Source organism: Papaver somniferum, chromosome 3 (assembly GCF_003573695.1).
Source record: "Papaver somniferum cultivar HN1 chromosome 3, ASM357369v1, whole genome shotgun sequence".
Classification (NCBI taxonomy): domain Eukaryota; kingdom Viridiplantae; phylum Streptophyta; class Magnoliopsida; order Ranunculales; family Papaveraceae; genus Papaver; species Papaver somniferum.
Genome location: NC_039360.1, coordinates 211,017,255 through 211,089,343, shown reverse-complemented (window position 1 = coordinate 211,089,343; position 72,089 = coordinate 211,017,255). Strand labels below are relative to the sequence as shown.

The 72,089-nt window shown below is 37.4% G+C and overlaps 3 protein-coding genes across 3 annotated transcripts; all 3 read left to right on the top strand.

The window, feature by feature from the left end:
* The first annotated feature begins 29,850 nt into the window (after positions 1–29,850).
* Positions 29,851–30,804, top strand: LOC113360586. The gene is made up of 2 exons (XM_026604083.1): positions 29,851–30,238; positions 30,377–30,804. Exons 1-2 carry the CDS (start codon positions 29,851–29,853, stop codon positions 30,802–30,804), a joined length of 816 nt encoding a protein of 271 aa, XP_026459868.1.
* Positions 30,805–30,917: 113 nt separating this feature from the next.
* On the top strand, positions 30,918–32,585 carry LOC113360585. The gene is made up of 2 exons (XM_026604082.1): positions 30,918–31,967; positions 32,073–32,585. The coding sequence occupies exons 1-2, from the start codon at positions 30,918–30,920 to the stop codon at positions 32,583–32,585; spliced, it is 1,563 nt and encodes a 520-aa protein (XP_026459867.1).
* Positions 32,586–34,040: 1,455 nt separating this feature from the next.
* On the top strand, positions 34,041–34,931 carry LOC113360584. The gene is made up of 2 exons (XM_026604081.1): positions 34,041–34,415; positions 34,581–34,931. Exons 1-2 carry the CDS (start codon positions 34,041–34,043, stop codon positions 34,929–34,931), a joined length of 726 nt encoding a protein of 241 aa, XP_026459866.1.
* The last annotated feature ends 37,158 nt before the right edge of the window (positions 34,932–72,089 follow it).

The window sequence follows — 72,089 nt, the reverse complement described above, 5'->3', positions numbered from 1 at the left end:
TGAACCAAAGTATGCGTACTTTGCTTCTCAGGAAAACCGGAACAGAGTCCGCGAACCCAGTCCGCGTACCCAGTCCGCGTACTGTCGGAGGTTCTCTTCCCGAGAAAATCTGCTGAAGTTTGTGAACTATTTACAAACTTATTCCGGCTACTTAAGTCCGCGTACCAGTCCGCGTACTTAAGTTGGTTATTTTCTAAAAACGATTATTCGTGAACTTAAACTTATATAAACTAAGGAATGCAAGTTTGCAAACCGTGGCTATAAATTTCATGAATCGATTCGAGTGAATCAAATCGTTTTTGTTTCAATTGTGTCTATTATAAATATCTAAGCAATTGAACAACTCTCTAACTAGTTCATTTGAGTCATTTGAAGTAGTTGTGGTAAAGAAGAATATGGTTGATATCAAAGTGCTCATATGGCTAACCATTTGCTTAACTACTGTTGAACCAACTAGATGTACAAGTTTGGGTACGGTTACACAAACCTAAAATGTGCATTTCATTTGTGTGTAACAAGCTAAGTTTCGATCTAACGGTTGAAAGATATTAGCTTGAATTTAATCAGGTTTTCATTTAACGGTGAATATTGAATGCTTTGTTACTAAGCTAACATTGATTGCAAACCCTGATTTGAAATACTATATAAGGGAGAACTCTAGCAACTGGTAAACCTAATCCCCACACCTGATGTGTGATACTAGTTGTATTAGCTAGAGTCGATTCTCCTTTAACGTTAGATTTCTACCGAGACCCTGTAGGTTAACGACTTGAAGACTTCATTGGGATTGTGAAGCCATACCGATACTACTTTCTCGTAGTTGTGTGATCTGATCTTGATGTTTCTATCGTACTAAGTACAATCGTAAGGATTGACTTGAGATTGATTTCTCCGATAGGCAAGATATAAAAGTAGTCACAAACATCTTCGTCTCATCGTTTGTGATTCCACAATATCTATTTTCGCCATCGTACGATCTAGATTATTGTGAGGTGATTGATAATACTGAGTTGTTCTTCGGGAATATAAGTTTGTTTTATCAATTGGTTATTGTTCACCTTGATTTATCAAAAGACGGAACAAAAACTTGAAGTGTGGGAGACAAAATTATCTATTACCGTAGACTTTTCTTTGTGATATAGATTTGTTTATTAAAGTCTTCGATTTTGGGTCGTAGCAACTCTTAGTTGTCGGTGAGATCAGCTAAGGAAATAAAGTGCGTAGTATCCTGCTGGGATCAGAGATGTAGAAGTGCAATTGTACCTTGGATCAATGTGAGATTGATTGGGGTTCAACTGCAGTTCAAACCGAAGTTAATTTGTAGTAGGCTAGTGTCTGTAGCGGCTTTATACAGTGTGTGTTCAATCTGGACTAGGTCCCGGGGTTTTTCTGCATTTTTCCTCCTTAACAAAACTTCTGGTGTCTGTGTTATTTCTTTTCCGCGTTATATTTTGTTATATAATTGAAATATCACAGGTTCTGCGTTTGAATCAATCAATTGGGAAATCCAACCTTTGGTTGTTGATTGAAATTGATTGATACTTGAACATTGGTCTTTGGTACCGTTCAAGTGATTTCTCTTGTATTCAACTAGACTCGCAGGTTTCTATTTTCTTGAGTAAGTATTGAATCGAGAAAGAGAGATATAACTCTTTGATATACTTTCATTAAGATTGATTCTGACTGTCTAGTTGATTCTCTTAAAAGTATATTGGAGTTAGTTCATACAGATTGCTAATCGAAATATTGGGTGTGGTTGTTAGACCCCCGCTTTTTCAGGTACGGTTACATAAACCTAAATGAGGGTACATTTCATTGTGTATAACAAGCTAAGTTCGATCTAACGGTTGAAAGATATTATCTTGAATCTAATCAAGATTTCATCTAACGGTGCATATTGAATGCTTTGTTACCAAGGTAACTAGATTGCAAACCCTAATTTGAAAACTATATAAAGGAGAACTTTAGCAACTAGGAAACCTAAGCCCCACACCTCCTGTGTGATACTAGTTGCATCAAGAGTCGATTCTCCTTTAACCTTAAGTTTTTCACGAATCCCTGTAGGTTAACGACTTAAAGACTTCATTGGTATTGTGAAGCCAAACCCAACTACTTTCTCAGTAGTTGCGTATTCTGATCTTACTTTTGCTATCGTGATTGAGTATCATCTTTGCTAAGATTTGTTTGAGATTTATCTCCGATAGGTAAGATTAAAAGTTGTCACAAAAATGTTTGTCTCATCGTTTGTGATTCCACAATATATTGTCTCGTTAATCGATTAAGATTATTGTGAGGTGATTGATATTTCTAGGTTGTTCTTCGCGAATATAGGTCCGGTATATCAATTGGTTCCTGTTCACCTTGATTTATCAAAAGACGAAAAAAAACTCGTAGGTATTTCTGTGGGAGACAGATTTATCTATTCTAATAAACTTTTCTGTGTGAGACAGATTTGTTTATCAAGTCTTCGAATTTGGGTCGTAGCAACTCTTGGTTGTGGGTGAGATCATCTAAGGGAATCAAGTGCATAGAATCCTGCCGGGGTTCAGAGACGTAAGGAGCGCAACTGTACCTTGATCAGTGTGAGATTGATTAGGACTCAACTACATTCTAGTATGAAGTTCATTGGTAGTAGGATAGTGTCTGTTGCGGCTTAATACAATGTGGTGTTCAAAGCTGGACTAAGTCCCGGGGTTTTTCTGCATTTACGGTTTTCCTCGTTAACAAAATTCTGGTGTCTGCGTTATTTCTTTTCCACATTATATTTTGTTATATAAACTAAATATCATAGGTTGTGCGTTGTATCAATCAATTGGGAAATCCAACCTTTGGTTGCTGATTGAAATTGATTGATCCTTGAACACTGGTCTTTGGTACCGTTCAAGTTATTTCTCTTATATTCAATCGGGCTCAAAAATTCCTATTTGCTGATTGCAGATTGAATTGAGAAATTGAGATATAAAACTTTTGATATACTTTTCTCTAGATTGAGTCTGACTGTCTAGTTGATTCTCTTGAAAGTATATTGGAGTTTTTCTATTCAGATTGCCAAACTAAATATTGGGTGTGGTTGTTAGACCCCCGCTTTTTCAAACTCGCTTACATATTTCTCGAAATATGTATTGGTAAGCTTTCGCTTTAACCAAGTTCATATTTATTCTTGAAGAAAGTCAAAATATGATCATGTGAAAATCGCCTGGTAACATCTTACAGTATTGTCTGAGACAGTCATTTGATGAAGACTCGGAATGTTTCGCATTGATTTATTGATCACTTAAAAATTGCTTTGAAGCTAAAGTTTGTGAGAGACAGCTATTTCCGTCTTCCAAGAATATTTCAATGATTAAGACGGAGTTTATAACAATTAACCATTAATTGAATATGGCACAGTATCTGTACTTGTATGCTAACGGTTGCAAGTTATTCAAAGTCCGAGAACCATAGTATGCATACCCGTATGCGTACTGGTTAGTTAGTTGAAAGTATGGGAACTTAGTATGCATACCTGTATGCGTACCGGTGTAAATTTCAAGTCCAGGAATTCAACTGAGTTTGGAGTTATGCGTACTTGTTCGCATACTGGCAAACCCAAACTATGTCTGGCCACTTAGGTATGCATACCCGTTTGCATACTTGAGTGGGTTAAGTTCTAAAATCGGTTTGTTCATGAACTAATACATTTATATATTAAGGAATACAATCTTTTGCAAACCGTGGCTATAGTGTTCATGAATTGAGTCAAGTGAATCAAAATCGATTTTGCTTCAGCTGTGTCTTGTATACTTCTATGAGAATATAAACAATTGGACAACTCCTTAACTAATTTCATTTGAACCATTTGAACTAGTTGTGATTAAGATGAACAAGCTTGATATGAAAGTGTTCATATGGCTAACTTCGGGTAACTATTGTTGAGACAACTATGTGCGCACGTTTGGGTACGGTTACTCATACCTAAATGAATTCACATTTCATTTGTGTATACCAAGCTAAGTTCGATCTAACAGTTGAAATATATTAGCTTGACTTTAATCAGGTGTAGATGGTGGATTTTCGACAAAGGATAAAATCGTAAAACCATAATTGTGCATACTTTTGATCCAGCAATCAGATGAGTATTGAGGCTCATATCTCTCATTAAAGCATGAAAGTTCATGCTGCAAGAACCTCTGACTGAGTATACTGTCTCTCAGAATATACGCAGATGTACGGTCTCTCAACTGAGGCAATGACATATCTCACGAATACTAAGCAATTTCAGTAATTACTTCTATATAGAATCGAGCGATTGGACGGCTCCTAGACAACTTGCTTGCTAGTATAGAGCAATAACGTCTTGAGGATGTAACAATGTTTTTCCTGACTATATAAAAGAAATATGACGCTTCAACAAGCTCATATCACTCAGTTCTCAGATATTTAATGCTCCTAGATAGCATGCCTGCTAGTATAGAGCCATCAATTAATTATTTCTAATCCTTAAATTCATTAACTGAATATTTGGAAATACTGTACGTTCTTCATAATATTTCATTACTTCAATTCGTGGTTCTTCCCAGCAGAATTCCATGGGTTAGTAATAAATATTCAACGTACAGGCATCTAAGCCTCTATCGAGTAAGCGCCAACCAAAATGGTGCAAGTGTATTCAGCAATAATGCACTAACGAGCACCTGAATGCACGAACGAGCATTCAAAAATACGAAGGAACGATGAACCTATGCAAAATAGGAAGAAAAATAATAAATAATAAAATATTAGCTAGGGCGCTAAGGGACTGGACCCACCGGCCGGTCGGTCATGTCGCGGCCAGTCCCACGCCCAATTCTATATTTTATCATATTTTTATTATTTTCCTTGATCTCATGAAAATCCCTTCATTTGAACAAATATCCTTCATTGTAAGGAAACTCCTCAGTTTCATGGTGTTTCCTTCACATCAAGGAAATAATATAAAATTGGGAAAGGTGTCGTGGGACCGTGTCTACTAGACGTCCGACTATGCCCTAGTTGTGGCCGGCCCCATACCTCATGATTCCTCATGATTTTATTATTATTTCCTTCATCTGATGAAAACTCCTTAATTTCATGATATTTCCTTCAAATCATGAAAATAATATAAAATTAGGGAAGATTCGCGGGACCGGGTCCTAGCCGGCCGACCATGCCCTAGTCGTGGCCGGTCCCACACGCCCCTTATTTTATTATTATTAGTATTATTGCTTCCTTCATCTCATGGAAATCCCTTCACTTTAAGGAAAACTCCTTTATTTCAACAAACTCCTTGATTTCATGGTAGTTCCCTAAAATCATGAAAATAATATAAAATTAGGAAAGTGCCATGGGACAGGGATTATTGGCAGGCCGGCCATGCCTTGGCCATAGCCGGTCCCACACTTCATGATGTTAGAGCATTGCTCGGTCGAACTCGCATGCGTTGCTATCTCAAGCATGTTTGTCAATGCTAGTGATCAATACTATAAGTCTTGATTTCTAGTCTACTATAGCTAAGTCTCAGACTAGGATAGAAAGTGTAGTTGAGCTCAAGGACTTCATGGCGATTCATCATACAAGAAAAAGAACTACTCAAGGAACCGGTGGAACTTCTCGACAAAAAGGTATGTGAAGACTTGAACTTATCTGTCACTCAAAAGTCTATCTACTCTATCTCCTACTTCTTGAGACAAAAAGTCGTATGCTATATATAGACTTAGATTCTACACATTTGGTATTTCGATCCGAGTATACCTCGCCTATCTATATCTCGAAATATGTGTTGGTAAGCGTTTCGCTTCGACCATGTTTATCTTTAACTAATGACGAAAGTCATGATATGTTTCAATCACATTGAAAATTGCTTTGACGAGAAATGGTGTAACAACTATATAACGTCCTCTAAGAATGTTTCAATGGTTGGAATGAGAGTTTAGATTACATAACCAATGATGGACATAAGTATTGTTGTGGAAACACATATGTGCATAACCCATATCCCTTGAACCAAAGTTTGCGAACTTTTTTGATCAAGAGAAACCGGAAGAGTGGCTTGTTGCCAAGTCCACTGCCGAACTTCTCATCCCGAGAAATTCTGCTGGAGTGGAAGAACTAGTTGCGTCCGCGAACCCAGTACGCGAACCGATGGAAAGTCTTTGCCGAGATTTTCTGCTGGAGTTTGTAAACTCTGCCCGGTCAATTAAGTCCGCGGACCTAGTGTGCGAACTTAAGAAGGTTATATATCTGAAAATGATTTCTGAACTTAAACTTATAAAGACTAAGGAATGCAATTTTCAAACCGTGGCTATAAAGTTCGTGAACCGATTCAAATGAATCAAATCATCTTTGTTTCAATTGTGTCTTGTGTAGTACATAATATTTCCCTGCAATTGAACAACTCTCTAACTAGTTCATTTGAAGTCATTTGAACTAGTTATGGTGAAGAAGAATATGGATGGTATGAAATGTGTCATGTACCTGCACAAGAGAGGAGAGTGGTCCTTATCATATTCAGGGTGGTAGTTAGTCTTTAATATTAATTGTTGTTAGTAGTTTATTAAAGATGATTATTAGTTAATGATAGTTGTAATGGATGGTTGGGATGTAATCATCTGTGAGGATTAGGACCGTTAGATCTAGTTGGGGGAAAACCTAACTATAAAATGTCTAAGTCTGTAGTGAGATTCCTAACCAATTTCATAATCAAAACAGTCGTTTAACGATTTAGGCTGTGTTCTTCAGAACCAGTAGGCTCGATTCTTCGGAATTGGGAGAGGTTTATCCTTAATTTATCTATCAACCATTTCATTGTACTTTGGTACATGATAATTGGTATCGGCTTCACGATCCTGAGTACCTGATTCATAACGAAAAGAGGAGGTCCAACACTATAGACAGTTGTTGCTCAACAACAACATCATGGTGAACGATTATCAGTTTTGGAGACTCAAATGAAAGATATCAAAACCCAAGTGCGTTCAATTGAGGAGACTTTGAATTCTCAGTTTCCTTTCTTATGCAAGCATTTGGGAATTCCATTACCAGTTGTTCCATCTACAAATTTCACACCAGATCTGGGTTCAACTTATGCTGCTAAGTCATCTGCGGAAACAAAATCAATTGACGAAGCACCAACTGATTCTCTCGAATTAAAATTGATTCCTAATTTTTTATTCATTGAAAATGACGATGTTGATTTACTTAATAGTTAATTTGAAGACAATTCCAAATTAGAGATCAGTTGCGTCTCCGAGTTATCTCTAGTTACAATTGAGAGAATCAAAGATATAGAGATGCAGTTTTGGGTCAATTATTTGGAGAAGAATTCTGTAATTTCTGAATACTTGATGGATTTATTCTTTCTTCACAACAAGTTACTTCATATGGATTATTTTGGTCTCCATTTTGATTATAATCGCTTCTTATTCAATCGAGGTAAGTTTACTGTAATCTTATCACTTACTTATGAGAAATTAGTTCTTTAATCGCTTCTTAGCCTGGGGTATAACTCAAATTTTTGGTTTCTACATTCATTTCCTCGTTTATGTGTTACTGGTTTTGCATTTCTGGGTGCGAAGAAGATGTTTGTTCACAGGCCTGATAGGGATAGATTTTTGTTACTACTCTTGTTTGCTAGAGTAATTACTATTGAGATTAATGATAGACACATTTTTGTGTCTAAGTTGTCCTCAATTTTCTGTATTGTTGGTACTCGGATTTGTGCTTATTTTGGTGTTTTGTGTGTTTAAAGGTATTTTTGGAAAAATCGGCTCGAAAAATTGTGCGGAACACCCCCGAAGGACAACTGCTAAACGGACCCCATTTATAAGGGGCACCTCAGTTGGGCATCTGATATTCTCAACCCCACTTTGGTTATGGGGACACCATATTCATCGTTTCAAATTTTCAATTTCGGCGGGAGAAGCTCATAGGCTATGGCAGAATTTAGGGTTCAAAATTTGAAGATGTTTTAAAGTGACTCGACGGCTGAAACTCTTTGTGCTGACTTGAATGGGCCTAACAGGATTGGTTTGGGTATTTGATTCAATTACAATTGGCTAAATAATCCGGGAGAATAAAAACAGGGCAGCTTATTTACGGAAGATGATTTTCACGAGTTGCAGACGTTTTGAGTTTATAAGAGTCTCTTGCTTTGTTAACTCGTAACACTGTGCAGTTTCAGCAATCTGTTTCTCAAGGTTTAGAAGAAAATAAGAGAATAGGTCAGGCTAACTCTCAGGCTATTTCTGAGTTGAAATCCCAGGTTAGTCAGATAAATGAGACATTGAGAGAAAAAGGAAAGTTTCCTAGTCAACCACAACCCAACCCTAGGGGAGTCCATCAAATATCTTTAGCTGGTGAGAAATCATCGAACCATGTGAACTCGATAACAACCCTTAGGAGTGGTAAAACGGTAGACAATAAGGTAGCCATGCCTAGTGGACATACTGTAGTTCCACCTTCTACTTCTCAAGAGGAGCCCGTAGACGAGAAAACTGAAACAGTCTCTAAGGATTCCCAAGAAATTCCTGATAGGTCTACCTTTGTGCCTAGAGCCCCATATCCACATTTGTTAGCCCCAACAAAGAAGGAGTCGACTTTCAACGAGATAATGAAAACATTTAAGCAGGTGAACACCAACATTCCGTTATTAGAAACAATTAGGCAGATGCCTGCTTATGCCAAGTTCCTTAAAGATCTTCGTACACGAAAGCGTAAGCTTAATGTCCATAAGAAAGCCTTTTTAGCTGGTCAAGTAAGTTCCATCCTTCTGAACCAAACACCCCCTAAGTATAAGGACCCTGGATTCCCCACCATATCTTGTGCGATTGGTAATCACATGGTCGATAAAGCTTTACTTGACTTAGGATCTAGTGTTAACTTACTCCCGCATCATGTATACACCCACTTAGGTCTTGGTAATTTAAAACCGACTAAAATGACACTACAATTAGCTGATAGGTCTGTCAAAGTCCCTCGTGGTGTCATACAGGATGTTCTGATTGAGGTTGATAAGTTTATTTATCCAGTGGATTTCGTTGTTCTAGACACCCAGCCTGTTTAGGACCCAAGTGCTCAAATCCCAGTGATTTTAGGTCGCCCATTTTTAGCCACAGCTAACGCTGTCATCAATTGTAGGACTGGGCTTATGAACATATCCTTTGGTAATATGACCACTGAACTAAATGTCTTTAATGTTATTAGACAACCTTATGAGCACGATGATTTAGAATAAGTGAATATGATTAGCACTTTAGTTCAGGATAATTGGCTTGACACTTTACTTGTAGATTCTTTAGATGATTTTGAGGAAACCATTCTCTTAGATCAGATATGTGATCAATCTTTAGAAGAAGCTCTTGAGTATTTTAAAGATTCTATGGACCTAGAAATTCAAGCAATAGTTAGAGGTTTGTCTGTGAATCCTAAGTTTGGGGGTAGTAATGGTTCTTGTGATTGTATCGTATCCCTAATTAAAGTCTCTAACTTGGGACTCGAGCCTTTTGCATCTGAGATATTACTTGAGTCTTTTCAGACTCCGCAAACCGATCCTCCTGATACTGTACAGGAGGTAACCCAGGTATTAGAGACCCGTTTTTCGGATGAATCTATTTATCGAGACACACATATGAATTTCAATTACGCGCCGCAGGTAAACCCAGTCGTCTTGACAGAAACCTTAGATAAGGACGTGCTCATTCTTTTCATTTTTCTGAACCAGTGCAGTTGTTTCATGCTGGTGTCAGCTCTATTTGGTCTTATGGACCTGCAATTGTTTCGACTATTGATATATGACTTTGGAAGGTGACAATCCTTTTTGAGGTATTTGATGTCTAGCTAAAGACTTTAAATTTAGAATTTCCTGGGAGGCACCCACGCTCATGCTTACGATAATATCCTTCCTTATTTCTTTTTCCATCCATCAAGTGGTAACAGTTTCTTCTTGTTCATGCTTTTAATTTCATCTTTAGAACATTGAGGACAATGTTAGATTTAAGTTTGGGGGTGGGGAAGAAACTTTTTGTTAGCTTTTAGCTGCAATAAATAAACTCCAGAGCTTTGAAATTTATGCTTATTAAGGTTGGCACTAACCAATCTAAGTGGATGGAAACATCTTGGTTATAGAAGTTGAGGAACCAATCTGATTAGATGGAAACATCTAAAGAGTCTATTCATAAAAGTACAGAGCTCAGGTGTTAGAATTTGAAAAAAAACATGGTAGTTTCGCCATATCTCGTTGAATCCTTTTCACCTTCTTTTATTTTCTTATAAGTGATTGGTTGGAATAGAGTGATTGAGATACAAAAAAAAAAAAAAAATGAGACCAGACCATCAGACCAACCGGAATAAATTCAATAAAGTCGACCACTGGTGCCCTTGAATATGCCAGTTGTGTTGACCTAGAGTTAGGTTTATCGACCACTGGTTCCCTTTTGCCAGTTGTGTTGATATTAGTCAGACCGGTATCTCAGTCCATTAGGATAGGTTCATCTTGGCAGAGGCCTTCAGACAGATATGGGAAACACTGTTCACTTTAAACCATCTATTTTTCTCTTTATCCATCTTCTTAATCTTTCCATGTGATTGGTTGACTCCGGTTATGATTTCTAGAAACTATCCGAGTAGAGTTCTGTCACTATTATATGAATTATAGTATGCTGAGTGCAAACTCGTGTACAACAATTAGAATTTCGCATCAGGGTACTTCCTCCTATAGTCAATGTTTGTATGCCAACCAAGGAGATTCTTTAGTGCCTTCAAAGATTCTGCATAAGATAGCTAGGGTCTGGAGTAAAGGTTTTGTGGGTACACCTCTGGTAAACCCTCCGGAGACAACACTCCGCCGCTATGGCCACCTAGCGGTTTAACATCTTGCTGCACGTGCTAAGTGTAGTCATTTTATTTTCTAAATTAGATTTGCTCGAGGACTAGCAAATAATAAGTTTGGGGGTATTTGATAGACACATTTTTGTGTCTAAGTTGTCCTCAATTTTCTGTATTGTTGGTATTCGGATTTGTGCTTATTTTGGTGTTTTGTGTGTTTGTAGGTATTTTTGGAAAATAAACATTTTTGGAAAAATCGGCTCGAAAAATCATGCGGAACACCCCCGAATGACAACTGCTAAACGAACCCCAGTTTTGGATAAGGGGCATTTCAATTACTAAGGGGCACCTCAGTTGGGCATCTGCTATTCGCACCCCCAGTTTGGTTAGGGGGACACCATCTTCATCGTTTCAAATTTTCAATTTCGGCGGGAGAAGCTCACAGTCTATGGCAGAATTTAGGGTTCGAAATTTGAAGATGTTTTAAAGTGACTCGACGGCTGAAACTCTTTGTGCTGACTTGAATGGGCCTAATAAGATTGGTTTGGGTCTTTGGTTCAACTGCAATTGGATAAATAATCCGGGAGAAGAAAAACAGGGCAGCTTATTTACGGAAGATGATTTTCACGATTTGCAGACGTTAAGACATGTTCTGTGTCTGTTTGGAGTGTGCTTAGATGCAACATAAGCGTGTAGGAGAGAAAAAAGAGAAGTTGGCAGCTTGCAGACGCGTAGAAGAGTTAAACAGGGAAAGAAATCTCGATAATATGCAGAGGAGTAAAGAGAAGATTTTGGGCATTAACTCGAGATATTTTGAGGTCCTGTCGAGTATAAAAGAAGTGCTTGGGGGAGAGTTTGGGGAGCAGTTTAGAGCTTCAACAGAGCTGAAAATCAAGTTGCAGGAAAACTGTTTTCTGCTGGTGCACTGAAGAACACGAAGAACTTTAGACGCACAGAGACAGTCGTTTATCAACAGTGACAACGACAGAGGGGTAGGGGTCGTATGCTACAGCATCAGTGACAGTTCACATATATCGTTCTCTGTAACAGCTGGTTTGTAACACTTATAACTGTTATAAACCCAGTTTTTAATTATTTTCTTCCATATTATCATCCTTGTAAGCACCTTTTGAGCAATGAATTATCTTTTTGAGTGTGTTTCCATGATGAAGAGCTAAACCCAATCCTTGGGGCGATGGAGGAAGCTATTGTTTCGGTAAAAGTGATATATCTTTATTTTAAATTAATTATAGCAATTCTATTATGATTTTTGCATTGAACTAAAAATGGATTATATGATTTTGATAAGTTAGGTGTATTTCTCTTGATAGAATATGCTTGCTTTAGAGTTTTGATATTCTATGCTTGGATTAACATCTATTCTTTTAAAAATCTACATGTCTATGAAATACTATTAGAATCAATTTGAATGTTGAGCTGCGAAATTATTGTTTTATTAAATCACTAATATCGACCAATGGTGGAATCCTAGCCCCAGTCTCTCCAAAATATTCACATCACCTTTTTATTTGAGTTTATTATTATCATTTATAAAATTTAAGTCTGAAAAATCTGCTTTCACAAGTCTTGAACGAACCATCTTACTACAACATCATTTAAAATAAACATCAATTAGCTGTGAAAACCTTGCAAGCTCAAAGTATTTGATCATTATTGACAGAAAATTGAACTGTAAGGAATATGTTACTCTTCTTTTTGATGATATTCATTCATTATTTGATCGAGGAAAAGAGATAAAGCTCAGTTTATGAACTTCTTTTTTTACTAAATATACTGAAATTATGTCTCAAATTGATGTGTGCTTGAAATTTTTGTCTGGATACTATAGAGTTTCTGTTCCAGAGTTGATTCATGAACAGGGTGTTTCTAGTACACAACTTCTTGGTAAAATGATTCAAATAGATATTGTTTATAAGCTGTTTTTTAGACATGGGTTTCGATTATATACATTCTCTATGAAGTATATCTTGTTAGCATTCAGAACTGGTGATATTGGTGATGTTTTTATGTGGTGTCTACGAATGGTTCGGATGTGGAGAAAAGTATATTTTCTATTGCAGCTTAAGTATGGTTCGCTTCATGAGCTTGAAGTTCAAATTTTTGAAACATTGGCTGTTCTTGGGATTCATATAGAGAGTTTGGAAATTTTCTCTGAGTTTATTATGTTCATACTTCACCAAGGATTCTTGTATTTGCAACTTGGTATTCACTCTCCTCTTGTGCTATTAATTCATACAAAGCATTGTAATTTGTTTGAGATGGATGTTATTAGGAAAATACATGCATTATTCGTTAAAATGTTGTTGCAAAACCATGTCTCCTGGTTTAATTGGATAATGCAGTTTGTTCTCTAGAGGTGTTTTACCTTGCGTTTTGTTACTCGATTAGTATATGACCGCGACAAAGAGTTTGAACAATCGTGGGTTTGCTTTGGGTTTGATGCCACTGCTTCTAATTACCTGAAATATGCTTGTTCTCTCATTCTTCATAATCAAGTGCTTGTTCAACGTCCAACTCTTATGTATGGGTATCAATCTGAACTGTTGTTTATGTATTCATATCTTCTGGTATTTGTTACAACTGATGATTGTGGTGCCAGTGGTTATCTGCCTGTGAAAACGGCACAGAGAAACAATGTATCCGAGACTACTTTAACCTCTCTATTTGGCATATGGCTTAAGAGTATAGTGTGGAATCTGAACGGTGGTGGAACTCATACTCTTTTGCTGCTTCAACATGGTTTGGTTTATGATACATGAGACACAGTTGGTGAATTTTGGAAGAGAAGATCAATGACATACCAAATTCTGTGTTATTGTTATATAATTTTCATTCTCAGCTCTAGATATACACAACCGCGTCCATTCAATACTTCTGTCATTCATTTGCGTAGTTCTAAGGTGATATTCAACTGCAGGTTGCTTGGTAGGGGCTGTTTTTATAATTGTTTTGCTTATACTCGTACCTTATTTGATCGTGGGAAGGCATTCAAAATCAGTATGTAGGGTTCTTATTTTTTGAAATGGGAGTTTTGATAGACATATTTTTGTGTCTAATTTGTCCTCAATGTCCGTATTGTTGGAACTCTATTTTTGTACTAATATTGTGTTTTTATGTATTTTTAGGAAATAAACATTTTTGGAAAATTCGGCTCGAAAAGTTGATTTTGGCACCCGGAGGACAAGTGTTATTCGGACTCTCACTTTTGGATAAGGGGTAACTTAATTACTAAGAGGCACCCCAAGGCAGATGCTATTCGCACCCCTACTCTGGATAGGGGGATACCAGTTTCTTCCCCATTCGAACCGAGTTTTGGCGGGAAAAATAGTTCTTCACCTGCGTAATTGTTGAAGCAAATTTTGGACGTGATATAAGGAGATTCAAGGGCTAGTTTTCATTGGGTTGGACCTGCTATAGCCTAACAGGGATGGTATGGGTGTTCGAATCGAGTTATTTGGGCTGGATAATCGTGGGATGCAAAACAGGGAAGATATTCTCAAAACAGGGAAGATATTCTATTCTCGGAATTTTTGGATGGAAGATACGTGCATGGGTCGACTGTATTGGTTGGAAACAAATTCTACAGCTCAGAGAAGACGCGTGAAAGAGATAAACCAGAAAACAAATCCCGTAACAAGTCAGAAGAATAAAAAAAATATATCAGGAATATTTTCATTCACTGCCGAGTAATGGGAAGATTTTTTGGATTAATGAGAAGTTATTTTTGGTCCAAAGGTGTATAAATATAACTCTTGGGTTAGCATAGAGGGGTGTCGAGAGTTTGGGGTCGAGAGAAGGTCCAGAGAAGCAGAAATCAAGAGTTGATGAAACTCTGTTTCTGCTGCTGCTGATGAAGAACACCAAGAACACGAAGAACAGACACGCAAGGACAGTGGTTTATCAACAATGTCTAAACATCAGCAGTGCAGTCTAAACATCAGCATCACTTGTATTTTATCGTTCATTCTGTGACGCTTTTTGTGCGTCGCAGATTACAGTTTTACACCATTTTCTCTTCTTCTCTCCATTGTAAACACCATTTTAGCAATAAATAAATATTTTGAGCGTGTTTTCATCATGATGAGCTAAAACCCAACACTGGGACGACGAAGGAGGGTGAATTTCATACACGGGTAAATTTATTTTATTCTTTTTTATGACTTTTGCATTAATCTAAAATTGAAATATGATTTGAATTAATTGGTTGTTATTTAATTTGATGATGTATGCTTAGCTTAGGTGTTTTGATACATCATGCTTAGGACTTACAATCGATGTTTTGAGAATCTATCTTGGCAAAATCAGAGTCCATGTTAATTTTATTGAGTTTTATTTGTCAAAGAATATATGAATGAACCCTGTGTAGTGAATTCGGCCAAATCCTTAGTCCCAGTACCTCTCGCCCATTATTAATAGTTTTGTATATATATTTTTATTAAATCTAAAAATTATATTTCCTTCACAAGTCTGAAACGAATCCTATTTACTACAACCCCATCAAAAATCTTAATCAAGTTTGAATTTCGGTTTGTATTTGACATGGGTTTGAATTTAGTGGTTAAATGCCATAGAGGATTTCTTCATGAGCTGGTTTATAAAATTGGGGACTGGTCAGTTTGGTTTTTTGGTGCTTCAATTGTTTATCTGTTAGCTAACGGTGGATCAAAAATCTTTCTCTTACTGTTGAAGTGTGGTTCACTTGAGGTGTCGAAATGTGTTCTCAAGGAAAATTTTTCTCCTATTTTTCTTATAATAACAACAGGCGCAGAGATTTATATGGCTGTCTCTGAGCAATTAAAAATGGGTTTGGCGTTATATAGTTCACTGATTCTTGGAAGAGAGGACCATTTTGACGGTTATATGTGGCCAGAATTCATTCTGATGTGGTACAAGGATGATGGATGGGCGGAATTCATTCTGGTGACAATGGTGTTAGTTTCTCTTACAACTGTTAAAGCTCAGTTCCTGGCCAGGTTGGACGATTACATAGGAAAACACCAAGTCTATTTCCCACTATTGTTTCTGTTGTTCCTTTTTGTCATAGTACTCCCAGATATGGTGCGGAACTTTATGACAGTTTTTCTGCAGTCAAGGGAATGTTTTTAAAGTGGACAGAATGGGGTACCAGCTTCGTCATTTTCATTGGGTATTACAGACATGTTCACTGTTGGAAGCCAAGTGCAAGCAAGTTCAATTCAAAGGTCGATTTTACTGGCGGAAATGCTTTCTTGCGTAAATATTCTACACGACAGATGCAACCACATATGGCTACCAAGATGAACCTGCACAAGAGAGGAGACGTATTGGCAACTCAATTCACATCCTTGAGGACAAGGATGTTCCCAAGGAGTAGGGAATGCCATGTACCTGCACAAGAGAGGAGAGTGGCCCTTATCATATTCAGGGTGGTAGTTAGTATTTAATATTAATTATTATTAGTAGTTGATTAAAGATGATTATTAGTTAATGATAGTTGTAATTGATGGTTGGGATGTAATCATCTGTGAGTCTTAGGACCGTTAGATCTAGTTGGGGGAAAACTTAACAATAAAAAGTCCGAGTTTTTAATGAGATTCCTAACCAATTTCATAATCAAAACAATCGTTTAACGATTTAGGCTGTGTTCTTCAGAAACAGTAGGCTCGATTCTTCAGAATTGGGAGAGGTTTATCCTCAATTTATCTATCAACCATGTCATTGTACTTTGGTACATGAAAAAATGCTCATATGTCTAACCTTTTGGTTAATTATTGTTGAACCAACAAATGTAAACGTTTGGGTACGGTTAATAAACCTAGAAGTGTGCATTTCATTTCTGTATAACAAGATAAGTTTTCGATCTAACGGTTGAGAAATATTAGCTTGAATCTAAATCAGGTTTTCATCTAACGGTGGATATTGTTTGCTTTGTGACCAAGGCGAAACCCTGATTTGAAAGACTATATAAAGGAGACATCTAGTATTGTGCAAAACTAATCCCCACACTTCACGTGTGATACTAGTTTGCGTGCTAGAGTCGATTCTCCTTTAACCTTTGGTTTTCTTGTTCTAAAACCAGGTTAACGACTTAAATACTTCATTGGGATTGTGAAGCCAGACCGATACTACTTTTATCGTAGATGTGTGATCTGATCTTGCATCTTCTATCATACGAGTACAATAAGATTGATTGGCTTGAGATTAATATCTCTGATAGGCAAGATATAAAAAGTAGTCACAAACATCTTCGTCTCATTGTTTGTGATTCCGCAATATCTTGTTTTCCTACCACACGATTAAGATTGTTGTGAGGTTATTGATTTATCTAGGTTGTTCTTCGGGAATATAAGACCGGATTGTCAATTGGTTCCTATTTACCTTGATTATTATCAAAAGACGGAACAAAAACTTTAGGGTTTTCTGTGGGAGACATATTGATCCTTTTATAGACTTGTCTTTGTGAGACAGATTTGTTTACTGTCAAAGCCTGCAATTTTGGGTCGTAGCAACTCTTAGTTTTGGGTGAGATCAGCTAAGGGAATCAAGTGCGCAGTCCTTCTGGGATCAGAGGCGTAGGGAGTACAACTGTACCTTGGATCAGTGGGAGACTGATTGAGGTTCAACTACAGTCCAGTCCGAAGTTAGCTTGGAGTAGGCTAGTGTCTGTAGCGGCCTAATAAAGTGTGTGTTCAATCTGGACTAGGTTCCGGGGTTTTTCTGCATTTGCAGTTTCCTCGTTAACAAAATTTCTGGTGTCTGTGTTATTTCAGTTTCCGCATAATATTGTTTTATCTTTATAATTGAAATAATACAGGTTGTGTGTTAGATCATCAATTAGAGTAATCCAACCTTTGGTTGTTTATTGTCATTGATTGATCCTTGGATATTGGTCTTTGGTACCATCTAAGTTATTCCATGTATTTGATTAGTACTCGCAGTTTCTGTTTGAGGAAATCAAATCAAGAGAGAGAGATATAAACTCGTTGATGTAATTTTAATTGATTGAGTCTTGTTGATTCTCTTAAAAGTATATTCGAGTTTTTCCATACATATTGCTAAGCGAAATATTGGGTGGTGTTGTTAGACCCCCGCCTTTTCAATTGGTATCAGAGCAGGCAAACACGTTCAAGACCTTACAAGTCTGTGTTTGTAGAGATCTGACTCTATGGACAGAGGTGCTATCTCTATTAACGTACCACCAGTCTTCGATGGCTCTAATTACTTATGGTGGAAAATTTCTATGCGAGCTTTTCTTCAAGCGCGTGATTTTGAATCATGGGTATATGTTTTTAATGGCTATGATGCTCCCGTTGTGGCACTTGGAGATGTAAACGTTCCCAAGAATATTGGTGAATATAATCCTGCCGAGATACTTGCTGCAAAGTAAAATTCCGACGGTTTGAATGCCATCATACATGCCATTACCCCAAATCTTTAGCACCATGTGTCAAATTTCACTAGGTCTAAAGATGCTTGGGATATCTTAGAAACCGTATTTGAAGGAAACTCCAGTGAAAAGGAATTTAGGCTTCAAAACCTTAATTCCGATTGGGAGAACCTTCGTATGGAAGATGAAGATACATTTGATGAGTTTAATCACAGAGTGTCTGAAATTGTTAATGCATCTTTTGCATTGGGTAAGACTATTCCTGAAAAGGACATTGTGATGAAAATTCTCAGATCGCTGCCATCTAGATACGAGTCTAAGAAGCATGCCATCGTTGAGGAAAATAAACTTGATAATCTTTCCAGAAATACATTGGTTGGAAAGCTAAAGATCTTTGATCATGAACATACATCCAAAATCGGAGAGGATGTTGCCTTTAAAGCACAGAAGAACACTAAGTTACTTGATAAAAGTAAAAGTGCTTATGTCTCTGAGGATGATCTGTATGAGGGTGATTTTTCGGATGAAGATCTTGACAAATCAGTATCCTTGATCACAATACAGTTTACAGATCTTCTATTAAAGAGAAGTAAACGGTTTTCATGAGACAAACCTAGGTCGTCAGATAAACCTCACAATCGTGTTCCTCCTAAAAACATGGATCCTGACGAGGCTGATGACGAGGATATGCCACCTTGCTTTAAGTGTAAAGGTTTTGGTCATTTTGCAAACGAGTGCCCAAATCGTAGAAAATACACTGGAAACAAAGATCTTGTTGTAACACTTGATGAGATGTCTGAGATATATGATTCTGATGAAGATAGAAAATCAAGTGTTTGCCTTCTATGTGAAACCATTGATTTTGATAATTGTAGCAATACATATATCAAACTTGATGGTTTCGATGAAGAAGAGAATCCAATCAAGCTGGAAAAATCAATTGACCCATCCTTTGGAAACTCTGGTTGTAATGTTTCAGGATCTACTATGTGTCTGGATGCTTTCACACCACAGATGCCTGAATACTGTCCAAGTTTGACGTGCTCGTTTTGTTCTCAGAATGGTCATGAACTCTCAAGATGTTACAAGTACAAACATCAAGTGAGGCACGCCAACAAACTTCAACGAAGATCAAATTGATTGGCAAGGAAGTTTAAACTTGCTCAGAAGACTGCTGAGGTATGTAGGATTTTATCTTCGTCTAAGAAGTTGTTTTCCAAAGACAAAATAAGACCATTAGCGAAGAAGGTATGGTCAAATCTCTTTGATATACAGAAGTCTGAGGATTCCTCTCAAGAGGAAAATGGTGGAAAAATTGTTGTTCACCACAACACAAATTAATTGTGTTGTTTGGTAAATCTTGTCTCATGTGCCTGATCAAAAAGAGATAAGATTGTGTACCGCTCAGGATTTAGGAAAAGTTTTTTTTTTCTTAGGATTGTTTTTCCTGTCTATCAAATAAAGTAAAGGGTTATTATCGACAATTCTACTCTTTATAGGGTTTAGAATTGGGCGTCCACGAACCTGTTTAAAGGTTGTGAACCCTACATTCCTTTTTCCTCTCTGATATCTTTTATATCTTAAGACTGCTTGATGAGATTGTGAATTCCACTCACAAAAACCAGTTGTTTATAACTGTTCTCTAAGCATCATGTCTTTGGATGGAAAAGATGTCAATATTATTGTTAAGCCATCAATCAAGGAAAAAGAGAAATCTCCAGTAACTCCTTCCTTGAAAAGAAAGAGGAGGAATACAAGAAAGCCAAGGGATGTCCCTTCTAACTCTCAGAAGTTTTCCGATGTTCTTGATGAGTTGAAGGAACTAAGAAAGGAGATTAGTGAAATAAAGGCTTGCGTTTTAAGATCTTTGGAAATTCAAAAGGCCCTGGTTCGACATCATCAGCCAAGACGGTTTATTGGTATTGACTCCTTCCTCCACGAACCTTATATTCTGATGGCTGTTGACGACAAGGAGTTCGGGAATGATAAGGAATTTCTCAAAGATATTTTTTCCTAGTATGTCTTTTTTTTGGTTTAGTTGGAAGAATAACTAGTGCTTGAATAGCAATGATTGTGACTACACATATCTATTATTTTTCATATTTTTGTTCTCTTTTTAGGTTTATTGGTTTAAATTCTAAAAATATTTGGAGGATGATGGTTTGCAGTATTTAATCTTTATGATTTGTTATATTGCAATTTGTTATGGGATATTGGTGTTTACGTCCGTGAACTATGATGTCCCATATTTTGTCAAAAGTAAAGTCTTTCATGATCGCTATTCATGTATTGATTTAAGGATTAATAGACTTTTGACATATACAAAAGTTAAGCCTATATTGTCAATTCTTTGATGGAAGATAGGTTAAACTCTTTCGTGTTCAAGGATTATGTCTATTAAATATCGTTATGCAAATAGTGATGGAAGATAGAATGAATCCTTGTGCATTCCACAGTATTGATCTTCATCCATTCATATTTTATGTAATACTGTGAGGCTCTGTTGCGTCTTATGTTGAGCACGATACAACCAAGTTGATTAATTTTTGATTAACTTTGTTAGTTGTTTCGTAAGGTACTTTATGTTGAGCATTCTTGAACTAAATTAATCATCTTGTTTGGTTATTTAGTTATTGCTCCATAAGTCTTTTTATGTTGGGAAAAACAAATGACAATTAAATTGATTACTTTTGTAATTAGTTTGGTTGTGTATTCCAATTAGATCAATTATGGGTTCTCTTGTAATTAATCTAGTTGAGTATTTTCATACTCCATAAGATTCCTCTTATGATGAGTATATGAACGACTATCATATTCATTTTCTAATGGTTATGTTAGTCATATGCTCCGTAAGTTCCTTTATGTCGAGCATAATCAATTAAGTTGATCACTTTTGTGTTTAATTTGATTGCGTATTCCGAATAAATTAATCATGGGTTTACTTGTGATTAATCTGATTGAGTTTTTGGATATAGAAAATCATTCTCATGGTTTTTCGTGTCCAATCAAAATCATTCTTTTCTTTTGAAATTAAGGTCGCTCTTGTTGTTCTCTTGGGAATGACATCAAATGAGGGAGAGTTCTTTTTAACTTGTGCTTAATGGTCATATCTTGAGGGGTGTGCGGCTGTGGAATATTAGAGGGGTTATCTTGTATCTTTAAACTCCTTGATGAATGTTGTTAGATTTGGCTATATGATTGCATCTAAATTAGATTGTATGTATTTTCTTTTAGTCATGAAATGTCTCTTACGGAAATTTCATTATGATCTCGTTCTTGTACCTTTGCCAATTTTATTGACAAAAAGGGGGAGAATTAAAATGTAGTTCACACTACAAATACATATGGTTTTCGGATCATTGTGTAAGGGGAAGTGGTTTCCATGTGAGATGGAGTATTGACTAAGGGGGAGTGATACATATCACCATAGTATTATTGTTGAAGTTGTGATACAATTGGACTTTGACACTGTGTAATAATACTATGACATTATATAACAATGATCGAGACCGATGCTTTCTCATTGTTATAGCTACGGATCTTCAACAACGGTGATGCTAAACTTACAACCTTTGGGATCATTGGAGTACTTGGAAGTGACGAAGATTTAGAGGAATGTTGACGATTAGACATGTGGAATAGGAGATACTAAAGTTTCTTTATCTTTTTTGTATTCCATATGTATTGATAGTTTTGTCACTAAAATTGACAAAGGGAGAGATTGTTAGAGCATTGCTCGGTCGAACTCGCATGCGTTGCTATCTCAAGAATGTTTTTCAATGTTAGTGATCAAAACTATAAGTCTTGATTTATAGTATACTATAGCTAAGTCTCGGACTAGGATAGAAAGTGTAGTTGAGCTCAAGGACTTCATGGAGATTCATCATACAAGAAGAAGAACTACTCAAGGAACCGGTGGAACTTCTCGACAAAAAGGTATGTGAAGACTTGAACTTATCTGTCACTCAAAAGTCTATCTACTCTATCTCCTACTTCTTGAGACAAAAAGTCGTATGCTATATATAGACTTAGATTATACACATTTGGTATTTCGAGCCGAGTATACCTCGCCTATCTATATCTCGAAATATGTGTTGGTAAGCGTTTCGCTTCCACCATGTTTATCTTTACCTAGTGACGAAAGTCATGATATGTTTCAATCACTTTGAAAATTGCTTTGACGAGAAATGGTGTAACGACTATATAACATCCTCTAAGAATGTTTCAATGGTTGGAATGAGAGTTTAGATTACATAACCAATGATGGACATAATTATTGTTGTGGAAACACATATGTGCATAAGTCATATCCCTTGAACCAAAGTTTTCGAAATTTGTTGATCAAGAGAAACCTGAAGAATGGTTTGTTGACAAGTCCACGAACTTCCGAACTTCTCGACCCGAGAAATTCTGCTGGAGTTTACGAACTATCTACGTCCGCGAACCCATTCAGCGAACCGGCGGAAAGTCTTTGCCGAGATTTTATGCTAGAGTTTGTAAACTCTGCCCGGTTACTTAAACTTATAAAGACTAAGGAATGCAATTTGCAAACCGTGGCTATAAAGTTCATGAACCGATTCAAGTGAATCAAATCATCTTTGTTTCAATTGTGTCTTGTGTAGTACATAAGATTTCCTTGCGATTGAACAACTTTCCAACTAGTTCATTTGAAGTCATTTGAACTAGTTATGGTGAAGAAGAATATGGTTGGTATGAAATGCTCATATGGCTAACCTTTTGGTTAACTATTGTTGAACCAACAAATGTACACGTTTGGGTATGTTTAACAAACCTAAAAGCGTGCATTTCATTTGTGTATAACAAGCTAAGTTTTCGATCCAACGGTTTAGAAATATTAACTTGAATCTAAATCAGGTTTTCATCTAACGGTGGATATTGTTTGCTTTGTGACCAAGGCGAAACCCTGATTTGAAAGACTATATAAAGGAGACATCAAGTATTGTGAAAAACTAATCCCCACACTTCACGTGTGATACTAGTTTGCGTGCTAGAGTCGATTCTCCTTTAACCTTTGGTTTTCTTCTTCTAAAACCAGGTTAACGATTTAAAGACTTCATTGGGATTGTGAAGCCAGACCGATACTACTTTTATCGTAGTTGTGTGATCTGATCTTGCATCTTCTATCGTACGAGTACAATCATATTGATTGGCTTGAGATTAATATCTCCGATAGGCAAGATATAAAAAGTAGTCACAAACATCTTCATCTCATTGTTTGTGATTCCGCAACATCTTGTTTCACTACCATACAATTAAGATTGTTGTGAGGTGGTTGATTTATCTAGGCTGTTCTTTGGGAATATAAGACCGGATTATCAATTGGTTCCTGTTCACCTTGATTATTATCAAAAGACGGAATAAAAACTTTAGGGTTTTTCTGTGGGAGACAGATTGATCGTTTGATAGACTTGTCTATGTGAGACAGATTTGTTTATTGCCAAAAGCCTACGATTTTGGGCCGTAGAAACTCTTAGTGTAGAAACTCTAAGTGCGCAGTATCCTGCAGGGATCAGAGGCGTAGGGAGTACAACGTACCTTGGATCAGTGGGAGACTGATTGGGGTTCAACTACAGTCCAGTCCGAGTTAGTTTGTAGTAGGCTAGTGTCTGTAGCGGCCTAATAAAGTGTGTGTTCAATCTGGACTAGGTCTCGGGGTTTTTCTGCATTTGCGGTTTCCTCGTTAACAAAATTTCTGGTGTCTGTTTTATTTCAGTGTCCGCATTATATTGTTTTATCTTTATAATTGAAATAATACAGGTTGTGCGTTAGATCATCAATTAGAGTAATCCAACCTTTGGTTGTTGATTGTCATTGATTGATCCTTGGATATTGGTCTTTGGTACCATCCAAGTTATTCCTTGTATTTGATTAGTATGCGCAGTTTCTGTTTGAGGAAATCAAATCAAGAGAGAGATATAAACTCGTTGATGTACTTTTAATTGATTGAGTCTTGTTGATTCTCTTAAAAGTATATTCGAGTTTGTCCATACAGATTGCTAAGAGAAATATTGGGTGGTGTTGTTAGACCTCTGTTTTTTCACATGATTCCTTATTTTATTATTATTAATTCCTTCATCTTATGAAGTTTCCTCAGTTTGAGCAAAAACCTTGATTTCTTCATATTTTCACAAAATATTACTCAAAAGCACATCAGAAAATACCAAAATTCTCAGGACTGAGACACAAACACTTTGGTGACATGAGCATATTACCTTGACCGACCAAGGTTGGCTCTTTGGCTTGCAAGAGGCCGATCCCCCACATTTTCATCATTTGACCTAATTTGTCCACATTAGGTTCAAACTCTTCCAAACAACTTGGAATTTTATAAAAACGATCGTCAGTCGGTCCCATGAACAACCAGGGCCGGTTTCATTACCCCTTGGCTGGTCCTTCATATTTGCATAATTTATTAGGTTTTATCACCTAAGGTTCAGACGAACATTATTTGAATAAATGATTAAACCAACATTTGATCTCTTTTCATCAACTGGTCTTCAAGAGACTTTGGTATTTTGCTCACTAGAGCATCTGGGCGTTACATGGTCGACTCATTATCCCATGTATCCGGTCACTCCTTCACTACGAGGTTTATTTTTAATAAATCATCAATTGATCAGTAATTGATCAAAATTAGGGTTTCGAATCCAAAGCTCTGCGAAACATAATTCTGAGCAGATTCAAACATTAATAATTTTACGTTGATCCCGTGATCAACATTTTAATTAATTATACTCGGTTCATTTTCCAGTATTCTAAATTATTATTTTATTTGGTTCTGTTACCAATAATTCATCAAACGAGCAACATTTGCTCAGACTAAGGAATATTGGTTCAACTATCAATATTCAACAATATATCGGATGAGCAATATTTGCTCACCTTAACTATCAACATTTACTCGAGAATTATACCTCTGTCTCAACAGACACATTCGATTCACGAGTCTTAGAACATTTGCAAATCACGTTCGACTCAGCAATACAAGGACTCATCGTACCATGAAGTCAGCAACTGACTAACTAAATACACGTCTTCCTTGCAGACTCACAATCACGAGTCGTCAATCGTGTTACATGGGGGGATATTAACTAGGTATTTGGTCTGGCGGTCTACGGCACGTGTGTTCATACACATGATGAGAATGTGAGAAAGTCGTGCAATCAGTTGGAGGAGTTAGCAAAGTAGTGGATGGAAAATCAACCAAGTCTACGCACGATGAGCAACTGGTTTTAACACGATTTCCATTTCCCCACTCTTTGACTCCAGGAACTGTCACACTTCATGAGATCAATGTGTTTATAATTCTAGCAATATAAATAAGTCTCTGAATCATGATTGAAAAAGAAGACAATCTCTCGTCAACAGACAACAAGAGATTAAGAACTCAACATCTGAGCAATTACTCTCAACAGAGCAAATTCAATCAATCAGAACTTATCTTATTTCTTCACGCAGAATACACAACACACCTACAATCTTCGATCACCATTGATCTCACACATTTCTCAGCTTCCCTCCTACAGATCGACCCATCCTCTCTTGTGACCGAATTGACTCTGGAACGACCATTGTCTTGGTTTAGGCCGGAGTCCTACAGATTGATATCTAGAACTTAAAGCACTCCCTTCTTGCAGTGTATCTGTGTGAGGTTAAGCATTTCGCTCGGTTCAAGGAGTCTTCTCTCCACGGTCGTCTCCTCAATTTCGTAAAAACCAGCAAATCGTTTTTCCCCATCTACAGATTGGCGACCACAGTGGGAGATCATTCTCTCGGCTGCAATATCAATTCTCACGAAAATGGCTGGTCTTAGGTCTGGGTTAGTTACTAATTCGGTTCCAATACCCGACCCTAATATCGCAAGCTCTAGTGGTACCGCCAATACCACTCCTCTGGCGCAACCTGCCACTACCACTCCTCCGGCGCAACCTGCCACTACTACTCCTCCAAACACTGGTGCTCCGATGATCACCCATGCTGATAGGTGTCTAAAACACCAAACTTTGATGACGATTTCTTACACTCTTCTTCTTAGTTCTCTTGAAATTCTGTATATTACGTATCTTTTCTTTGTTTTTAGGTACCATGACTTGAAGTTGCGAAAAGGAAGGAAAAGCAGCACTAATTTTATTTTCTTAAATGTTTCAGGAAAATTCCCAAAATATGTACCCATCATAGTTTCAATTTGGTTACACCAGAATGGAACTTTGTGTGGAGGTCATGTAGCCATTTCATGGGGTGCATTTTATTTATATATAAAAAAGTAAGAAACAAAAGAAAACAGAAAAAGAAAAGAAAAAGAAAAAAAGAAGAAGAAAGAAATAAGATTCAGAACTGTGAGTGCATATGTGCTGGTGGAGAAAACAACTCAAGAATGAAATTAGGTCTCTTTGTTTACACATAAAGGGGATCGAGTCCATCAGTTCTATCCAGCAGAGGCTACATCTTTCCTTGTTGTTTGCCGGAGATCAAGATGAGCATTTGAGCGAGAAATCAGTTGAGAGAAATACAATGAATACAGTGGTTGTTTACAAGGGTTCGATGAGGAGTTCAGCTGAGAAGAAGAAGGAAGATGGAGTGAATCTGATGTTGTTCTGGAACAGAAATCAGGGAAGAGATTGAGCTGTTAAAGTCACGGATTTTGCTGAGTGTTTGGGTGAATCAGTGGCTCGAGTATGGGTGGCAGTTGTAGTTCAAATTGCAGGTTCGAATTGGAGGAGAAATGGGTCTGTTTTATGCCTGAAATTCAGACGGAAGACGTGGTTGCTATTGAGCTATTGGGAGTTTTTAAGCTGAAATTCAGATGCAGTCTGAACTGATGCTGCAGTCGATTTAGCCGTTGAAGGAAGGTGATTCAGAGCAGTTGGTAAGAAATGAAGAGCTGGGTACAGGGCTGTTTAGGAGATGTGCAATAGTTTGCAAAAGAAGGAGGAGATGAATTTGGTGAATTGTTGGCCTGAAATCTAGCTGAGGAGATGTTGCTGCTGTGAGTTAAATGGGTTGCAGTTGACAGTGTCTGTATAGTCAGCAAGAAGAGGAGGATGGAACTGAAGCTAAGAATGTATGTGAGCTGTTGTTGTCATCTCAGCTGGAGAAACTCAAAGAAGTACTGCTGCTGCTGGGATATGGAGGAGATTCAAATGGGTTTCGAACCTGAAATCTGTAGCCTGGAATTGCCTGGAATCGAGCTGAACTGCAGTTTATTGTTACTGCTGTACAGAGTGGGATGGAATGGTGGTGAAGTTGAGTTTTCTCAGGGACAAGAAGAGATCCAGATGGACAAGGAATCAATGATGTTTGTCGGATTAATGGGAAGGAAAATGGTTCGAGTCTGCGATCATTGTGGTTGGTTGTCTTGAGCTGAAATGCAGTCTAAAGATGTATACTGCTGGAATGAGTGTGTTGGTGCTACCGTGGTACAATGGGGTTGTTTTGTGTGCAGTGTTGGTTGAAGAAACTTGCCAGAAAACAGTGAAGGAAAGTGGTTGCTGTTATGGGTCTTGGTGTTCTTGGTAATTGGCAGTAATGACATGTTGCTGCTATGAACTGTGGTATGTGTGGAGAACTCAGGCGCGATTTGAAAGCTGGAGACAAGCATGGAACAACAACAAGCTAAAAGGCTGGGTGCTGATGGTGATTGAGCTCAAGACAAGCATGGACTGGTGGTATGATCTCTATGAGAAGTTCTGAACCGGAGAAAGCAAGGAAGATACTGAATGGTTGTCTGCAATGGGTAATGGCTGTGAAAGTCAGTAAATGAAGGTACTTGTGTAGATTGGTTTGCCATGATCCTGGTGGTATTTGGTTTGATAGAATGGTGCAGTTCTGGCAGCGAGAAAGAAGGGAGGAATATCACCGGTTATGTGCAGCTATGAGCCATGGCTTTGTATGCAGTGAAGTAGGTGTATTAGGCAGTTGGTAAGGTGCTGAGACGGGGAAGAATACAGGGTGCAGGGTGGCTCGCAGATTTGGTTAGTGCTGTGAATTTGGTCAGGGCTAGACAGCAAGACCGTAACCAGTTGCAGCTGCTCGACTGCAGTATCTCTCCTCTGTAGCCGTGGTTCGATGGATGTGTGTTGCAGGTTTGGGCCGTTTGGCAGAGGCCTGAGACTGGATTTAGAAGCCTGACAATGAATGGCAGATGCTGAGAAGAACAAGGCACGGTAGGCTAACTTGGGTACCAATTTATCTCCATTTTGGAAGGAGTTTCTTGCCGTGAAAACAGCCAAGAAGAGGTGACTTTGGCGAGAGTTTTGGGAGTTGAATGGCTGAGATTGAAGGCTTACAGGGTTTGTGTATGTTCGGGATTGTTGGGTGTTGATCAGGTCACGATTTACAGGGCAGAGAAGACGTAAAAGAGAGGCGCAGAACACAAAGAAAGCTACCTCTTGATCACCTTAATCACCAGTTTGTGCCTGCAGATTGTTCGCAGAATTTCCTGAAAGAGAAGCTACACAGAACCAGTTTGAGTACCTGTTTTTGCTAGCTGCTGAGTACTTCACAGTGGTTTGCTTTGGCAATTGTTTAAGCTTTGAAAACCTTATTTATTTTCAATATATTCTTGTGCTTAAACCAAAACTATGAGTAGCTAATTCTATATTTGATTGGGGAGGATTTCAAAACTCCAAGCATGTTTTATTAATCAATTCAAGCAAGTTATTCTTTTATAAATATCTTTTGTTGATTATCTTTTACCGTTTATATGACCATGAGAAGTATGCTTGGTATCTAAGTGCGCAATTAGGTATTTTGTATGCAACTCTAATGCTAGTATAGAGAACTTTAATCCGTAATTGTTAGAGTGATCTTTACATATGTAGCGGTGCACTATTTGTCGCAAAGGGATTTTGTATGAAATAGTGTGTAAAAGATAACCCTAGGTTAACATGTCGAGCTTACGAACATGTGGCTAGGAGCAACTTGATTCACAAATTTATCAATTGATTGAGTTACACCTAGAGAGCTTATTTTAGGTGGTTCATTTGATTAGAATCCGCTAGAGAACTTATTGTATGCGGTGATTTAAGGAATCTAAAGATTAGTTGAGCTTATAACTTGTCTTAAGTTGTTAACAATCGAAATTTATTGAAAGTAGAACTTGTATGATTAATAATATCTTGTTTGGTAGTTGCGAATGAATCTCTAGTCAATTCCATCTTATAATTTGAATTACAATCTTAAAAGTTTGTGTCTTTCAACAACAACAATTTGTCTTAAATTGCAACTTAAAACTCACACCTCCCTGTGGATACGAACTCGACTTGCCTCACTACTTCTTTATAGATTTGTGTAGCATGAGAGAATTATTATTGATAGGTTGACACCCACATCAAAATTGGCGCCGCTGCCGGGGAGGCAGTGGTAGTTTAAGTTGTTATTTTTCTTTTTAGCTATTCTTTTTGCTTTTAGTTTCACTTTTAGATTACTAATACAATTTTTGAGAATCTTATTTTCAGGTACTATATCTTTGGTGAATGCTTAAAGAGGGCAGACCAAGTCCTATTGGTATCCGTTTTTGATTCGGCACTCAACTAAAGGACTTATTTCGAGCGGTTAACACTCCGCTTCCTCCTTCAATATCAAGCGAGTTAGCAGATTCAGACGTAGAGGAAGAACAGGTAGTTATGGCAACACTCAAAGATCTTGCATCACCACAATTGAACACTCAACCCTTGTGTATTCAATTGGAGGACGAAATTGAGTTGAAATCTACTTTGCTCAACTCATTGCCCAAGTTCCATGGTTTGGCAGGGGAAGATCCAAACCGTCATCTCCAAGAATTCCACATGGTACTTGTAAGTGTGAAACCAATGGACGTTGAAACCTATAATGATATGCTTAGAGCATTCCCATTTTCTCTTAAGGATATGGCCAAGGAGTGGTTTTACAGTCTCCCAGCAGGTAGTATTACTACATGGAATGGTATGAAGAAACTCTTTCTTGAGAAGTACTTTCCCGCATCCAAGGTAGCACAAATCAGGAAAGAGATATGTGGCATTGTTCAAAGAGCAGGTGAGACTTTGTATGAGTATTGAGAGCGTTACAAGAGATTATGTCAAAGTTGTCCACATCACCAAATAACGGAGCAACTTAGCATCCAATATTTCTATGAAAGACTCTTGATAAATGATAGGACAATGATTGATGCAGCAAGTGGTGGAGCTTTAGTTGACAAGACACCCGCACAAGCAAGAGCTTTGATTGGGAATATGGCATCTAATTCGCAGCAATTCTCCACCCGATCAGATACTCTTTTCAAGAAGGTGAATGAGGTTGGTGAAGCTTCTCAAATGGAACAAAGAATGAGTAATATGGAGAGGATGATGCAACAAATTTCTGCAGTGATCGTTCCATCGCATGAAGGCAATATGGAGCACGCAAATGCTATGTACCAGAATCAGCAAAGACCGAGATATGATCTGTACTCCAACACATACAATTCGGGTTTGCGAGATCATCCAAATTTCATCTACGCCAACAAGCAAGCTGCAGCAAATCCTACTTTCAATCAACAAGGAGGCTACCAATTTATGCAAAGACCACAACAAGAATCTCAAGGAACAAGTTTGATCTTATGATGCGAGGTATGCAAGAGATTTCAAAGTCAGTGCAAGGGTTCAACCAATTCCAACAGAAATCCTAGATGGCTACGAGAGATGTGCAAAACCAAATCAGTCAATTGACTAGTAATATGAATCAACTCAAGGCACAAGGATCTAGAAAACTTCCTTCACAACCGTTGAACCATAAGGAGAACGTCAATGCTATTGAGCTAAGAAGTGGGAAGCAAGTAGAAAAACCGGCAACATTACCGGAGCACCATGAATCTGTTTTAGAGCAACAAGAGGATGAAACAGCCCCTAACAAGGCTGATTCGGTACCAAATTTTAACTCTAAACCTCTTGTTTCTACTAATGTCACTTCTCCTCCTTTTCTTAGTAGGTTTGCAAAGTCCAAGAAGGAGACACTATACAAAGAGATTTATGAGATCTTCAAGAACATTCAAGTGAACATACCACTCCTTGAGGCGATAAGGCAAGTTCCTCGCTACGCAAAGTTCTTGAAGGAATTGTGCACTAACAAGCACAAATTGGTCGGTAATGAGGTTATGTATGTGGGTGAGAATGCTTCCGCGTACCTTCAAAAGAAACTTCCACCGAAATTGAAGGATCCCGGTAGTTTCACTATACCATGTACAATTGGTACAACCAGGTTTGATCGTTCTTTTCTAGGTGCAACTATTAATGTTATGCCTGCCTCAATATATGAATCGTTAGACCTTGGTCCTCTTAAGGATACCGGTATTATCATTCAACTTGCTGATAGGTCCACTACTTACCCGAAAGGGGTTGTGGAAGATGTTTTGGTGCAGGTTAACGAGCTGATTTTTCCTGCAGAATTTTATGTTCTAGATATGAGGGATGAAGATTCACCCTCGTCTACACCGTTGCTGTTGGGTAGACCTTTCATGAGAACTGCTAGAACTAAAATTGACGTCTTTAAAGGCACCATAACAATGGAATTTGACGGTGAACCCATAAGTTTCAACATATTTGAGGCTATGAGATATCCCAGTGACATACATTCATGTTTTTCAGTGGATGTGATTGATTCTTTAGCTCAACAAACGTTTGAGTTAGACGGTGATGATGTGTTAGAGAAATCTATACTGAAAAGTTTAGATTGTGTAAATCATGATGACATGAAAAGTGATATAGAAATGTGTGATGAGCTTAAAGAAGTTATTTGCTCTCTTTCTGCATTACAATAACTCTCACCTAGGAATGACGTTTCTTATATTTCCTTACCTTGTACTAATGAGAAACTCTTGCCGTCTATTTTGCAGGCACCTGTCCTTGAATTGAAACCTCTTCCAGATCACCTCAAGTATGTCTATTTAGGTGAGAAGGAAGAGTTACCGGTGATTATTGCCAAAAACCTCACCAAGGTGCAAGAAGAGAATCTTATTCGTATGCTAAGAGAATACAAATCTGCCATAGGATGGACCATTGCAGATATCAAGGGAATCATCCCTTCCACGTGTATGCACAAAATAATTCTTGAGGAGGGGGCTAAGCCAACTAGAGAAGCTCAACGTCGCTTAAATCCTCCAATGATGGAAGTGCTGAAGAAAGAAATCCTGAAGTTGTTGGATGTAGGGGTTATCTATCCCATATCCGATAGCAAATGGGTAAGTCCTGTTCAAGTCGTTCCAAAGAAATCCGGTGTCACAGTGGTGAAAAACGAAGATAATGACCTAGTTCCAACTAGAATTCAAACCGGTTGGAGAGTTTGCATTGATTATCGGAAGCTGAATTCTATTACCCGGAAAAGGCCATTTTCCCTTACCATTTATTGATCAAATGCTTGAGAGATTGGCTGGAAACTCTCACTATTGTTTTCTTGATGGTTTTTCAGGGTATAATCAAATTGTCATAGCTCCGGAAGATCAGGAAAAGACGACATTTACTTGTCCATTTGGCACATTTGCATATAGACGCATGCCATTCGGTTTGTGTAATGCTCCTGGCATTTCCAACGTTGCATGGTAAGTATATTTTCAGATTATGTTGCAAGCATCATAGAAGTGTTTATGGATGACTTTAGTGTGTATGGCGATTCTTTTGACAAGTGCTTAGATAACCTTACACTTATCCTTAAAAGATGCGTAGAAACTAATCTTGTGCTTAATTGGGAAAATGTCACTTTCTAGTGAATCATGGTGTTGTACTAGGCCATGTTGTATCCTCTAGGGGGTTAGAAGTGGACAAAGCTAAGATAGATGTGATTAAAAAACTTACAATACCCCACAACTGCGAGGGAGGTTCGTTCTTTTCTTGGCCATGCAGGTTTTTATAGGAGATTCATCAAGGATTTCTCAAAGATTGCAATGCCTTTGTGCCGACTTTTTCAAAAAGATGTTACTTTTGATTGTGACAAGGAATGCAAGCAGGCTTTTGACACCTTGAAAGAGTTGTTGACTACTGTACCCATCATCAAACCGCCAGATTGGATCAAGCCCTTTGAGTTGATGTGTGATGCTAGTGACTACGCTGTTGGAGCCGTGTTGGGACAACGAGATGGTAAAGTTACATATGCCATATATTATGCTTCTAGAACTCTCAATGGCGCACAAATCAACTACTCCACCACTGGAAAGGAGCTCTTGGCCATAATGTTTGCACTTGAAAAGTTCAAATCCTACTTGGTGGGTACGCAAGTGATTGTTTTCTCAGATCATGCTGCATTGCGATACTTGCTAACAAAGAAAGATGCCAAGCCAAGGCTCATTAGGTGGATACTACTTCTTCAAGAGTTTCACCTCCAAATTAAGGACAAGAAGGGGAGTGAAAATACTGTGGCAGATCACTTGAGTCGATTGATTGCATCCGAAGAAGCAATTCCTTTGCATGATAGTTTTCCGGATGAGCAACTATTTGCGGTGGATAACGTATCTCCATGGTACACTAATATTGTGAACTACTTGGTGATGGGACAAGTACCTAGTACCATGTCTACTTTTCAGAAATTGAAACTCAAGAAAGTGTCCAAGCAATATACATGGGATGAACCATATTTATGGAAGCATTGTGCTGACCAAATAATGCGAAGGTGCGTCCTAGACTCTGAGTTTCAGTCTATTCTTAATTTATGTCACACTTATGCTTGTGGAGGCCATTTTGGGTCCAAAAGGACAGCTCTCAAGGTTCTTGAGAGTGGTTTCTATTGACTCACTTTATTCAAAGATGCATACTTGTTTTGTAAAGCTTGTGATAGGTGCCAATGAACCGGCAATCTAGGTGCTAAAAATAAAATGCCACTAACACCAATTCTCCTTGTAGAGATATTTGATGTTTGGGGTATCGATTTTATGGGGCCTTTTGTGAATTCGAATGGGAATCTTTATATAGTTCTTGTTTTTGATTATGTTTCTAAATGGGTGGAGGCTAGAGCCACCAAGACTAATGATTCTCAAGTTGTTTGTGAGTTTGTGAAGGAGCAAATATTTTCTAGGTTTGGCACACCTCGAGTAGTGATTAGCGATGGAGGTTCCAATTTTCAGAGATCCTTCCACGCTCTTCTCAAGAAATACAACGTTACTCACAAAGTTGGCACACCATATCATCCGCAAACAAGTGGACAAGCTGAAATTTCCAACCGGGAGATCAAGTCCATTTTAGAGAAGACGGTGAATACTACAAGGAAAGATTGGAGCTTTAGACTCAATGATGCTTTATGGGCGTACCGGACAGCGTACAAAACTCCTATTGGAATGTCTCCATTTAGGATGATTTATGGAAAACGATGCCATCTTCCTGTAGAACTTGAACACAGAGCTTTTTGGTCCATCAAGATGTGCAACATGGAGTTAGATGCTGCAGGGAAACAAAGAAATCTTCAACTTAATGAATTGGAAGAAATCCGTAATGATGCATATGAAAGTTCCCGCATTTACAAGGAGAAAACTAAAGCTTTTCATGGCAAGAGGATTTCTCGGAAAAGTTTTGTTATAAGGCAGAAAGTTCTCTTATTTCATTCTCGTCTTAAGTTGTTTCCCGGTAAACTTAGGTCCCGTTGGGTTGGACCATTTGTTATTACTAATGTGTTTTCTCATGGTGCAGTTGAGCTTTCTAGTCCCAAAACAGGAAAGGTTTTCAAGGTGAACGGCCATCGGGTGAAACCATACTATGAGCTAGGGGTGTAAATTGGGCTGGGCCGGACAGCCCGACCTATTTATTAAATGGGACGGTATAGGGCGGGCCGGAACATCTCTTATCCATGAAATTAAAAGGGCTGGGTGGGCAGGGTTATTTATCTACAGTAAGTACCCATGGCCTACCCAAGCCTGTTTTGTAATTTGAGTTCGGGCGGGTAAGGCCGGAAGGGCCTTGAATATTACAAACAAATATATATTATACATATATATTGTTAAAAATAAAAAGAAAGTAGTAATAATACACAAGTTTTACTTAAAATTAATAATCAAATACGAGAATTGAGATGGGAATAAGATAAACCAAACTTCCTATAATTTTTCCTGAATTGAATCATCAGAAAAGGAAAGTGCCTTAGATTTTGCTCAATATTTTCTCTATATGGTTAACAAAATTAGACTCCTATGGAATAAAAGTTAAGAAATACATATGAAAACTATGAGGGTTGACTGTATTAAGTATATGTATCAAGTATATTCTAGGATAAAACAAAATTGGAACAGTCACTTAGGCTAGGTAAATGGATAACACTGGCGGGTAGCATTGACGGGATAATAGGGAGGGTATTGGGTCGGGTAAGAAAATTTGAATTGTGGCCTATGCCCACCCTCTTATTTAAATGGGCTAGGTCGGGCCAGCCCGTAAAGGGCCACGGTCACCCATGGGCTGTCATGGGACAGGGCGGACGGTACTGGCCCTCGGGCTGCCGGGCAAAATTTACACCCCTACCATGAGAAATTTGTGACGGAGAATCAAGAAGTCATAGAATTGAGTGCTCCACTCCCTCTGGAGGAGTACTTGGAGCTGAAAGTCGGGCCGACGACTTTAAACCAAGCGCTTAGTGGGAGGCAACCCACTGGCTTGTATTTCTTACCTTTATATTTTTTTTTTAGTTTTTAGTTTTTCTTGTGTTTTATTATGCTTGCATCATATTAGGAATTCCCTGTCTTCAATCATACATTAGAAATCATTTTCCATTGAGGACAATGTCATGTTTAAGTGTGGGGGAAGGGGTCCATAAAAAAAAGGTTTTGATGTAGGTAAAAACTCCGACTTTTAGATATTTTTGAAACATCTAGAATGAACACTAGCCTTTTTAAGTAGATGAAATTTTTTCTCTTTACGATGAGGAGTATACATTAGCTGAGTCGGGATTAAATGCCAACTAAATAGCTAGTTTAGTGTTTATTCTCTATTTTTCAAAAGTAACTATGAATTGGAGTATAGGTTTTGTAGGTAGACCTCTAGTAAACCTTCACGAGACTATAAATCGTCCACTAGGGACGCCTAGGGGTTCAAAGGCTTGTTTCATTTTGCTAAAAGTAACTGTAGCCTCGACGAGACGTAGTTGTTGTATATTAGATTATTAGTTTAATTTTCTCGAGGACTAGCAAAGATGAAGTGTGGGGGAATTTGATAGGTGTCTAAAACACCCAATTTTGATAACGATTTCTTACACTTTTCTTCTTAGTTCTCTTGAAAGTATATTACGTATATTTTATTTGTTTTTAGGTATCATGGCTTGAAGTTGCAAAAAGGAAGGAAAACACCATTAATTTTATTTTCTTAAGTGTTTCAGGAAAATTTCCAAGACATATATCCATCATAGTTTCGATTTAGTTACACCACAATGGAACTTTGTGTGGCCATTTCATGGAGTTATTTATATATAAAAAAGTAAGAAACAAAAGAAAACAGGAAAAAAAAAAGAAAAAAAAAAAGAAAGAAAAAGATTCAGAACCGTGAGTGCATGTCACTCAAGGGAGTCACACACGTGCTGGTGGAGAAAACAACTCGAGAATGAAATTAGGTCTCTTTGTTTACACAGAAAGGGGATCGAGTCCATCAGTTCTATCCAGCAGAGGCTACATCTTTCCTTGTTGTTTGCCGAAGATCAAGATGAGCATTTGAGCGAGAAATCAGTTGAGAGAAATACAATGAATACAGTGGTTGTTTACAAGGGTTCGACGAGGAGTTCAGCTGAGAAGAAGAAGGAAGATGGAGTGAATCTGATGTTGTTCTGGAACAGAAATCAGGGAAGAGATTGAGCTGTTAAAGTCACGGATTCTGCTGAGTGTTTGGGTGAATCAGTGGCTGAGTATGGGTGGCAGTTGTAGTTCAAATTGCAGGTTCGAATTGGAGGAGAAATGGGTCTGTTTTATGCCTGAAATTCAGACGGAAGACGTGGTTGCTATTGAGCTATTGGGAGTTTTTAAGCTGAAATTCAGTTGCAGTCTGAACTGATGCTGCAGTCGATTTAGCCGTTGAAGGAAGGTGATTCAGAGCAGTTGGTAAGAAATGAAGAGCTGGGTACAGGGCTGTTTAGGAGATGTGCAATAGTTTGCAAAAGAAGGAGGAGATGAATTTGGTGAATTGTTGGCCTGAAATCTAGCTGAGGAGATGTTGCTGCTGTGAGTTAAATGGGTTGCAGTTGACAGTGTCTGTATAGTCAGCAAGAAGAGGAGGATGGAACTGAAGCTAAGAATGTATGTGAGCTGTTGTTGTCATCTCAGCTGGAGAAACTCAAAGAAGTACTGCTGCTGCTGGGATATGGAGGAGATTCAAATGGGTTTCGAACCTGAAATCTGTAGCCTGGAATTGCCTGGAATCGAGCTGAACTGCAGTTTATTGTTACTGCTGTACAGAGTGGGACGGAATGGTGGTGAAGTTGAGTTTTCTCAGGGACAAGAAGAGATCCAGATGGACAAGGAATCAATGATGTTTGTCGGATTAATGGGAAGGAAAATGGTTCGAGTCTGCGATCATTGTGGTTGGTTGTCTTGAGCTGAAATGCAGTCTAAAGATGTATACTGCTGGAATGAGTGTGTTGGTGCTACCGTGGTACAATGGGGTTGTTTTGTGTGCAGTGTTGGTTGAAGAAACTTGCCAGAAAACAGTGAAGGAAAGTGGTTGCTGTTATGGGTCTTGGTGTTCTTGGTAATTGGCAGTAATGACATGTTGCTGCTATGAACTGTGGTATGTGTGGAGAACTCAGGCGCGATTTGAAAGCTGGAGACAAGCATGGAACAACAACAAGCTAAAAGGCTGGGTGCTGATGGTGATTGAGCTCAAGACAAGCATGGACTGGTGGTATGATCTCTATGAGAAGTTCTGAACCGGAGAAAGCAAGGAAGATACTGAATGGTTGTCTGCAATGGGTAATGGCTGTGAAAGTCAGTAAATGAAGGTACTTGTGTAGATTGGTTTGCCATGATCCTGGTGGTATTTGGTTTGATAGAATGGTGCAGTTCTGGCAGCGAGAAAGAAGGGAGGAATATCACCGGTTATGTGCAGCTATGAGCCATGGCTTTGTATGCAGTGAAGTAGGTGTATTAGGCAGTTGGTAAGGTGCTGAGACGGGGAAGAATACAGGGTGCAGGGTGGCTCGCAGATTTGGTTAGTGCTGTGAATTTGGTCAGGGCTAGACAGCAAGACCGTAACCAGTTGCAGCTGCTCGACTGCAGTATCTCTCTTCTGTAGCCGTGGTTTGATGGATGTGTGTTGCAGGTTTGGGCCGTTTGGCAGAGGCCTGAGACTGGATTTAGAAGCCTGACAATGAATGGCAGATGCTGAGAAGAACAAGGCACGGTAGGCTAACTTGGGTACCAATTTATCTCCATTTTGGAAGGAGTTTCTTGCCGTGAAAACAGCCAAGAAGAGGTGACTTTGGCGAGAGTTTTGGGAGTTGAATGGCTGAGATTGAAGGCTTACAGGGTTTGTGTATGTTTGGGATTGTTGGGTGTTGATCAGGTCACGATTTTACAGGGCAGAGAAGATATAAAAGAGAGGCGCAGAACACAAAGAAAGCTACCTCTTGATCACCTTAATCACCAGTTTGTGCCTGCAGATTGTTCGCAGAATTTCCTGAAAGAGAAGCTACACAGAACCAGTTCGAGTACCTGTTTTTGCTAGCTGCTGAGTACTTCACAGTGGTTTGCTTTCGCAATTGTTTAAGCTTTGAAAACCTTATTTATTTTCAATATATTCTTGTGCTTAAACCAAAACTATGAGTAGCTAATTCTATATTTGATTGGGGAGGATTTCAAAACTCCAAGCATGTTTTATTAATCAATTCAAGCAAGTTATTCTTTCATAAATATCTTTTGTTGATTATCTTTTACCGTATATATGACCATGAGAAGTATGCTTGGTATCTAAGTGCGCAATTAGGTATTTTGTATGCAACTCTAATGCTAGTATAGAGAACTTTAATCCGTAATTGTTAGAGTGATTCTTACATAAGTAGCGGTGCACTATTTGTCACAAAGGGATTTTGTATGCAATAGTGTGTAAATGATAACCCTAGGTTAACGTGTCGAGCTTACGAACATGTGGCTAGGAGCAACTTGATTCACAAATTTATTAATTGATTGAATTACACCTAGAGAGCTTATTTTAGGTGGTTCATTTGATTAGAATCCGCTAGAGAACTTATTGTATGCGGTGATTTAAGGAATCTAAAGATTAGTTGAGCTTATAACTTGTCTTAAGTTGTTAACAATCGAAATTTATTGAAAGTAGAACTTGTATGATTAATAATATCTTGTTTGGTAGTTGCGAATGAATCTCTAGTCAATTCCATCTTATAATTTGAATTACAATCTTAAAAGTTTGTGTCTTTCAACAACAACAATTTGTCTTAAATTGCAACTTAAAACTCACACCTCCCTGTGGATACGAACTCGACTTGCCTCACTACTTCTTTATAGATTTGTGTAGCATGAGAGAATTATTATTGATAGGTTGACACCCACATCACCTGCAAGTGACGGTACTGGCGCCATCAACAATCCACTCTTCGGTCGGTCTCCTGAAGAAATCAGAGAAAATCCGCCTACCATAGGCGATCTCATGAAGGTGCAAGAGACTCTTGCCAAGAATCAGACTGACATGGCTGCCACTCAGAAGGAACTCTGCAATTATCTCAAGACTCTTACAGACAAGATGTCAGAGAAAACTCAGGAGAAAGGAAAAGCTAAAGAAACGTCTTCAGACGCTGATCCCGAGGTCACTCCAATCCATGTAGTGGATGATGAGGAAGTTCCTAAGGCTGCAAACAATCCACCAATGAAAGAACCATCCAGTTTCATCACTCGTGAAGACCTGGAACGCCTTTTGAAGGATCGTGGAAAGGACAAAACGCCCTCTGTCCATCGTCACCAACCTCCGTACCCTGCTGCTACGCAAAGGATTCCTCTGCCAAAAAGTTACACCTCTCCCACATTCACCCTTTATGATGGAACAAGCAATGCTCGAGAACATGTTTCTCGATTTCTGGAAGCATTGGGTGAACATGAGCACAACCATGTTGTCCGTCTGAAGGAATTTTCAAAGTCTCTGAAAGGCAGGGCATATACCTGGTACAACAACATCGCACTAGGAAGTATCAAAAGTTGGGGGGAAATGGTTAATGCTTTCTACATAAAGTATTTCTTTGTTTTAGAGCAAATTACCCTCTCTGATCTCGGAAGGATGTTTTAAAGGAGCAACGAACATCCTAACGACTTTATGAAAAAGTTCAGAGTTCAAGCTTTGGACTGTCATTATCCAAATGTCACAGAACAATAACTCGTTGACTTGTGCATCAATGGAATGATTCCAGTCTACAAAGATTTATTGGAAAATCTCAGGTTCCAGACTTTCTCAGAACTTCATGAAGCGGCTAAGAGATCAGCAACTACTGCACCTGCTTTATTGGAGAGAGCTAAGACTACAAAGGCTGAAGAACCACGAGAAACTCGAGGTAGCAGATGTTTAATCAACAAACAGTACAACCTCCAACCTTCCACAAATTTTGTTGCAGAAGGGAGCAAACGAAAAGCCGAGCCGCAACGCAAGCATACTTCTCCGACCCCTTCGAAAGCACAAAGGAAGGATAATCAAATTCGAGATGCACAAGTTCCTACCCAACGCACAGGAGCTGATCAAGAAGCACCTGATTTCCCTTTTCCTATCGAAGAGGTGATTGAGTTATTAAATGTCTAGGTCCAAGACGGTGCAATCAAATTACTATATGTCAAGAAAGGACTAACTGAAGAAGACATGGAAAGTCCTCGTTACTGTCGCTTTCATAGATTCGTCAATCATCCCACAAAGGACTGCAAAATCTTGAAGCGCATATTCCAATAAAAAGTCGAATCAGGAGAACTTAACTTGGGGACTGAAGGAGTGCACAGAGACCCTCTCCCGTTCAGAACCTTCACTTTCTCTGAACCACCCGTCAAGGAAGCAGTTCAATCCTTAAATCGAGCATGTCTGCGAATTGTTGTACTTATCAAAGGCTCAAAGGAAAGACATGTTTACTGCATTGAATCACATCGTGTCAGGGAAGCGTTTATTGATTCAGGAGACACTTCCCGAGCCTTCAGCAATAGACAAAGAAATGTACGACTGGGAACTTCTCACCACAGTCTATCTCAAAGGAAACGAGTTCAAACGAGCACTAATAGATGTTGGCACTGCTGTCAGTGTTATCCCTCTGAAGACTCTCAGAGCTGCTGGTATCACACGAAAAGAAGCCATTCATGCTCCAGTATCAATTATGGATCACGAAGGGATGCCCAGAGATGCTTACGGTCACATTACTCTCAAGGTGAACGTAATCTCAACCTGGACAGAAAACAAATTTTACATAATTCGAGAAGACCCAAGATATGACATGATCCTTGTATGTACGTGGATTCATGCTGGAAAGGTAACCCCAACACCTTCAACTTCAATTGCACATTTCTCTGTTGAAGAAAGCTCTGATTCCGAAGAAGAAATAGAAGATATTCCACCGTTTGAATATATGAAGGAAGTCAAAACCCTGACGGAGCTGACACAAAAGCCCGAAGAAAACACAAATGCTTTCATCAAAAGGTTTCGCGCTCAGGAAAGTGTTATTCCTCCTCATGTGTTCATATTATCAGTTTTCAAACATGCTGCTTTGGTTCGAGGGCTTTACTCCACCAACAACTTAGCCATTGCAAAATGCTATGAATGGATAACCTCATCTCAGTAATATTTCACCAAGTGGTTAGACGCAGAGCCTCTCCGAGTCGAACATTTCACCGACACTATTGTTGCTGGAATAATGGCTGAATTCAACAAACAGTATCCCAAATATTCTCCTTTGCACGAATGTCCACATGTGCCGCAATATTGGAAGACTTCAACAACATGGAGTTCCACTGCACGAAGAATCCCAAACCAACAGAAGATATTCAGGGCACGAACGATCAAGTCTAACAAGTTCCAGGAAGGAGATTTAGTTCTCAAAGCAACTAAGCGTAACTTTCATTCTACAAAGAACTCCAACTGGGAAAGACCTTTTATGATCTCTAAATATGTTGCTGGTGGATACTACAAATTAATCAACATGGACATCAAGGAGAGTGTGGCCGTAATGCACGAGAACTGGCTCAAGGCCTTTGACGTCTAAGGTTTTGGATATTCGAGGTACTGGATGTTCAAGGCACGAATACCCAAAATATTTGGCATTTAAATTTTCTTTCATTGTATTTCAATTCCTCCAAAATGTTTGCAATACTTGCATTCAGTAATTTAAATCTAGCAATTTATTTACTTAAAGAAAATCTCTATCAAATCCAAAGAAAATCCTCAATCATCTACTTATCCAAAACCAATCAAAACCAAAAAATAAAACCTCACATCTCTCAGAAGTTCAGAAGTTCAAGAGGTTATGGAAAGAAATCAAAGAAAATCAGCGAAGAAAGATTTTCGCTCCTCTGCATCCTTCAAGACTTGTAAAGATGCCTTCTCTATGTTCAATTCTTCAGTCAGCCTAGCAATCTTGTCTTCTTTCTCCATCACAACATCATTGGGAAAGGGTATGTTATTCTCACACGAGTCCTTGATAGAATTTATTTTCTTACGAAGCCAATTTACATTGAAGCCAAGTCTCTCAGAATTCTCCAAGTTGAACATCCAATCAAAGAGTACATCTGGAGTAACAGTATTTCTGGCCCTAGCGCATTTATCACTTACAACACGCAAGATAACACTTACTTGCATTGTTAAAGAATAAGCAAGCTTGGGATCTCTTGTAACGATGATGTGACCAAATTTCCTCCATATCTTCTCGTACAAGCCAGCATATCCAATAGGAACGCTGAATCCACCAACTAGTTCATGGTATGGGAGTGATGCATCAAATGGAGGATCAAAAGCAATATATGCACTCGGGTATTCATGCACCACTATACGATTCTCAATTACTGGAGCAACTTCTACGGTCATGGCAACAGTTTCTTCAGTTTCTTCTACTCGTGGTTCGGCTTCTTACGCCACTGAAGCAACAACAATTGAAGTCTCGGTCTCTTTAACAGCATCAGTAACAACCCTATCATGGCCTTGAAGTGAAGAAATGGTTGTCTCTTCATCAATAACTGATGAGCGATTAATTCTTACATATTTACCACCCAAAATATATATTGTTGGTGCTTATTTTGGTATTTATTGTGTTTTTGTAGGTAAATGAATAAAATGGGCTCTTCCAAGAAAATCGGCTAAACCTAGTATTCCAAGAAGAAATTATGGACTATGGAGTACAGGGGTCGTCGATAATTTTGGATCTAAATGGGATAGGCCCAATTTAAGTTAGTGAAGGAGATGATGGGCTGAAGTTGGTTTAAGAAATTAACATGCTCGGGCATTTTGGTCTCGTGGATTTTAGGATGAAGGACTTGGTGATTAGTTCTCGAAGGATTTAGGAGATATCACGTAAAATGAAAAATCCTACTCAATAATTAATGTACGAGGTATGTCGACATGGTGGAGGAAGAAAGGAAACTACATATCTTTTGAAACTAAAGAAGATTGATTTTGAGCATAATATATACTTCACCACATTAATACATGACATCTGTTTTGGAATCGAGATAATGACAAAATGAGTACTTACCTCGTACATAAGATCAGTATGTGCTCATATAATATTTTCTTTCCCATGAAAAGAAAAGCAAATGGTCGGACATGTATCGAGTCTTTATTAGGTGATATTGTGTATTCTTAGACAAGTGGCACACTCCCATTGAACATGACATGTGGAAGAGAATTAAAAGAGGAGGTTAGATTTTGTTGAAATCTATATATTGATGTCGAGAACATGAAACCAGGGGAATTTTTGGAGAGCCGGTAGCCAGTTTAACAATTTTCTTTTATTTCTTCTATTTAGTTTTCTTTATAATAATGAGGAACTATAATCACATGCTGGGATTATGGAGGAAGCGTTGTTCCAATAATAAAGTGGTATTTTCTTATTAATTTATTATTGCAATTTCTTTATGATTATTTGCACTGAACTATAATTGATTGTAATATTTTGATTAATTGGTTGTGTTCTCTCTTGATGGTGCATGCTTAACTTAGATCTCTTGATGTTCCATACTTTCCATTAACAATTAATATTTTGTAAATCTAATATTGGCAATATCTTAGAATCAAATTGAACGTATGAATTGCATAAATATTGTTGTTAACTGAATCACTTAAAAATTGGTCAATGGTGGAATCCATAGTCTCAGTTCTTTCCATAATCTTAAATCTTAAATCAATCTTCACAAGTCCGAGAGAACGACAACCTTCTTACCACTATATAAAATTCGATCAATTTTTGGCGCCGCCGACGCGGATTTGTTTATAGATTTGTTTTTAGGTTTTATTTTATTTGTTCTTTTTTATGCATTTTGGTATTTTTGTTTGCTTTCAGATTTGGAGCTAAGCTAAAGGAAAAGAGAAAGTGCTGAAAAGAAAGGAAAAGCCCAAAAAGGAAAGAAAAGAGAAATCCAAAAGGAGTGAAGAAGAAGATTTTGTAAATAATTTTATTTTTATTTTTTTAGAATATGTAATTAAGGTTTTTATTTTTGTAATATTTTATTTTTGGACTTTTTTTTTCTTCTTTTCTTTTGGACATTGAACATTGGACTTTATTTTTAAAACCCTACGGAAGAGTAGTTTTAAATAAACTGTTTGCAGAGAAGGACGACGAGTAGATATCGCCTCGGCCCCTCGGGTTCGTACATGACATAGGAGTCGTGGTACGAGTCGACTTCAACGGTTAATCCCCCGTCTGGAACGGGAGGTAAGAATTCTAAACACCCGCGAATCCCCTGTCAGTGGGTTTACTGGATGATTTCGTATGTATATATATTGAGGACCTGAAATCGGATTTAATTTTCTAGTAAAGGGCAAGGCCTGGCCAAATCAAGATAAAGACTCGGATTTCATCACCGTTTCCTTCTTGCCCGCCTTAGGAACACGTAACCTACGCGAACCTAAGCCTTAAAATTTGGACTAGAACGAGACCGATAGGGTAACGAGCTTATTAGGAAACTCGTTCGAAAAATATTGGTTAATCTTTTGAGCATACTTTGATGTTCATGATGGTTTCTGTGAGTTGAATACACCGCCTTGTAACGCCGGTGAGGCCTTGGGTATCAAAGCTCCATTGAGCTTCCCTCGTCTCTATTCAACTTACTTTAACTCAGATTGATTCCAGAGTGGTTTGCTCAGATTGTAACGAATTCCTTTTAGAAAGAATAAAAGCTGGTCTAGAAACAATCTAAGGGAGCCTTCATGCTTTTTGTTTGCTAGATAAAATAGGCTTGTTGTGGTCGAGTCAGCCTTCTTTGTGTTTGTTTAGAATTCCCTTGCAGTTAGGATGTCGAACTGGTATAGCCAATACAACGATTATTCGACTGAGCAACATTAACATTATTCTTTTTATGACCATAGTGTGAATAGTGGTTGGGAACACCAAACTTTTGAAGGTTATGGCTCATACCATGGTGATCCCAATTACTATTCACATGAATATCGGTCATACGAGCAAAATTCCTATAATTCTTCTTCTCTAGATGAGGCACGTAAGATACTTGAGTCAACCCGTAAGTTACATGAGTCGACACATAAGTCAGCGAACACATATGACTTAGTTATAGACGAAAGAACTGTAACAATGAGAGAACCTTCTTTAGAAGATAACCTCAGGAAGTTAAATGAGTCAACATGTAAGTTAACTGAGTCAATACGTGAGTTTGCTGAGTCAACAAGTAGGCTTGAGTTAGAGACGGAAGAAAGAATTGCTCGAATTGCACTGAATTGCCAATACATTGCTTCAAAAATCAACCTTGAAAGTGAGGAAATTTTTTATTTACATAATCAAGATGACAAGGATAGAATTGGAAGCAATACTTTAGATGAGGTTCAACCATTTTCATGTTATTATGATTATGATGAGGATAGTGCTGATGAAGAATCTGAAATATTTAGGCATAGTGATCAGGAATTTGTTACTCCAACTGAGCTTTATACTGATAATATTATTTCTAGTTCAAATCCAAATAATTTTAATAATTATTCGCCTATTCAAAAGGACGAGGATTTGACTAAAGATAAGACTTCCTTAGATGATGTACTATTTCCTTTTGATTACGAATGCGATGATAGTTTAGAGGAGCGGGTTTATCCTGAGAATATTGTTTTCGAGTCTAGCGATTTAGAAAGATTAGTCTTAGAAAAACAAAATGAAATCGTATAAATGAGTGAGGATGTACCTGACTTACAAGAATCAATTGACCATTTTCAGGAATCTGATGATGACCTTGAAACTAGGGAAGTTGTGACTAGTCTTTATAGAGACACTGAAAACTCTAAGTTTGGGGGTGACTTTTATTCTCCATGTGCTTTAACTCTTACAAAGGTCCCTCACTTGGAACTTAACATATATGCCTCAACCATTTTACAAGATTATCTTCATACACGTTTTCCTGAACCTAATGATGTCCAGAAAGAAGTTCAGTTGTTAGAAACCCATCCTCTGGTTGATGTGGTTAACCCAGGCTACGATACCTCGATTGACTTTGTTTTCCCACCAAAAACTTTTTCTCCAATTGTGGGAACTTATGAAATTCAAATGTGTCAGATATTAAGTTTCGAGACTAAACTTAATTACTTTAGGATATTAGGGTCGACATATTTGGTTAAGGAAGACCACCACTCTCTTTGTGGTCAGTTGTGTAAGTCAAATTTGATTGACTTTAAGGATACACAAGTATTTAGGTTATTATTATGTGCTTCTAAGTTTTTATTTGAGTTTTTCCAGACTCTAGAACCTGAACATTCGGATCTATCTTTTAAGGAAATGCAACCCAGGAAAATATGTTATCTAGACCCAGTTATAGAACCTGAACCTGAACCACATCTAGATGTAGTTGTCTTAAATAGGAAACTAGACAAGTGTGTGCTTTATTTGTTAACTTTCTTGGCATGGTGCAGATTCCTTTTACTTGTGATAGCTCTATTTGGTTTTGGTGATCCGCAGTTATTCCGTCTATTACTTTATGATTTCATAAGGTGACCAATCCTTTCTTAGTCTGGCTGAAGACTTTAAACTTAACACTTCTTGGGAGGTAACCCATGCTCTTGCAACACGGTAATATCTTTCCTTAACTCTTTTGCTTCGAGTGGTAACAGTTTCTCCTTGTTCATTCTTTTAATTTTATCTTTAGAACATTGAGGACAATGTTAGATTTAAGTTTGGGGGTATAGGAGAAACTTTTAGTTGCAATGAATAAACTCCAGAGCCTAGAAATTTATGCTTATTAAGGTTGGCACTAACCAATCTAAGTGGATGGGAACATCTTGGTTGTAGGAGTTGAGGAACCAATCTGATTAGATGGAAACATATAAAGAGTCTATTCATAAAAGCACAGAGCTCGGATGTTAGAATTAAAAAAAAATGGTAGTTTCATCATATTTCGTTGAATCCTAATCCTTCTGTTTTTATTTTTTTAAGTGATTTGGTGGGACACATGATTCAAGTTGTTATCATTGCTAGGGTGAAATAGAGTGATTGAGATACCAAAAAAAATAAATTGAGACAAGACCATCAGACCAACCGGAATAAATTCAATAAAGTCGACCACTGGTGCCCTTGTATATGCCAGTTGTGTTGACCTAGAGTTAGGTTTATCGACCACTGCTCCCCTTGTATATGCTAGTTGTGTTGATATTAGTCAGACCGGTATCTCAGTCCATTAGGATAGTTCATCTTCGCAGAGGCCTTCAGACAGATATGAGAAACACCGTTCACTTTAAACCATCTATTTTTTCTCTTTATCCATCTTCTTAATCTTTCCATGTGATTGGTAAACTCCGGTTATGATGTCCAGAAACTATCTGAGTAGAGATCTGTCACTTATATATGAATTTTAGTATGTTGAGTGCAAAATCGTGTACAACAATTGGAATTTCGCATCAGGGTACTTCCTCCTGTAGTCAACGAGAGTATGCCAACCAACGATATTCTTTAGTGCATTTCAAGGTTCTGCGTAGATAGCTAGGGTCTGGAGTAAAGGTTTTGTGGGTACACCTCTGGTAAACCCTCCCGAGACTATAACTCGGTCACTAGGGCCACCTAGTGAGTTTTTATTTTCTAGAATAAATTTGCTCGAGGACTAGCAAATATAAGTTTGGGGGTGTGATGAGCGATTAATTCTTACATATTTACTACCCAAAATATATATTGTTGGTGCTTATTTTGGTATTTATTGTGTTTTTGTAGGTAAATGAATAAAATGGGCTCTTCCAAGAAAATCGGCTAAACCTAGTATTCCAAGAAGAAAATATGGACTACGGAGTACAGGGGTCGTGGATACTTTTGGATCTAAATGGGATAGGCCCAATTTAAGTTAGTGAAGGAGATGATGGGCTGAAGTTGGTTTAGGAAATTAACATGCTCGGGCATTTTGGTCTCGTGGATTTTAGGATGAAGGACTTGGCGATTAGTTCTCGAAGGATTTAGTAGATATCATGTAAAAAGAAAAATCCTACTCAATAATTAATGTACGAGGTATGTCGACATGGTGGAGGAAGAAAGGAAACTAAATATCTTTTGAAACTAAAGAAGATTGATTTTGAGCATAATATATACTTCACCACATTAATACATGACATCTGTTTTGGAATTGAGATAATGACAAAATGAGTACTTACCTCGTACATAAGATCAGTATGTGCTCATATAATATTTTATTTCCCATGAAAAGAAAAGCAAGTGGTCGGACATGTAGCGAGTCTTTATTAGGTGATAATGTGTATTCTTAGACAAGTGGCACACTCCCATTGAACACGACACGTGGAAGAGAATTAAAAGAGGAAGGTTATATTTTGTTGAAATCTATATATTGATGTCGAGAACAGGAAACCAGGGGAATTTTTGGAGAGCCGGTAGCCAGTTTCACAATTTTCTTTTATTTCTTCTATTTAGTTTTCTTTATAATAATGAGGAACTAGAATCACATGCTGGGACTATGGAGGAAGCGTTGTTCCAATAATAAAGTGGTATTTTCTTATTAATTTATTATTGTAATTTCTTTATGATTATTTGCACTATACTATAATTGATTATAATATTTTGATTAATTAGTTGTTTCTCTCTTGATGGTGCATGCTTAGCTTAGAACTCTTGATGTTCCATACTTGCGATTAACAATTAATATTTTGTAAATCTAATATTGGCAATATCTTAGAATCAAATTGAACGTATGAATTGCATAAATATTGTTGTTAACTGAATCACTTAAAAATTGGTCAATGGTGGAATCCATAGTCTCAGTTCTTTCCATAATCTTAAATCTTAAATCAATCTTCACAAGTCCGAGAGAACGACAACCTTCTTACCACTATATAAAATTCGATCAATTTTTGGCGCCGCCGACGCGGATTTGTTTATAGATTTGTTTTTAGGTTTTATTTTATTTGTTCTTTTTTATGCATTTTGGTATTTTTGTTTGCTTTCAGATTTGGAGCTAAGCTAAAGGAAAAGAGAAAGTGCTGAAAAGAAAGGAAAAGCCCAAAAAGGAAAGAAAAGAGAAATCCAAAAGGAGTGAAGAAGAAGATTTTGTAAATAATTTTATTTTTATTTTTTTAGAATATGTAATTAAGGTTTTTATTTTTGTAATATTTTATTTTTGGACTTTTTTTTTCTTCTTTTCTTTTGGACATTGAACATTGGACTTTATTTTTAAAACCCTACGGAAGAGTAGTTTTAAATAAACTGTTTGCAGAGAAGGACGACGAGTAGATATCGCCTCGGCCCCTCGGGTTCGTACATGACATAGGAGTCGTGGTACGAGTCGACTTCAACGGTTAATCCCCCGTCTGGAACGGGAGGTAAGAATTCTAAACACCCGCGAATCCCCTGTCAGTGGGTTTACTGGATGATTTCGTATGTATATATATTGAGGACCTGAAATCGGATTTAATTTTCTAGTAAAGGGCAAGGCCTGGCCAAATCAAGATAAAGACTCGGATTTCATCACCGTTTCCTTCTTGCCCGCCTTAGGAACACGTAACCTACGCGAACCTAAGCCTTAAAATTTGGACTAGAACGAGACCGATAGGGTAACGAGCTTATTAGGAAACTCGTTCGAAAAATATTGGTTAATCTTTTGAGCATACTTTGATGTTCATGATGGTTTCTGTGAGTTGAATACACCGCCTTGTAACGCCGGTGAGGCCTTGGGTATCAAAGCTCCATTGAGCTTCCCTCGTCTCTATTCAACTTACTTTAACTCAGATTGATTCCAGAGTGGTTTGCTCAGATTGTAACGAATTCCTTTTAGAAAGAATAAAAGCTGGTCTAGAAACAATCTAAGGGAGCCTTCATGCTTTTTGTTTGCTAGATAAAATAGGCTTGTTGTGGTCGAGTCAGCCTTCTTTGTGTTTGTTTAGAATTCCCTTGCAGTTAGGATGTCGAACTGGTATAGCCAATACAACGATTATTCGACTGAGCAACATTAACATTATTCTTTTTATGACCATAGTGTGAATAGTGGTTGGGAACACCAAACTTTTGAAGGTTATGGCTCATACCATGGTGATCCCAATTACTATTCACATGAATATCGGTCATACGAGCAAAATTCCTATAATTCTTCTTCTCTAGATGAGGCACGTAAGATACTTGAGTCAACCCGTAAGTTACATGAGTCGACACATAAGTCAGCGAACACATATGACTTAGTTATAGACGAAAGAACTGTAACAATGAGAGAACCTTCTTTAGAAGATAACCTCAGGAAGTTAAATGAGTCAACATGTAAGTTAACTGAGTCAATACGTGAGTTTGCTGAGTCAACAAGTAGGCTTGAGTTAGAGACGGAAGAAAGAATTGCTCGAATTGCACTGAATTTCCAATACATTGCTTCAAAAATCAACCTTGAAAGTGAGGAAATTTTTTATTTACATAATCAAGATGACAAGGATAGAATTGGAAGCAATACTTTAGATGAGGTTCAACCATTTTCATATTATTATGATTATGATGAGGATAGTGCTGATGAAGAATCTGAAATATTTAGGCATAGTGATCAGGAATTTGTTACTCCAATTGAGCTTGATAATGATATTTCTGGTTCAAATCCCGATAATTCTAATTATTATCCACCTATTCAAAAGGATGGGGATTTGACTAGAGATAATACCGTTTTAGACGAAGTTGTACTTCCTTTTGATTACGAAGCCAATGATGGTTTAGAGGAACGAGTTTATTTTGAGTCTAGTGATTTAGAAACAACAGTCTTAGACAAAGAAAGTGAAGTCGTAAAAATGAGTGAAGATGCACCTGATTACAACTTAGAAGAATCAATTGACCATTTTCAGGAATCTAATGATTTAAGAATTAGGGAAATTGTGACTAGTCTACCTAGAGACACTGAAAACTCTAAATTTGGGGGTGATTATAACTTTCATGATGCGTTACCTTTAACTCTTAAGTTCCCTTGTATAGGACTTGACATTTGTGCTTCAACCATCTTACAAGATTATCTTCATACACTTTTTCCTGAACCTAGTTGTGTCCATAAGAGAGCTCAGTTGTTAGAAACCCATCCTCTGGTTGATGTGTTTAACCAGGCTATGATACCAAGATTGACTTTGTTTTCCCACCAAAAACTTTTCTTCCAATTGTGGGAACATATGATTTTCAGATGTGTCGGTTATTAAGTTTTGAGACTAAACCTAATTACTTTAGGAAAATAGGGCCGACACATTTTCTTAAGGAAGACCACCTCTTTCATTATGGTCAGCTGTGTGAGTTAAATCTGATTGACTCAGAGGATCCCCAATTATTCAGGATTTTGTTATGCGCTTCTAAGTTCTTAGTTGAGTATTTCCAGACTCTTCAGCCTGATCTTCAGAATACCTTTGAGGAAATCCAATCGATGAAATATTTTTATTTAGACCCTTTTATAGAGCCTGAACCTGAACCTGAACCACAACTAGATGTAGTTGTATTAAACAAGGGTATGTTCGATGTCTTCTTGGATTGTTGTAGTTTCCTCTTCTTGTGTTTAGCATTTTTTGATCCAGATAACCCACAGTTATTCCGGCTACTGCTTTATGATTATATGAGGTGATTAATTCCTTCCGATGTCTGGCTGAAGACTTTAAACTTAACACTTCTTGGGAGGTCACCGAATCTCATGCAACACGATAATATCCTTCCTTAACTCTTTTGCTTCGAGTGGTAACAGTTTCTCCTTGTTCATGCTTTTAATTTTATCTTTAGAACATTGAGGACAATGTTAGATTTAAGTTTGGGGGTATGGGAGAAACTTTTTAGTTGCAATAAATAAACTCCAAAGCCTAGAAATTTATGTTTATTAAGGATGGCACTAACCAATCTAAGTGGATGGGAACATCTTGGTTGTAGGAGTTGAGGAACCAATCTGATTAGATGGAAACATCTAAAGAGTCTATTCATAAAAGCACAAAGCTCATGTGTTAGAATTAAAAAAAAAACATGGTAGTTTCGCCATATCTCGTTGAATCCTAATCCCTTATGTTTTTATTTCTTAAGTGATTTGGTGGGGCACACGATTCAAGTTGTTACCATTGCTAGGTGAAATAGAGTGATTGAGATACAAAATAAAATAAAATTGAGACCAGACCATCAGACCAACCGGAATAAATTCAATAAAGTCGACCACTGGTGCCCTTGTATATGCCAGTTGTGTTGACCTAGAGTTAGGTTTATCGACCACTGGTCCCCTTGTATATGCCAGTTGTGTTGATATTAGTCAGACCGGTATCTCAGTCCATTAGGATATGTTCATCTTGGCAGAGGCCTTCAGACAGATATGGGAAACACCGTTCACTTTAAATCATCTATTTTTTATCTTTATACATCTTCTTAATCTTTCCATGTGATTGGTAAACTCCGGTTATGATTTCCAGAAACTATCTGAGTAGAGATCTGTTACTTATATATGAATTTTAGTATGCTGAGTGCAAACTCGTGTACAACAATTGGAATTTCGCATCAGGTTACTTCCTCCTGTAGTCAATGAGAGTATGCCAACCAAGGAGATTCTTTAGTGCCTTTCAAGGTTTTGCGTTGATAGCTAGGGTCTGGAGTAAAGGTTTTGTGGGTACACCTCTGGTAAACCCTCCCGAGACTATAACTCGGTCACTAGGGCCACCTAGTGAGTTTTTATTTTCTAGAATAAATTTGCTCGAGGACTAGCAAAATATAAGTTTGGGGGTGTGATGAGCGATTAATTCTTACATATTTACTACCCAAAATATATATTGTTGGTGCTTATTTTGGTATTTATTGTGTTTTTGTAGGTAAATGAATAAAATGGGCTCTTCCAAGAAAATCGGCTAAACCTAGTATTCCAAGAAGAAAATATGGACTACGGAGTACAGGGGTCGTGGATACTTTTGGATCTAAATGGGATAGGCCCAATTTAAGTTAGTGAAGGAGATGATGGGCTGAAGTTGGTTTAGGAAATTAACATGCTCGGGCATTTTGGTCTCGTGGATTTTAGGATGAAGGACTTGGCGATTAGTTCTCGAAGGATTTAGTAGATATCATGTAAAAAGAAAAATCCTACTCAATAATTAATGTACGAGGTATGTCGACATGGTGGAGGAAGAAAGGAAACTAAATATCTTTTGAAACTAAAGAAGATTGATTTTGAGCATAATATATACTTCACCACATTAATACATGACATCTGTTTTGGAATTGAGATAATGACAAAATGAGTACTTACCTCGTACATAAGATCAGTATGTGCTCATATAATATTTTATTTCCCATGAAAAGAAAAGCAAGTGGTCGGACATGTAGCGAGTCTTTATTAGGTGATAATGTGTATTCTTAGACAAGTGGCACACTCCCATTGAACACGACACGTGGAAGAGAATTAAAAGAGGAAGGTTATATTTTGTTGAAATCTATATATTGATGTCGAGAACAGGAAACCAGGGGAATTTTTGGAGAGCCGGTAGCCAGTTTAACAATTTTCTTTTATTTCTTCTATTTAGTTTTCTTTATAATAATGAGGAACTAGAATCACATGCTGGGACTATGGAGGAAGCGTTGTTCCAATAATAAAGTGGTATTTTCTTATTAATTTATTATTGTAATTTCTTTATGATTATTTGCACTATACTATAATTGATTATAATATTTTGATTAATTAGTTGTTTCTCTCTTGATGGTGCATGCTTAGCTTAGAACTCTTGATGTTCCATACTTGCGATTAACAATTAATATTTTGTAAATCTAATATTGGCAATATCTTAGAATCAAATTGAACGTATGAATTGCATAAATATTGTTGTTAACTGAATCACTTAAAAATTGGTCAATGGTGGAATCCATAGTCTCAGTTCTTTCCATAATCTTAAATCTTAAATCAATCTTCACAAGTCCGAGAGAACGACAACCTTCTTACCACTATATAAAATTCGATCAATTTTTGGCGCCGCCGACGCGGATTTGTTTATAGATTTGTTTTTAGGTTTTATTTTATTTGTTCTTTTTTATGCATTTTGGTATTTTTGTTTGCTTTCAGATTTGGAGCTAAGCTAAAGGAAAAGAGAAAGTGCTGAAAAGAAAGGAAAAGCCCAAAAAGGAAAGAAAAGAGAAATCCAAAAGGAGTGAAGAAGAAGATTTTGTAAATAATTTTATTTTTATTTTTTTAGAATATGTAATTAAGGTTTTTATTTTTGTAATATTTTATTTTTGGACTTTTTTTTTCTTCTTTTCTTTTGGACATTGAACATTGGACTTTATTTTTAAAACCCTACGGAAGAGTAGTTTTAAATAAACTGTTTGCAGAGAAGGACGACGAGTAGATATCGCCTCGGCCCCTCGGGTTCGTACATGACATAGGAGTCGTGGTACGAGTCGACTTCAACGGTTAATCCCCCGTCTGGAACGGGAGGTAAGAATTCTAAACACCCGCGAATCCCCTGTCAGTGGGTTTACTGGATGATTTCGTATGTATATATATTGAGGACCTGAAATCGGATTTAATTTTCTAGTAAAGGGCAAGGCCTGGCCAAATCAAGATAAAGACTCGGATTTCATCACCGTTTCCTTCTTGCCCGCCTTAGGAACACGTAACCTACGCGAACCTAAGCCTTAAAATTTGGACTAGAACGAGACCGATAGGGTAACGAGCTTATTAGGAAACTCGTTCGAAAAATATTGGTTAATCTTTTGAGCATACTTTGATGTTCATGATGGTTTCTGTGAGTTGAATACACCGCCTTGTAACGCCGGTGAGGCCTTGGGTATCAAAGCTCCATTGAGCTTCCCTCGTCTCTATTCAACTTACTTTAACTCAGATTGATTCCAGAGTGGTTTGCTCAGATTGTAACGAATTCCTTTTAGAAAGAATAAAAGCTGGTCTAGAAACAATCTAAGGGAGCCTTCATGCTTTTTGTTTGCTAGATAAAATAGGCTTGTTGTGGTCGAGTCAGCCTTCTTTGTGTTTGTTTAGAATTCCCTTGCAGTTAGGATGTCGAACTGGTATAGCCAATACAACGATTATTCGACTGAGCAACATTAACATTATTCTTTTTATGACCATAGTGTGAATAGTGGTTGGGAACACCAAACTTTTGAAGGTTATGGCTCATACCATGGTGATCCCAATTACTATTCACATGAATATCGGTCATACGAGCAAAATTCCTATAATTCTTCTTCTCTAGATGAGGCACGTAAGATACTTGAGTCAACCCGTAAGTTACATGAGTCGACACATAAGTCAGCGAACACATATGACTTAGTTATAGACGAAAGAACTGTAACAATGAGAGAACCTTCTTTAGAAGATAACCTCAGGAAGTTAAATGAGTCAACATGTAAGTTAACTGAGTCAATACGTGAGTTTGCTGAGTCAACAAGTAGGCTTGAGTTAGAGACGGAAGAAAGAATTGCTCGAATTGCACTGAATTTCCAATACATTGCTTCAAAAATCAACCTTGAAAGTGAGGAAATTTTTTATTTACATAATCAAGATGACAAGGATAGAATTGGAAGCAATACTTTAGATGAGGTTCAACCATTTTCATGTTATTATGATTATGATGAGGATAGTGCTGATGAAGAATCTGAAATATTTAGGCATAGTGATCAGGAATTTGTTACTCCAACTGAGCTTTATACTGATAATATTATTTCTAGTTCAAATCCAAATAATTTTAATAATTATTCGCCTATTCAAAAGGACGAGGATTTGACTAAAGATAAGACTTCCTTAGATGATGTACTATTTCCTTTTGATTACGAATGCGATGATAGTTTAGAGGAGCGGGTTTATCCTGAGAATATTGTTTTCGAGTCTAGCGATTTAGAAAGATTAGTCTTAGAAAAACAAAATGAAATCGTATAAATGAGTGAGGATGTACCTGACTTACAAGAATCAATTGACCATTTTCAGGAATCTGATGATGACCTTGAAACTAGGGAAGTTGTGACTAGTCTTTATAGAGACACTGAAAACTCTAAGTTTGGGGGTGACTTTTATTCTCCATGTGCTTTAACTCTTACAAAGGTCCCTCACTTGGAACTTAACATATATGCCTCAACCATTTTACAAGATTATCTTCATACACGTTTTCCTGAACCTAATGATGTCCAGAAAGAAGTTCAGTTGTTAGAAACCCATCCTCTGGTTGATGTGGTTAACCCAGGCTACGATACCTCGATTGACTTTGTTTTCCCACCAAAAACTTTTTCTCCAATTGTGGGAACTTATGAAATTCAAATGTGTCAGATATTAAGTTTCGAGACTAAACTTAATTACTTTAGGATATTAGGGTCGACATATTTGGTTAAGGAAGACCACCACTCTCTTTGTGGTCAGTTGTGTAAGTCAAATTTGATTGACTTTAAGGATACACAAGTATTTAGGTTATTATTATGTGCTTCTAAGTTTTTATTTGAGTTTTTCCAGACTCTAGAACCTGAACATTCGGATCTATCTTTTAAGGAAATGCAACCCAGGAAAATATGTTATCTAGACCCAGTTATAGAACCTGAACCTGAACCACATCTAGATGTAGTTGTCTTAAATAGGAAACTAGACAAGTGTGTGCTTTATTTGTTAACTTTCTTGGCATGGTGCAGATTCCTTTTACTTGTGATAGCTCTATTTGGTTTTGGTGATCCGCAGTTATTCCGTCTATTACTTTATGATTTCATAAGGTGACCAATCCTTTCTTAGTCTGGCTGAAGACTTTAGACTTAACACTTCTTGGGAGGTAACCCATGCTCTTGCAACACGGTAATATCTTTCCTTAACTCTTTTGCTTCGAGTGGTAACAGTTTCTCCTTGTTCATTCTTTTAATTTTATCTTTAGAACATTGAGGACAATGTTAGATTTAAGTTTGGGGGTATAGGAGAAACTTTTAGTTGCAATGAATAAACTCCAGAGCCTAGAAATTTATGCTTATTAAGGTTGGCACTAACCAATCTAAGTGGATGGGAACATCTTGGTTGTAGGAGTTGAGGAACCAATCTGATTAGATGGAAACATATAAAGAGTCTATTCATAAAAGCACAGAGCTCGGATGTTAGAATTAAAAAAAAATGGTAGTTTCATCATATTTCGTTGAATCCTAATCCTTCTGTTTTTATTTTTTTAAGTGATTTGGTGGGACACATGATTCAAGTTGTTATCATTGCTAGGGTGAAATAGAGTGATTGAGATACCAAAAAAAATAAATTGAGACAAGACCATCAGACCAACCGGAATAAATTCAATAAAGTCGACCACTGGTGCCCTTGTATATGCCAGTTGTGTTGACCTAGAGTTAGGTTTATCGACCACTGCTCCCCTTGTATATGCTAGTTGTGTTGATATTAGTCAGACCGGTATCTCAGTCCATTAGGATAGTTCATCTTCGCAGAGGCCTTCAGACAGATATGAGAAACACCGTTCACTTTAAACCATCTATTTTTTCTCTTTATCCATCTTCTTAATCTTTCCATGTGATTGGTAAACTCCGGTTATGATGTCCAGAAACTATCTGAGTAGAGATCTGTCACTTATATATGAATTTTAGTATGTTGAGTGCAAAATCGTGTACAACAATTGGAATTTCGCATCAGGGTACTTCCTCCTGTAGTCAACGAGAGTATGCCAACCAACGATATTCTTTAGTGCCTTTCAAGGTTCTGCGTAGATAGCTAGGGTCTGGAGTAAAGGTTTTGTGGGTACACCTCTGGTAAACCCTCCCGAGACTATAACTCGGTCACTAGGGCCACCTAGTGAGTTTTTATTTTCTAGAATAAATTTGCTCGAGGACTAGCAAATATAAGTTTGGGGGTGTGATGAGCGATTAATTCTTACATATTTACTACCCAAAATATATATTGTTGGTGCTTATTTTGGTATTTATTGTGTTTTTGTAGGTAAATGAATAAAATGGGCTCTTCCAAGAAAATCGGCTAAACCTAGTATTCCAAGAAGAAAATATGGACTACGGAGTACAGGGGTCGTGGATACTTTTGGATCTAAATGGGATAGGCCCAATTTAAGTTAGTGAAGGAGATGATGGGCTGAAGTTGGTTTAGGAAATTAACATGCTCGGGCATTTTGGTCTCGTGGATTTTAGGATGAAGGACTTGGCGATTAGTTCTCGAAGGATTTAGTAGATATCATGTAAAAAGAAAAATCCTACTCAATAATTAATGTACGAGGTATGTCGACATGGTGGAGGAAGAAAGGAAACTAAATATCTTTTGAAACTAAAGAAGATTGATTTTGAGCATAATATATACTTCACCACATTAATACATGACATCTGTTTTGGAATTGAGATAATGACAAAATGAGTACTTACCTCGTACATAAGATCAGTATGTGCTCATATAATATTTTATTTCCCATGAAAAGAAAAGCAAGTGGTCGGACATGTAGCGAGTCTTTATTAGGTGATAATGTGTATTCTTAGACAAGTGGCACACTCCCATTGAACACGACACGTGGAAGAGAATTAAAAGAGGAAGGTTATATTTTGTTGAAATCTATATATTGATGTCGAGAACAGGAAACCAGGGGAATTTTTGGAGAGCCGGTAGCCAGTTTCACAATTTTCTTTTATTTCTTCTATTTAGTTTTCTTTATAATAATGAGGAACTAGAATCACATGCTGGGACTATGGAGGAAGCGTTGTTCCAATAATAAAGTGGTATTTTCTTATTAATTTATTATTGTAATTTCTTTATGATTATTTGCACTATACTATAATTGATTATAATATTTTGATTAATTAGTTGTTTCTCTCTTGATGGTGCATGCTTAGCTTAGAACTCTTGATGTTCCATACTTGCGATTAACAATTAATATTTTGGAAATCTAATATTGGAAATATCTTAGAATCAAATTGAATGTATGAATTGCATAAATATTGTTGTTAACTGAATCACTTAAAAATTGGTCAATGGTGGAATCTATAGTCTCAGTTCTTTCCATAATCTTAAATCTTAAATCAATCTTCACAAGTCCGAGAGAACGACAACCTTCTTACCACTATATAAAATTCGATCAATAACCCCAGGGTTTTTCGAGGTATCATCATTGGTTTCATTATTCTCAACTTCGGTATTTGGCACCTAATACGAAGATAACATGAAATTAGAGCAATCTAAACATGGAAGCCAAAGGAAATCATAAACTCCAGCATATAAGTGGTCTAACATCATCAAAGTTCATCATCATGCATTCAATACATGCGCAAATAGCGTGAAAGTCATAAAAACACGTTTTACGACAAGTTCATCTGAAGAGATTTTACACTTCCCTGTATAAGACGACGAACTGGGAGAAATTGGTGAATAATCTAAGGTTGATTTATATACCATTCTCTTCGTACGGATGTTATCTACAACATATCAAAATTTCATAACGATTGGATGAACGAGTGAAAAGATGTGGCCAAAACATCTAACTACATACCAGCTGAAAAATTCCTGAAGGTCTCCTGGAAGTTTACTATTTCGCTGATTTCAGCCCCTAAACGTGCTCAAAAATCTAAAAAATTCTTTGAAAAAAATCTTGGAAATTTCCTGGGAATAAGGATACATGGGTAGATTGCGAAAATCTGATATCGTATGAAGATTCTACAACGTTTTTGCTAAAAGGCTGAATTCTGGAATTTCTGGTGACGTATTTCGGAAAAACTTTTCGTATATTCACATGAGTTCTCATTCATTCATTCATTCATTCATTCATTCATTCATAAATCAACAAGTTTATACTTCTATGGATAAAATGCAAGAGAAATACTTGCTTGGGTGGTCTCTGAAACATCCAAAGATCCGTGAATGCTTGTATCAGTATTAAGAGCATCATTACTCTCATTCGGTCTTGAGTTCTGAGAATCCTCTTCGTCACCAACTTCCGAAGATGAACGAGCATCACCAGTATTCTCCGCTTCCATGGCAACATCCTCTTGGATATATTCTCAATAATTAGCATTTTATCCACAAAGCATCATAATTGGTTACACGGAGAAATACTTACGTCAGCCTCTTCTTCAACACTCGAGTCAGAAACCGTTTGCCCAGCAACACAGAATTGAAGGCCGTCAATACTTAATGGATCAAAGTTATGCAACAGAATAACAAATATGAGTTTATAATCCTAACTATGGGGATAAGAAGAAGTCACAACAAAAGAAATATTGACAACTCACCAAGGAAACAACTGGGGACTTTATGGTATTAGGTAACAACTTATAATTTTTGCTCTTGCCTTGTAAGGACCCTCAAGCTCGTCAACGCTATTAGACTAGTCAAGAGACGTCTTAGCTGCTAATTACTCGATTAGTATAACTCGAACGTTAATTCCTAGAAATTAATCTAATAACGATCTAGATACGAAGCTAGTACCGTTGAATAGATCTCGAAAAGTTACAAGAATGGACTACTCAAACGTGTCATTCGGACACCGGACGAAGAAGATATCATCAGATTATTATGAAGGCCAGAATCGTCATTTTCAATCTTAACCGCCTGGCTGCCCCCTTATCCATTTCTCGGGTTCCTTTAGCGTTTTGGTCATCCTCTTCTCAATTGAGAAGATAAAGCCCGTTATTCTTTCTCTTTCTTCATTCTTCAATTTTCTTATTCTTTCTTCTTCATTCCTTCTTTCTTTCTCCTCTTCTTCTCAGCTCGTGATTCTGCGAGAAGATATTGTGATTTTGAGATCGGAAACTTAAGGGAAACATTAAGGAATGATTTCTGGTGTTGATGTTCAAGTTGGTTTAGATTTGAATGAAGAAGAAACGATGGATTGATGAGAATCAGAAGTTAGGGTTTCTGCGTTTTGGAGTTGGTTGAAGATTTAGAAGAAGTTGAGGATGAAATTAAGTAATAATTGATGGGTTCTTATCGAATTTATGAAGTGAAGTTAATTTGAAGGTGAATCGAAGGAATTGGGGTTTCATGAGAATTGCAGAAAGGATTGAGAAGATGAAATCGAGTGTCTAAGGGAATGATTAAAGTTGGGTTTGATACGAATTAGAACATAAAGTTGAAGAATAACTTAGAACTGGTAGTTAGGGTTTGATCCAGTTTTAATAAAGATCTGGGAATTGAATTAAAGTTTGGTTAAGAACTGTTTTGTTGGTTGAGTTGTCTACAGTCCATAGAATTCATAGTGATGCTGCTGAGATGATGCATATGGAATTTTAAATGGTGTTTGAACATTTGTATCAAAGATTGATGATTGGAGATGGTTGAGAAACATTAGAGGTTTAGCTGTTGTGCTATTGACGTTGAGATAGAGAACTGTGAATGGATATCATTGAAGCTGAGGTGTTGTGTTACTTGAGCTGAATTTATGTGTATCTGGATTGGTAAATTGAGTAGTTGATTGAGTTACAGAATCGAAGATACAGTTTAGAGATGGTGGTAGGTCTGTGTAATTGCAACTGCAGATGCTGTGAGTTGATATGGTGGATTGAATTGATGGATGAACTAGTGCTTGTAATGTTGAGCTGAATTACAGCAGATGGTGTTCTGTACAATGAATAGAACTGAATTTCAGATGATGATTCATATTTCAGTGTTGTTAATTTGGTAATAATTTAGTGAGAAGATCGGTGTTAGCTGTTGTTGTGGTGATGGTGTTGCTGTTGTGGTGTTGTGGAGTGCATGGAAGAGGTTAGTGGTTTATTGTTATTGAACTGGTAATGATGATGAAGCTCAGAAGTTAGTTGGTATACAATATAGTTGTGTTGATTGTTGTTGGGGTTTGCTGTGAAAGCTTGGAAAAGATGCTATTGCAGGTAGGCCTAGTTTGTAATTGTAATTTAAGTTTGAAGTTTGTTTATATATTTGAATTGAATAGGATTAGATCAATTTTGAGTTAATAATTGGAATGAATGAATAGATTGTTATTGAACTGAGATTAGAGTTGCAGCTGTGTGGAGAACCTTTGTCATGTGCAATGTCTCGGGCTTGAACCTTAGCATGTCTGTCTGAACTTACTCAGACTGGCTCGGTTTGTTCTTAGCTGACTGAGTTGAGTTAACTTAGTATTTGGTTATGATTCTGATTTGACTCCGTTAGTTGACTGAGTTAACCAGTTGACCATTTTGATCTGGACTTTAGACGTTGACGGTTAGTTGACCTTATTAGACCAAACGTTGACCGTCAGTGACTATTAGTTGACCAGTTAGACCAGACTTTGAGTAATGGGTTTGTTTAGTGGACTTGGGATTAGGTTTAGTTTTCTTATTTTTGATGTATTGGACCCTTTATGATCCGATTTAGCCTCGGGTTTATTCTACAAAGTTGTAGATACTCTTAAGACTTAGCTAATGGACTATAGTTACAACTTAATTGAATTAGTAAACCTTAGCTATGCTAAAGATAGAGAATGAAAAGGTGTAGAACAATAAATGGGCTTAGAACCATTAGATAAACTTGTATGACTCTTGTGTGAGCCTTTTGGCTAGATTCTTAGACTTCTTGTGTGATTAACAGTTAGTCTATATTAACAACGATCGATTCAAAGGATGAACCAGTGGATCGTGGATCTCGAGGTAGGCGTGGCTTGTCAACAAAAGAGGTGGGAATACTTTTAACTCTTTTGTGATTATTGTTATTTTCTTTTACTTTATGTTTAACAAATTCATGCATTGTCTGGTTGTGCTTTCCCTGCATTGTTTAACTTTGATTTACAAAAGTTCTTTTATTTCTTTTTATCTTTCCATTACTTGGAAAGGAATTGTAATGCTTTGTCTGTCTTGATGAATTGTTTGGGAAATAAGAATTTCCATTTGTATGCCTGATAGGTGTGTAAGGAATTGGTCGACACCTATTAGGAAAATGATAGGTGTGTAAGGAATTGGTCGACACCTATTTGGAAATGAGAATTTCCATGTGTGGTATATAGGATACGCTCCTTCATTTATATCTACATGAATTCGAGATTTTATGTGTGTTAGGTGTGTAAGGAATTGGTCGACACCAGTATAAACTAATAGGGTGTGTAAGGAATTGGTCGACACTCAATATAGTACATTGTTTGAAGAAGGAGTTAATTCCATATACATGATTGTTTATTTCTGTGATTTGGTTGTGTTAGTGTGAGGGAAAACATGAGTTGTTTTCAAATCATTCCAATGATTACATGAAAGTTAAATGTTATTTCCGTTGGGCACCCCTTTTAGGGACGATGTGCTCACCCATTCCCACTTTCAGTTTCAGAGACAGATCAGAGTTGCGCAGCGAAAGCTTCGAGAAGTTGACTTCGTTAGTTGGTTATATTCTGATATGTTTATTATGTTGTATATTCTATTTGTAAACCAAATGACTATTGTATATGTATCATTTGAAAGGAGTTCTTGTATATATATCTGAGCGGGGTTAGTTTTGGGTTAAGTTTTGTAACAGATTTATAATTGAATGCTTAAGTTTATGATTTGATTTCTTAGTGCCTCTTTATTTAGTTAATCTCTTGGATTAGTCAGCTGCTAGCTTTGGGGGAGCTACATGCCTTCTCCGCCATGAATAATCGCTTCAGTTTCTGAGAAATATACATGGATTCGAGGTCTTACGTTACGACCGTCCTGTCGTAAAATTTGATGCAATGATTAAAATATAATTATCATAATTTTATGAAGAATATACAAGAGGTACATATCTGTGAACATCCTGGAGACGTCTTTCGTTTTATCACCACTAAAGAGATGCTTCAATCTTGGTCGAGTAGAAATCATCTCAACAGAAGGAGGATCTTTCACCGGAGGTTGACCAATCATCACGAAATCATGTAACCGCTCAAGTTGTTGATTCCAAAAGTCTACATAACCTGGACTTACATACGAGCAAGGGAACTAGTAATCGCTTCCTTCCACATGCGTACGGTCTAAATGGGTCCTAAGTTGCTCGACCGATGGTTTCCTTCTTCGAAAATCGGAACACGCTGATCCATACCCATTTGTAGAGATGCTCTATCAATGTTGTATTCCTCCACTGAAATTTCTCCATATATCGCTGATATCAAGTGACCAGGAGTGCAACTCAACATAAAATATCTCTCGCCATCGCTGAGACCTGCACCATACGCCAAATTTATGCTCTCTCCAGTATTGAAAGTTGTCAGCTGGGAAATATAAGAAGGAATTGACACCCATGGGCGAAAATCGAACTCATATTCATTATCTAACACATCAATGAGACGTGTCTTGAATCGAGGCTGCTTTGTAGACCAACGCACGATCCTGGCATTATCCTTCTCAGAGAAAACATGACGAGCATCAACATTTGGTCCTTACAAGATAGTACGTGGAATAGGTGCGTAATTCTTGAAATGTTCCCACATCAAAGCTTGAAGAAACATCGTATGGGCATAGCATTCGATCTTCATGAAGCCATTCGATACACTAGAGTCTATAATCAGGGAGTCTAAGTAAGAGTACAAAGAACCCAAGAATAGGCTACCTATTGGAAGTTGCTCACCTTGAGCCATCTTGATAGCAAAGGGAATCACGAACGGCTTCAACAAATTTCCGCTATCTTCAAATACGTCTCTCGACAGCCATAAACATAAGAAAGCATCAATAGATAACATACCATCAACGGGACTATCGGGAGCCTCATCTCCTGGACACCAGCGTATTAACCAGTGAGAATAAAAACACTTGCTGGACACCTTGTTAATCCTCTCCATTTCCGCTGCCAAGATGTTAGAAACTGCCGTCTCCTCACCTGAAAGACCCTCATGGAGATTGCCTGTGATTGGGAGATGCAACAAAGCAACTACATCCTCTAAGGTGATGGTAAATTCTCCCCATATGCATATGAAGGTATGGGTCGGAATGCACCAACGAGCAAGTAGAGCCACTATACCTCGCACATCATGAAAAATGAAAAAGTCTCCAGATGATTGAATAGCCCTTGTTACTTGTGCCTGATTCAGCATAGCTCTAACGCGAGGGAAACCCAGCATATGTCTCGCCCATCCAGAGAATTTTTCTAAAGGTCGTCGAGAAAGCTTAAACTCTATGATTGACGGAAGGAAAATTCCTCATTCAAGACAAAATCGGATCATTGTCTTAGGAGTCACCAATTTCTTTTGAGTAACACTTCTGGTATTTATCAGAAGACGATACGCTGGGGTTTTGAGATGTTTTTCGGTTTCCTGCTGAACCTCAAAAAACGCATCATATATATTCGAACATTCTTGATTCCAGGTGTTTCTTCTTCTTATTCACCAGCAGAAGTCTCATCCATGCATGTATCGTCTCTGGAAACATCATTTTCTTGGGAGTCAGACATCCTTGCGAGCTGTAATATGCACACAAAACTCTACTTCAGTATATCATCCATGCAAGATGCGAACATCAACGAAACGATGGAATGAAGTAATTGGATGATAAAAATGCTCACGCAAGCATCTACACAATGGTAACTCTTAACTCTTACCCGTTTACGATTCCACTAATAGTAGTGATTGTGATAAAGGAGTTAACACTTGAAAACTTGTTTGCTTCTTCGAACCTGCAAGAATGAGAAAAACGTTTATTTTCAAAAAACTAATTTTCATAAAATCATGAACATAATTTTCACTGTGTGAACATTCACCACTGAGTTATGAAAAAGTTACATCAAGGAAATATTTCATCATAAATAATTGTTTAATTTTAATGATTGCTCAAAATCAAAATTTGATTTTCAACAAAATAGTGTATATATATATATGCATATATAAAAACGTGAATTATTCACGAAAAATAAATTTTATTATTTCGATGTGAGCAAAAAAAAAAAACTCACGTAAGAAAAAAATCCATGAACATGTCACGGTTTTTATATAAAAAACAAATCGTGAATACGGTTCTATCAAAAAAAAAAACTCTTTTTCCTTCGTATGATCGTCCGTCTTTGAAACGAAGGTTTATTCCGGTTTCATGAAAATTCATACATCGAGATAAAGTTTTGGTTTTCATGAAAGCTCAGAGACAAAATTTTATCACTAGACACGGGTCTATATAAAAAAAATCTCTCTTCTAAATCAGGGATTATTGCTAGTTTCTTAAACTAACGATCGAACGAACATACGTTTTTCAAACAAGGGTTTTCTATAAAACTCACACTTATATATGCACATGTATATACATAACTTTAACATGAAAAAAGCATGAAAACTCATGAAACCATAAACTTCTGATTTTTTTTTTACTTGCCTGGTCTGTGCCGGCCGGAAATTGGTCGGATGGTGATCGAACGGCCGGCGACGCTAAGTTCCGGTGCAAAATCTCCTCCCTGCTGCTGACGTGAAGGTGATAAAGAGATGAAGGTGGTGGTCGGTCGTGTGGAGAAGAAATAAAAAAAAAGGTATTTATCCCTTTTATATCAAATTTTATTTCCAAAACCTAATTTCACAAGGATTTCCTTCCTTGGGACCGGTCCCGTGAATCCTAAATCGACCAAGGTTCCATCACCAAATCAGCGGTGCTACACCACTTTATGCTCGTTAAATGATTCTCTATTATGCCATTGGGATCTTCGTTCAATCCATGGTTTGCTCGTGCAATCGAAAATACGGTGACATCTTATCTTACGACTAAATTCAATTACTTATTTCGTTTATAACTAGAAAATCACCATCTAGTATTGACTGAGGAACATGACCGTCCCTCACTAAGCAGGGGACTTAATGTAGATGGTGGATTTTCGATAAACGCTAAACTCGTAAAACCATAATTGTACATACTCCTTATCCAGCAATCAAATGAGTATTGAGTCTCATGTCTCTCATTGAAGCATGAAAGTTCATGACATAAGAACCTCTGACTGAGAATACCGTCTCTCAGAGTATATGTAGATGTGCGGTCTTTCAACTGAGGCAACAACATATCTCATGAATACTGAGCAATTTCAGTAATTACTTCTATATAGAATCGAACGATTGGACGGCTCCTAGACAGCTTGCTTGCTAGTATAGAGCAATAACGTCTTCAAGATGTAACAATGTTTTCCCTGACTATATAAAATAAATATGACGCTTCAACAAGCTCATATCACTCAGTTCTCAGATAATTAGTGCTCCTAGACAGCATGCTTGTTAGTATATATCCATCAATTAATTATTTCTAATCCTTAAATTCATTAACTGAATATTTGGAAATACTCTAGGTTCTTCATAATATTTCAGTACTTCAATTCGTGGTTCTTCCCAGCAGAATTCCATGGGTTAGTAATAAATATCCAACGTACGGGCATCTGAGCTTCTATCGAGTAAGCCCCGACCAAAATGGTGCAAGTGTATTCAGCAATAATGCATTAACGAGCACCTGAATGCACGAACGAGCATTCAAAAATACGAAGGAATGATGAACCTATGCAAAATAGGAAGAAAAACAATAAATAATAAAATATTATCTAGGGCGCTAGGGGACAGGACCCACCGGCCGTCCGGTCATGCCATGGCCAGTCCCCACGCCCAATTCTATATATTATCATATTTTTATTATTTTCCTTGATATCATAAAAATCTCTTCATTTGAACAAATATCCTTCATTTTAAGGAAACTCCTTAGTTTCATGGTGTTTCCTTCAAATCATGAAAATAATATAAAATTAGAGAAGACTCGCGGGACCGGGTCCTAGCCGACCGACCATGCCCTAGTCGTGGCCGGTCCTACACACCCCTTATTTTATTATTATTAGTATTATTGTTTTCTTCATTTTAAGGACAAATCTTTTATTTCAACAAACTCCTTGATTTTACGGTATTTCCCTAAAATCATGAAACTAATATAAAATTAGGAAAAGTGTCATGGGACCGGGCTTATTGGTCGGTCGGCCATGCCTTGGCCATAGCCGGTCCCACACTTCGTGATTCCTTATTTTATTATTATTATTTCCTTCATCTTATGAAGTTTCCTCAGTTTGAGCAAAAACCTTGATTTCTTCATATTTTCTCAAAATGTTGCTCAAACGCACATCAGAAGATACCAAAATTCCCAGGACTGAGACACGAACACTTTGGTGACATGAGCATATTACCTTGACCGACCAAGGTTGGTTCTTTGACTTGCAAGAGGCCGGTCCCGCACATTTTCATCATTTGACCTAATTTGTTCACATTAGGTTCAAACTCTTCCAAACAACTTGGAATTTCATAAAAACGATCGTCAGTCGGCCCCATGACCAACCAGGGCCGGTTTCACGACCCCTTGGTCGGTCCTTCATCTTTTCATAATTTATTAGGTTTTATCACCTAAGGTTCAGACGAACATTATTTGAATAAATGATTAAACCAACATTTGATCATCTTTTCATCAACTGGTCTTCAAGAGACTTTGGTATTTTGCTCACTAGAGCATCTGGGCGTTACATGGTCGACTCATTATCCCATGTAGCTGGTCCCTCCTTCACTCCGAGGTTGATTTTCAATAAATCATCAATTGATCAGCAATTGATCAAAATTAGGGTTTCGAATCCAAAGCTCTGCGAAACATAATTCTGAGCAGATTCAAACATTAATAATTTTACGTTGATCCTGTCATCAACATTTTAATTAATTATACTCGGTTCAGTTGCCAGTATTTTAAATTATTATTTTATTTGGTTTTGTTACCAGTAATTCATTAAACGAGCAATATTTGCTCAGACTAAGGAATATTGGTTCAACTATCAATATTCAACAATCCATCGGATGAGCAATATTTTCCACCTTAACTATCAACATTTACTCGAGAATTATACCTCTGTTTCAACAGACACATTTGATTCATGATTCTTAGAACATTTGCAAATCACGTTCGACTCAGCAATACAAGGACTCATCGTACCATGAAGTCAGCAACTGACTAACTAAATACACGCCTGCCTTGCAGACTCACAATCACGAGACATCAATTGTGTTACATGGGGGGATATGAACTAGGTATTTGGTCCGATGGTCTACGACACGTGTGTTCATACACATGATGAGAATGTGAGCAATTCGTGCAATCAGTTGGAGGAGTTAGAAAAGTAGTGGATGGAAAATCAACCATGTCTCCGCACGATGAGCAACTGGTTGTAACACGATTTCCACTTCTCCACTCTTTGACTCCAACAACTGTCACACTTCATGGGATCAAGGTGTTTATAATTCTAGCAATATAAATAAGTCTCTGAATCATGATTGAAAAAGAAGACAATCTCTCGTCAACAGACAATAAGAGATTAAGAACTCAACATCTGAGCAATTACTCTCAATAGAGCAAATTCAATCAATCAGAACTTATCTTATTTCTTCACGCAGAATACACAACACACCTACAATCTTCGATCACCATTGATCTCACACATTTCTCAGCTTCCCTCCTACAGATCGATTTATCCTCTCTTGTGACCGAATTGACTCTGGAACAACCATTGTCTTGGTTTAGGCCGGAGTCCTACAGATTGATCTCTCGAACTTAAAACACTCCCTTTTTGTAGTGCATCCATGTGAGGTTATGAATTTCGCTCGGTTCAAGGAGTCTCCTTTGCACGGTCGTCTCCTCAATTCCGTAAAAAACAGCAAATCGTTTTTCCCTATCTACATCAGGTTTTCATCTAACAGTGAATATTGAATGCTTTGTTCCCAAGGTAACTGAAAAGACGAGGGTACCCAAATATACCTTAATCTAAAAATTTTCCACCTATAAGTCCTTTCTACGAAAGTGATTGTCTATGGACTGACTTGGGACAATACAACTAATCGGTTCACACTTCGTGTGATCGTCTATGGATACGAGATCGAGACAATATCACAACAAGATAACTTGTGTGATTGACTATGGACACAAGATTGAGATAATACAACGACGAAGTATGTTTACTTGATAAAAGGTTCGGACTTAACCAAACACAATAGGATTGCTATCAAGTAAATAGGAATTAACGTTTGTGTATTTTACTTCTAATTATAATAAAACAATTATAATTGCGGAAATAGAAAAGTAAAAGATACAACAAGATTTTGTTAACGAGGAAACTGCAAATGCAGATAAACCCCGGGACCTTGTCCAGAATTGAATATTCTCAGGATTAATCCGCTATAAAAAATCTAAACCAACTTCATATAGTTGAGACCAAGCAACTAGACCTATAGTTCATCTAGTTCCGTCTGTATCCCTGTGCCTCCAACTTGCAATAAGTCATGCACTTGGAACAATTCCTTTGGTTCGTATTCCAAACAGTAAAGGAACAACAAATCTGTTTGGTAACAACTCTTTTCAACCAACATGATATGAGTTTGACAAAAGGATCTTCCGTTTATCCTAATAAACTCCTTTGTCAGGTTCTTAGATATATCCAATAACAATTACGAAAGTAATTTTCAAGATTTTGCAATCAATACTTTGAATCACAAAGAAACGTATTGATGCCGATCTACTCAACTAATCAATCAAATATATCACAAAGATAAACTGATTATAGTTGGATCCTTTTCCAGCCGAAACAAGTTTTGTGCACTAAAGATTATGAACCCAAATATCTTCTTTGTCTTCAAATCTTCTTTGATCTTCAATAAACACCTGCAAACAATCAAATTGAATCTCTTGTGATCAATCACACACAGAACGGAGTCTGTTAACAATGGATTATCACAAGGCATCTTTAGATCTACAAACAGTCTAAAGATCCCCGTCAAAACTTTGATCTAGTTCGAGTGAATCTTATATCAGAAGAGAAGATTCTCAAGCATAAACAAACTAGGTGCAATAAAAGTTCAACAAACGTTAGTCAATAAAATCAATAGAAAATTAATAATAAACTGCAATTATCTAGTTTCCCACCAACGGTACTTGTAGAGCTTCCCAATCCCAAAGAAGTCTTTAAAATGAGCGATTGTAAGAGATTTCGCCTAATTAGGTTACTTTCCTCTCCGAATAGACGGCTCCACCAGTAACAACAAAACTAGGTAGTTTTGCTGGCTCTGAGGATTAGTTTGCTTGAAATTGAAACTTCAATATTTATAGACCAAAGAAGTTTGGACACCAAGGAATTTACAAAACCGAATGTTCTCAAATATATGCATTAAAGCCAAAAACGGTTTTCATAATTCCTGGAAATGCTCTGTCCAATTAATGACCGAAATCTCAGTAGAAAATCTCCAACTAGTAAATGCACATTACTAATTTTTATTTTCTAAAGATATGCATTTTAATTGCTGGAAATTAAAAGCATATAAAACTAAAAACCTTAATTAAGAGATTCTCAATTTATTTCGATCTGGGATTCTCCTTTATCTATTAAGAAATATCTTTGAACAATAAAAGATAAGAGTTACTGCACATGTTCAAAGTATATCGACATCTTTACTTTGTAAATCCT

Bases quoted from the DNA above. Each gene is read 5' to 3' on its own strand.
- LOC113360586 (XM_026604083.1), top strand. From the start codon at position 29,851: ATGGCAACACTCAAAGATCTTGCATCACCACAATTGAACACTCAACCC. The intron at 30,239-30,376 runs GTGAGACTTTGT...TGATTGATGCAG, and splicing joins TGGCATTGTTCAAAGAGCAG to CAAGTGGTGGAGCTTTAGTT.
- LOC113360585 (XM_026604082.1), top strand. From the start codon at position 30,918: ATGAATCAACTCAAGGCACAAGGATCTAGAAAACTTCCTTCACAACCG. The intron at 31,968-32,072 runs GTTATTTGCTCT...TCTATTTTGCAG, and splicing joins TGTGTGATGAGCTTAAAGAA to GCACCTGTCCTTGAATTGAA.
- LOC113360584 (XM_026604081.1), top strand. From the start codon at position 34,041: ATGCCACTAACACCAATTCTCCTTGTAGAGATATTTGATGTTTGGGGT. The intron at 34,416-34,580 runs GTGAATACTACA...TGGTCCATCAAG, and splicing joins AGTCCATTTTAGAGAAGACG to ATGTGCAACATGGAGTTAGA.